The 72,089-nt window shown below is 44.9% G+C and overlaps 1 protein-coding gene across 1 annotated transcript; it reads left to right on the top strand.

The window, feature by feature from the left end:
* Positions 1 to 37,313: 37,313 nt before the first annotated feature.
* LOC149336382 (uncharacterized) lies at positions 37,314 to 58,600 on the top strand. The gene is made up of 3 exons (XM_089554140.1): positions 37,314 to 37,469; positions 57,095 to 58,235; positions 58,275 to 58,600. The coding sequence occupies exons 1-3, from the start codon at positions 37,314 to 37,316 to the stop codon at positions 58,598 to 58,600; spliced, it is 1,623 nt and encodes a 540-aa protein (XP_089410266.1).
* The last annotated feature ends 13,489 nt before the right edge of the window (positions 58,601 to 72,089 follow it).

The raw sequence follows: 72,089 nt of genomic DNA, 5'->3' as shown, positions 1-72,089 counted from the left end.
TCACTCAGAACTTTTCTTTTGGTGAATCGTGCTTCGCAGGACACCTCGCCTTCACGGTACAGTATTCGTTGCTCTGGCCGACACTGATGAGCATGGCACGCATTTCCAAATTGCTCCTTCCCATTTCTTTCCAACACAGTGTGAAAGTTTTTTTTTTCGTTATCGGCTCCTGTTTGCGACTTAAGGGCACTAAGATGTATAGACCAGTTCGGATTAATAACTGCAGTTGAGCCAGCTTATAAACACCGCAATTATAGCGAACGCTCGGTCATTAGGAACGAAGGCAGTGTGACCGTTAAAGTACGCATTAACCTAATGGCATTGTGTTTGAGATACAACGTGCAGCCGGGGCAGCACCACTCGGTTAAAGCGAACAAGGCGGGCCCGTACACTCGCCAATTCAGGCGAAAAACACGCTCTTTCTCTCCCGCCACCCAATCCTCCCCCTCCCCCCAAAAAAAGATATCAAAAGATTGTATCGAAACTAGATCATCGCCGTCTAAATTTGCGCTGACAGGCTGTAAGGTTGGTCTATGAGTACTTGCTTGGCGGTTGTGCAAAGCGTAAAACTTCAAGGAAAAGCGCGGTTTGGTTGAGAGAGGGGCAGCGTTGAAAGCGAAACTACTGCTGATGATGATGATGAATTTTATGACGCAAGGGCTTCTGCGGCCAAAGAGCGCTGTGGCACAAATCTGTTATTCGACTCAAGGTGGGGCCAAAGACCCCTTTCTCAAACATTGCACCCTAAAGAAGCCGAGCACCAGACAAGAGTAACCTTATACCGAGTGTATAACCAGTGGGTACCCGGAGGCACTGGGGATCGAACCTCGCACCTACCGCATGTGAGGAGGATGCTCAAACGACTAGGTGACCTCTGCGGTGAAACTATCGCTAACAGTCAGTGATCAAGCAACGGTAGCCACTTGAGAAGCTTAGATGTCAGTTGCGTGTCACGCCTTGTTGGACCACATGGTCATGTGCCATGCATCGCCTGCCCAAAGGACTGAAAACCTTCTGCTCGCAGACACTGCAGATGATACGCTCTCCGCAAATGTGCGCTGTGCTATCTTCGTCCCTGCATCCTAACAGCTTGACTAATATAAGAGGCTGAAAATTTGCTTCCTTGCCAGAGTTCTTGGCTGCAATCCCTCGAAGTATGACGGCGGACTGTATATCAAGTTGCACTTGGACTGCGAAAGTATTCTAGCCGCCGCAACGAAGACAGCCATTCTTAATGCTTTGCATAAGGTGCAAAAAACTTAATGCCACTGAATGCGACGTGCAAGACTCAGTCACTGCGTCTTTAAAGCTTTTGAGGTGTCCTATAGGAAGTGCGGCATTCAAGGTATGCCTATAGCAATCGACCGGCCAGATGTCAGTGTCCTGAGTCGGACATCTTTGATTGCCGCAGTTGGAATGATTATGGCGGCATGAGTGTAATCGGATGCGGACAACCGCAGGAGTTTCTTCTGCAGATTGTGTTTATGGGCCACAAAGGACTGAGGCAACTGTCGAATACCACGCGCCGTTGGTGGTAATCTGGATGGACCTGATTTCGCTTGAGAACACAATGTTGGCACGGATGATGACCCGACGTCGGAGAGACATACACCGATTGTGCATGAAATGTAAGCAGTCTGTAACTAACAGGAATATTATAAAGACCATTACGGAACCAGCTTGCCCCTGGTCGCATCAATAATTTAATGCTATTAGTTAAATCACGATTGTGAAGCAGCTTGTTGCAGCAGGCTTGCGGCGAGGCGCACATGACCGCGCAGGAGAACTAGGAAACTGTCTTGATAAAGCCTGATCGGAAGATGCAGACGCGCATAACGCACTTCTTAAAGAAATAAATGCCACTTTTGTCGGCCTTATCATTTGTGGCCGTAATAAAGGAGGTCCACTTAATACGAATGTTCGTACATGATGTTTAAGTTTTTAGACATGAATTTTATTTTTAATGTTTTTAATCCGCAAACAACTTCCAGATGCAGTTGCAAATGGTGTTACGCTGGTTTCTACCAACCGGTCATGTTCATCTAGATAATGACACTTTTCGAAGTGGAAGTCAGATTGTCGCATTTTCAATGCTGAAAAATCGATGGCACAGGTGGCATCTTTGCTACTAGAAACAGATGTAGAGTAGAAGTACCGCACAGACAAAGTAGTAATTTTAAGGCACACACGAATAGACGTGCCTTCAATGGCATGTTGTTTACCGGTTAGTACGATGAGTAGTGCGTACGGTAGAGCAGTTAAAACTATGAACGCTGCAATGAAGATCCTTTGGATTTGAAATCTGGGTCATAATGCGAAGATTGCTATGACGGTGAAAAACGACGCTCAAAACTTTGGTAGATGAATCAAAATGCTTTATTTTGAATGGCACGAAGGCTACAGATTCCATGGAATTCATTCACTAGACTACGGATGCATATTGAGTTAGAGCCGCACTAAGAACTTTTAAGTGATAAGTCTCCATTGCTTTGATGATTGGTTTATTGGGGTTTAACGTCCCAAAGCGACTGAGGCTATGAGAGACGCCGTAGCGAAGGGTTCCGGAAATTTCGACCACCTGGTGTTCTTTAACGTGCACTGGCATCGCACAGCACACGGGCCTCTAGAATTTCGCCTTCAAGAAATTCAGCCGCCGCGGCCGGGATCGAACCCGCGTCTTTCGGGTCAGCAGCCGAGCGCCGTAACCACTGAGCCACCGCGACGGGGCATTGCTTTGATGAGTTGTTACCATGCGGAGTAAATAGCCGAGTTGTGACAATCTATACGAGATGAGATCGACATGCTTGTGCCATTTTAGATTAGTTACGACACTTTGTTAAGATAGCAAAGCTGGTCTACGTGCTGCCTTGACCAATAATACTCTGTGCGCCTTGGAAATACAACGTTTTGCTCCTTGAAGTCACAAAACAGTTTTTGTAATATTATGTTACATTTTTCAGTTGTCGCTACACTCATGGAACCTAAAAAATCACGTTATTCATAATCATTTGTTCCTAGACGTTAGTGATGATAGAGCAGAGAAAAATATCATGCGCTTCTAAGAGGAGTTCAACAGATGTATTCTGAACAGAATTCTTGATGTAATTAATATAGAAAATAGAAAGAAGTGGGTAAAATACAGAGCTGTCAGGCTCAGCTGATAAAATTTCAGGTAAAAATGAGTAGCAGCTGTTAAAATTTACGACTTGCGATTACAAACTCAAGTAATGGGTCATCCATCTCACCAGTTCAGTGTTCAAAATGACAAGTTCAAGGAAAGCTCAATTGTGATGGCACCGTGTGGTCGAACGCTATTGCTTTGTTCATGAAGGTGGGGCCCACTTGTCTACGGCCACTGATTCTGAGGGTATCTCATCAACGAATTCCAGGAGCGGCATTTCCGCGGAGAAGAGAGATTTTCGGGTAAGGATTCTTCTCAAGGTGGGGTTGAAGATGCAGTTCCCAAGAATTTCACCCCATAGAAGCCGAGCACCAGGGCGAGGGAAAGTGGAACGCTTGTACCCATTGTATCACCGGTGGGTCCCCGGCGGCGCCGAGAATCGAACCCTGCACCTACCACATGCGAGGCGGGTGCTCAAACCACTGGGTGGCCGCTAAAAGTCATTTACGATATTATTGACATGTAAGAATTCGATGGTGTGTTTGAGAATAACATTATTAAGCCCCAGTCGAAGAACACAACAGATTTTCTTGTAGTATTTTGAACCTGACAAAAGAATATTTTGCTGTATAATGCAGACTACCGTCGTCCGAGAGCGTGTGTCCGGTGGCCACAACAGAAAAGTTCGCTATACCGTCGACATGACGTTAAAGTTTTTTCCTACTTTATAACAGGCTCGATCGTATGAGGAAATTTTAAAGATTTGCAATTACAGATTATTTTACAGAATACAGATTACAGATTTTACAGATTACAAATTTTACAGAAATTTTACAGGGTTTCCGTCGAACCCTAGATTTCAGATAGTATTTTTAATAAAATAGGCCGGTACTTTTAGATAAATCACCCATTTACCGGATTTGAATATGAGTACAGTAACGGCACTTCGGAACGAAAATACGTTAGCAGAAAGATAGCGGGCCTTTTCTTGCCAGTCTTTTTTTGCTCTGTCGCAATGACAACACGCTGCATATTCGTATCGCGGCTCCAGTTTAGACGCCTGTATTTACGAAAGAAATGGGAGTACCTCTTTAGGTATTTGTTAAGGCGGTTCATGCTAGGCGCAATCATTGCGTTATTTTGTAAAGAACGGTTTGCCAACAGGCGCTATTAAGTGGTACTTCCTGCATCGTTTTTTGCAGGAACTCCTTGCACGAGTTCTTGTGCGCGCCAGGAAAATTATACACAAAAAAACAAACGCCTCCATCTTAGTCAACAGGCCATTAGCAGTGGAGGCCTTTGCACTGAGATAACTCCCGACTGATTACGGTTGACCAACTGGTGAGCAAGCTATGCAATGTTTGTTTCATTCTGGGCACACGGTTTGGACTTAGCTTGGTTGCGACACCCCTAGTGAGAATAAAAAAAGAAGCATTTAAGGAATCATCCAGGCCAGACACATCATTAGAAAGCCACAAAAAAGAGCTCCAAAAGCTCACATCGCTTATGGCTTTGCCAAAAGTACGCCGGGAAGTTTTCACTGACCTGCCATACCGATTTCAGCAAGACAGTTTCCCGAACATCCATTAAGTTTCGTGGCCAGCCGGCCTAATGGTGAAAACCGACTTTGCTGAGCCTTTACTAGAAGCACCGTGCACGCCGCGTCATATGATGTATCGGTTGTCGGGACTGAAACGTGAGATGTGACTTGTGGACAAATTTCTGTGCGCTGTATCACAGTTTTAAAGCGAAAGCTTTACTACTTGCACTTTCAAGCCTTTGCCGTGACGCGGCGGTGCCACCATTGACCTTTCGCATGGCATCTGTGTGACGTCACGCCGCAGAGCTGGGCGACCATTTCGCGCCGTCTGCGAGTAGTGGCGGCGCCACCACCGGCGGCCTTAGATTAGATTGGATTAGATTGCATTACATTAGATTAGATTAGAATAGATTGGATTAGATTAGATTGAATTGGATTAGAATAGATTGGATTGGATTGGATTGGATTGAATTGAATTGAATTAGATTAGATTAGATTAGATTAGATTAGATTAGATTAGATTAGATTGTATAACCGATGCATCACCACAAGTCTAACCACAAGCACCACCACCAGCTACACTACCAGCTGAACCATGGCGTAGGTACGGATATTGCTTTCGCAATTACCGGGCTTAACCAAGCTAAGCCACAGCGAATTTTTTTCTTTTTAATCTTCATCACATTGGCCTTCATACTGTCATTGCCTATCAGTGGCAAGAGGGTGTGCCCAAAGGTATATGCTTCGTGGCACAGATCCATACCCAATGAAACGATTTTCCATTAACACCCCTGACTACTTCAAATGCTCCCAACCTTCCACTTAAAAGTGACACTTTTAGTAAAACGGCAGCATTCTATCATCCAAGCGCCTTAATTACCTCAGAGCAGTTCTTTTTTTTCTGTAACGCAGGGCACTCCGGTCTATGTGGCTACATCCATAACTTAGAACTAGAAGATAGCGGCAAAAACGTTAAACATTACCTGACTTAACTAATTTTCCCAGCTCATTTCTGGATAGCATAGACGGATAGCTTCAACAGCTAGATGCTTCCGAGCGTAAACACGGAAGTCCGGTTGTTAGCGGCGTTTTTTTTTCTGCTCAGCTGAACAGTCCATGTTCACCGAAGCACTGTGAATGTAAAGCATAATGATAGTCGATGATAGTCTCCGCTTTCAGCGCGGCAGTGATCGTTAATGTAGTCATGTTGCGGAGCGCTTGTGAGAAAATGAAGGCAGAGGATTAAAGCGCTATAGCATGTCCGCTGACACGATGAACCGCCAGCGGCCCTGATCAAATGCGCCTTTAATATACTCGTGCGCCAATTAATGAATTGCTCTTTGTGCACTGTCAAGAAACTTCTGCTTTCACTGAGCTCCTGCTGTTTTGGTAAGGGCGAGAACAAAAAGCTAGAATAGCCTGTTACGACCATTAGTATTCGGATAAATTTTGCAGATGAAATCGTAGCATCATTATCTATTCTCCGTAACTTAAGTACACTGAGCCGGACTAGAGCTGTAAGATGTGAATGACTTCTTTGATATGATTTTGGTGGTGCAAGTGAAGGCTAATTAATATTCCTCTCTGTCTTTTTGCCTCAAAAGATGTTTGTTAATTTTGTACATACAATTATATTTTTCAGAAGAAAAGCCATGAATACGACACTGCGTTGGAGTAAAGTAATTGTTATGAGCACGTAAGGAAAAACCATGAGCAGAAGACAAAGACATGGACTAAGTAAGAGGTTTAAACAGCGTTTCTCCACCTCTGTAACGACGTCCCTCTACGTCTGGTATGTCTGCGCCCGAATTGTTATGCACCAAAAAGCCTAACAACATTTTTTTTTGCTTCTATGAGCAGCACGTAGAGGCTTCCACAACAGGAGAAGTTTTGGGAAATGCACTCGCAGAAAACTTCCTCCAGTGCGCCCAGGACCAGCCCATTCGCTCGTTAAATGCGTCATTTTAGCTCAGAACAGAAACCAAATGCGCCTATGATTCTTCTTATTTACAAGGTTACCGTCGCTATTCTACTATTCGCTGCTTCTTTCGTCACCACGGGTTTCATCTCTTTTGAAGCGTGTCCATCGCTCGCTTTGTGCAGTTCAGATTCACATCGAAAACCAACGGTGAATGTTTTTGAGAAAAGCAGGCACGTAATAGCAAAAAAAACAAGCCTACTAGCGGGATTCCCTACAGATGTATTGATTATACCTTTGAAATATTACGACATATGAAAAATTGCTTCATAAACACTTCCCTTTGAAAAATACGCTTCTGTGGAATTTTTTGCTACCTTGGGTTAATAGTATTATTTCAGGAAGTTCGTCGCCAAAATGCTTTCTTCGCCCATTTTCTTGGGTGTTATGTTGCACACGTACTACGCAATAATTTAATTTTGGTTTTGAAAACAACTGATACCAGCGTCGTGCTCCGCGAATAAACAAAATTGGAGGGGACACTTCCGCTCCGCCATAAGGCGATGACGCGATATTTTAAATGAATGAATGAATGAATGAATGAATGAATGAATGAATGAATGAATGAATGAATGAATGAATGAATGAATGAATGAATGAATGAATGAATGAATGAATGAATGAATGAATGAATGCTTATTTTTGCAGAAATGCACAGAAAGTCTGTCGAGGAGGCTGACAAAAAGGCAACGAATGCCCAAGTGTCAGTCCCCTTTCTGAATACACAAAACACTCAAGCAACACGGGGTAAGCAAACTACATAAAGTATATACATTCACTTAAAATGGAAGGTGCATGCCATAAATAACAGAAACAATAAAAGCATGTTGCCCTTTCAATGTAAACAATCATATGTGAATCTATAGCAAGTACAAATTTACTTATTTTGTAAGTTTCCTACAGGTGACGGTTCGTTTACCATAGTGACAAGGGTAGGATGCTGATTTAGAAAATCAGGAATTAGGAAAGATTGCTTTTGCATACCGTAGTTTATCCGTATCTTTCCCGTTTAATTTCCTGTCTAATTGCCCGTTTAATGGTTCAATTTCAATTCATGCGAATTGGTCCTTCTCGACTTTATATTTATTGATACATGAGAGTCCTGATGCCACTCCCGCCACAGCGGTGCAACGATTAAGCTTTGCGATGGCAGGCGCTGCCACTGGTGGGGCATGTACAACACAGGTTGCTCTTTCCGAGCAACCTCTTGCGACCCATCATCAATTTACCTGGTTTCGATTGCAAGACCAGCTTTCTTGCAATGGTTTCGGCAGGTTATCATGACGCCACAAGGTCACCTGACGTAAGTGGCCTATCTAGATTGCGTTTCTTTCACCACGTCGACGATGACACCGACGCTGGAGTTTCTGCTCAACAGAGCCTTAACACTATCGACTAAAAAACTGGAGGAGATACCAAAAGTCCATATTAAGAGTATGGCGATAACTTTAAATAATGCCTTCGGCGACATGGCGTACTCTTTGCCTATATTGGCGTACTCTTTGCCTATAACTTCGCCTACGTTCTGCCCAGATACCTATTATGCAGAATCTGTAAATCTCTACTTTATTTTTACACATCTCGGGTAGTCCTCATGCCACTCCTGGCGCAGTGGTGCTGCGGATAAGAGATGCACTTATGCCTCATGGCACACTTCTCGTCTAAAAAAATCTGCCTCTCCCGTAATCGAGAGTAGAGTAAGCATGAAATGCTTGCGGGCATAACACATTGGTTGCAGATGGTACTAGTCAAAATCTTGAAATGGGTCTAGTGTTCACCACACCACACCGCACTCTTCTTATTGCGTCGAAGCGATCGCCTGCAGTAGTGCGGGCTTAGGTAGGCAGCCGCGAACCGTGGCGGCCTGGTCGCTTTCGGGAGCGGCCGCATAATCATGGTGTTGTCGGCAGCGGCGAGCAGTCTTCTGCTACGTCGTATCACTCGCAAAGCGATCGCTTTCCGCAAGACGCTTCCTCCCTCCCCTTCATCAGGCTCCATTGCTCGGCTTAAACAGCTGTGACGGTGGCGGCATTGAAATGCAGGACGATGCAGAAGCGTACGCGGACACGACGAGACGCAGGCCTGACAAGAATAAACGGGGGAGGGGGGGCCCCGCTGCCATGGAAGGTTGTCGCTGCTTCGAATACAGCCACCGTTCGGGCTTCAGACACCCAGAGCCACCTCTTGCGATCGATCGATAATTTAGCTATCATCTGCCACGGTCGGCATGTTGTGAGGGTATCACAAATACAGGTGACCTCTCTGGGTAGGTAGGCAACACGTTTTTTCGCACACGCTACCAACGCCAGATTTTATGTAGGATGAGATTCTTAACGTTCTCGTGATAAAATCCACCAGATATATGGAAATTCTAGAATATTTGTGCTTTTTCTCTTCAATGGCAGCGAACGAATCGTTGAAATATTAGTCGTACGCGCACAATTATAGATTGTCTACCTTGTGCACTCCACTTCCTTCGGAAAGGTATGCAGTGGTCATACATGCATAGAGCAAAAGAAATGCTTCCTTATAAGGCCTGTTTTTTAATAACCGCCTTTTCAGTATGTGCACTATATATTATACAGTTCTGGCACGTTTCATTCATCATGTCTAACGCCAAAGTTCTGCTTTATGGCATTATAACGCAGTTAATTACTACAAGTATTTAGCCACGTAATTCAATAAGTACTTTGGAAGATAAAATCTGCTTCCACCGGCTAGCTTAATTGAATGCGACGCACCATTGAAGAGAAATTCAGCCAGGCAAATAGCCGGTTACTGTGCATGCGGCTCCTAATGGGTACTGCAAGCAAATGAACCAATTATATTCATATTCCATTTCGGTTGTGAAAGACACGGTACGAATCCCGTTCAAAATATAGCAACATTCTCAAGCTTTCAATTTTCATTTCATTAGCATCTGCTACAAATGATGAGTTCGGAATCATTCTGGGACGCATGGCAAAACCCAGTCCACATAGTCATTGATATTACCTTGCCTGCTTGCAAAGATAAAAAGGAGGGCTCACGTGAGGTCTCATCCCAAGCATGAAATGGAGCTGTAGCGCCCGCCGACGCCGCAATGCGGGGACGCTCTGTTCGGCGTTTTCAGCTTATGCCTTGGTGCCAGCTACGCAATGCAGCCGAAGATGAAAATAGAGTGGTGCGTGCCCGAGACCCAAGCCGAGCACGGGCAGTTCGGTCCTAGAAGCACGCTATGTTGAACCTCTAGATTCCAGGCTTCGCAGCAACAGGGCGATTTCCCGACAGTGCATTCGTCTCCATTTAACTACTATTATCCGAACCGACATTCTGTGGAAAAACTTGAAAGCTTCTCGAAGTAAGGCTTGGTTTGATTTATGGGGTTTTACGTCCCAAAGCGACCCAGACTATGAGAGACGCTGTAGTGAAGGACTCCAGAAATTTTGACCCACTGGGGTTCTTTAACTTGCACTTACATTGCACAGTACACGGGCCTCTAGCACTTCGCCTCATCGAAATACCACCGCCGCGGCAGGGATCGAACCAGCGTCTTTCGGTTCAGGAGCCAAGCGCCATAACTACTGAGCCACCGCCGCGGAACACATCTTATATAATCAAGGTAAAAGACAAGAAAAACCATACTATCCGAATCTGATCTAAACGAAAAGAAAGCTCACAGGATGGTTACCAGTTTGTAACGCAAGATTCCGCGACAGCTGTTGAGGTATTTTTATTTTACGGTATTTTGAAGTAAAGATTATGGCAGCGACATGAATATACGTATAGTTATAGAGCACAAGGTCCCCTGCACACACCCGTGCTTCGAATAGAGCTCTTCTGCAGTCCGCTGTACCAAACGCGAGAAGCCTACACCGCTGGGCTTCTCTTCTGGCGGTGCATTAGGCAGCAGCTGCTACATTCCACTCCTCTCGCCATACTCCTCTTTCTTGCTTGGACGCTAACCACCATCCAGTTACACATTCCTAAGCTTCGCTTCTTCTATACTCTTCTCCTTCTAAAGTGAGCACCCTCGGCGTGATTCATGTGGCAGCATCAATCCGGTGAGGACTCTCACGCTCTTGCCATACGCTCCTCCTTTCACAGTGAATGCTGGAGGGTGCTTCCTATGAGACCCACCCTCCTTTTGTGCACCCCTTGCATTCGATATACACTCTTTTCAAGCCGGTAACCTCCCTCCAGTAACGCATTTAGGCTTACACGTTGTCTTCATGCACTCTTCTATCTAAAGTAACCGCCCGCAGAATGGTTGTCGTGGCAAGTACTTTCCAGTTACATCGACTACTACTACCACTACTGCAACGATGCGAAATCCAGGGAGCGGGCCTTTACAGCTCTCACTGTAAAAGTAAAACTTCAGTGCAATGAAGAAAATAATCATGCCGACATGAGCAATAAGCCGGTTGAAAGCGTGTCAAGAACATGTTTTATTGCACAAAAGCGAGGAAATGTTCAAAGGGAAAAAGGACTTGCGCGTAATTTTTGCGATATTGATGTCTTATCTACTGTGCTGCACACCATTACAATAGTGTGTGAATGCACTAATGAAAATTAGGATGTTTTGTTACTTTAGACTAACTGTCGTTTAAACAAGCTCGTTTGGGTTTTCCTTGATTTTCAGGAAGCAGGAATTTCTTCCAGGATCTCCGTGACCTTTCTGTGTGACAGAATAAAAACAAAACAATGGTCTTCTCGCTGTCTTTAACATGATATTGTCTGCTACAAGTCCTTCTCTTTCGCAGCAGAGAATTTGCGCACGACCCCAGTTCCAGACCACTCATACGCGTGGCTTCCTCCTCTTTTTTTTTTTTGCAGTCGAAAACCTCCGTCTCAGAAGTTAGATGCCGTCAACATTCCGGCTGTCCCAACTAGCAATTACCTCCCTAATGGAAAGGAATGATGTTCTGGGAGCTTGAGGCGAAAGCCAGCCATAATTACGGGTTGCCTGGCGATACTAATGTTCCTGTCAATGGTTCACAGACATATACGAAGTCTTTTACCTTATTGAGCACGTGCCCCTAATGGAAAACGGAGGCTTCTGCAGACCTTACGGGGCCAACGCTGTTGAGAGCAGTCACGGCCCACTAATGCAAGCCAATGGATTATTGTCACGAAAGAAGCAGCATTAAAGAAAACCCAAAGGAAGCCCCTACGTGATGAAAGATTGCACTCGTAGCTAACAGCGCTGAACGAAAGCTGCAACCCGTAATCCTGAAGCATTTATTTTTAGCCTCGACCCGGCGTTCTCGACACGCAGTACGGCCCATTACATTATTCGTAAACCCTCAATACTCCTCCACCATCACGGCCTGTGCTATTGAAACAATGTATACTGGTACTTTCAATTTGCTCGTTCGTAATGCTGGGCCATCCATTAGTTATAAATCTAATTGCAGTCGACTTCTCACGTATCGATAATTTGAGGGACGTGACTTGTGTCAAGGTTTGGCCATATGTGCAAGGTGCAAACCACTTTCACGGATTAGCATGACTTGTAACCGGCATGTTGGGCAAGGCCTAAAAACTTAGTTCTTAGCCTTTCGATGCATACTGAGATGCAGCTAATCTCCTCTTGTTGGATAAAAAAGCACCAGACTTTCAAAAATAATTGTTGTTTATTGTTTGCACACCATCGTCATAATCTCTTTCTTTTTTGTGGTTGTTTCATTACCGCTGCGGTATTCTAAGGACGTGAAACTAGCTCAGCTATCCCCTCTATTAACTTTCACAGGCAGCACTTAGGCAACGGTAGCACCATTGCCAAGTTTCATTGCATTCTCCCATAAATGCTGTGCACCCTTCGCTTTCGCAGCTGCGTTCGCGCACTGGCACGATCGTTCCAAGCTAATGTAGTAGTATAGCATTCGTATGTATACCTTTACAAAGCAAACCTGCACCAAGGCACTGTCGCGCGCAAATCGCTGGAAGTCTTGCTTGCCCTAGCGTCACTCTATAAAGAAGGCAGGCTGAGATCTCGGGCGCGTCTCGAGCGTAGTTTATCTATCGTTCCTTCAAGGTTAGTCGAAACTACTAATTGATACCCCCCCCCCCCCTCCCCCCTTGTCGTTGCGTGGCCATGTGCATGCAAGTCTCTTTCTTGCCTGAACAAAGAAACGTAAAAAAGGTCAAAGTGACAAGCAACAAATTTTATTTAAGGCAAGCAGTAAATTAATAAAGCCTGACGCTTTAAGACTGAAAATATTTCGACCTTAGGAGCAAGATTATTTTTAATTGGTGTAACAGCTTAAGTTAACACTGCATGAATAATGCATTTGACTCCGCCATTGGTATAGTATAATTATCTGCATAGTTAATATTGTGAGCTGTTCAGTTTCCTAAGCGTTTCTTTACTTGTACACTTCATATTTGGCCTTTGTAAACTCTCGTAAAGAACTCTCCGAAACTCATTTTTAGCAGCAACTAAAAACATGCACGAAAAGGAGCACAGGAAACACGCACGATAAAAAATTTAGACACCCACTATTCGACTATGTTTGGGAAATATAATTCCATTTCTTCGGTTAAAGAAGGGAGCAACCGCTATGTCCCATTGTTGTGTTATTGCAAAATAAACAGGGCATTTTTAAATAACTAGCAATGTACAGTTGTAGTGAAAAGTGAGACAAATCGAATCAAAGGTATTGAAATTTTCAAGCCCGGACGTTTCGGAGCTGTCTTGGCTCCTTCTTCAGAGGTGACAGGGGGCAGATGGCTTGTGACTTGAGTAGACGATGCGGAAGAAAGGAGTTCGGTGTTGTGAAGGATGCGAAGAGTGGTGTGGGAGGGCGTGCAATGGGGTTTACGCCATGACCCACAAGAGTTTGGTTCGAGATCTGCTGTTTACAGTCGCTTATATAACGCAACCAGGCAGACAATTGTCAAAATATTTTTGAAGATTTTTAATGTACAGTGATGCATCTTGCATGAATCGATGAAAGGAGAGATTCATTTCAGGGAACCGGGGAGTAAATAATTTTTTAATGCAACACCATTGTTATTGATGCCATTGAGTACATATTGCAATTTCCGCCTCTTCCGAAACGGTCGAAGAAGATCGATAGCTATTACATACCCTCACTTCTCCCCATGTCTCCTGCTTATCACATGACCACAGCCCCATATCTTGGAGCGCACCAATTGCGAAACACTGCTTCAGATAATCGCTTTTCGCACTGGACACTTCACCGTTGTTAACGGATGGTGGCGCAACATAATAAATGAGCAGCATATAATCGGTGGCGCTCTGGAACTTCGATGTCTTCACTCGGTGTTTCGAGCTGCACGAGCATTTTTTTTTTTGAACCTGCAGATGGCGTCATACTCTGTAACCTCCGAGTTTCGACGTAGTCATGGCGCCAGATTCTTATAGACGAGTTCTGCCTGGACGATCAACGACAGCTGGCTGACCACTCCAGCCGGACAGCCAAATCCGTGGGAGCTCTAGAACAAAGGTCCCTCCCGCTTCAAATTCAAATCATCTTAAAATTCAAATGCTTAAAATTTCAAACAAATTTCACTTCTAGTAGTATGGGGTGTTTCGCAAACTCATTGAAATCGAAGAGCTTTAATCACACCTGGAGCGCTCTTTCAAGAGAAGCACTTTACGTACACCAATCCCAGCTCTTTGTCAAATTCGTACCGGCAAGTAGGGGAAGCCAGAAGTTTTTCGTCAGGGGAAACGAAGACATCTGTCAGGCACGAATCCAAGTGTTTTCTCAAATTGCTACCGGCTAGTAGGGGAGTTCAGAAATTGTTATTCGCGGCAAACTTAGCCAGACAACAGGCACCGGTAATGGAAATCCGAAAGCACAGCAATACTTCATTTGAAGCCATTTATCCCCCAAAGTAAAGTTACATTCGACAAAACTATTCCCCCTGAGTGGTGTCAGCCAAGTAGACAAAACACGGCTAAGGGCAATGGAAGCACTTCCTTGTTAATCATAGCCCCACACTCAGCAGGGAGCATAGAACACACATACATAGGCTAAACGGAGTCAATGCATTGTCAGCACGCGTACTTAAAAGTTTTCCTTTTTCAATTGGCTATTTTTATTTTTTGCAAAACCAGAAAACACTTTCTGCGGATTACTTTGTCCAGTCACTCACTTCAAGCAAAACAATATTTGTAACAGTACTAATACTAGGAGTAATAGCACTACCAATAGCGGTATTAATATTAGTTGCAGTAGTCGCATATGCATTCTTTATGGGATTTAACGTCTCAAAGCAACTCAGTCTATGAGGAATATCGTAGTTAAGGGCACCGGAAATTTCGTCTGCCTGGGGTTCTTGAACGTGCACTGACATCGCACAGTACACGGTCCTCTATAATTCCCCCTCCATTGAAATTCGACCGCCGCGGCCTTGATCGAGCCGGCGTCTTTTGGGTCAGCAGTCGAGCGCCATAACCACTGAGCCACCGCGAGGCCAGCCGCTGAAGTATTGTGTCGGGCTTAACGTACAGCAGCTGGACGTGAACTATCAGGGACGCTGGAGCTACGGCTGTGAATTAGCCCTTGCAGCCCTGAAGCTTTTATTCAAATCATGTAATTTTTTTACTGGTTTCCATAGCTCCTTTACCAATGACTGAACCTAAAAGTCTAATGGTATCGCACACTTCTATGGTTCCTGATTAAGAGAAACGTGTCCTGATATGTGGATGCCAAGGTTCAGAGGTTAGAACAGGCAACAATAAGAAGACTTTTTAACAACGCCTATTGGCGCACAAATATCTACATGCTGCCAAACTGGAGCCTTAATTAACCGAAGCATAACTGAAGTTTTGGGCAGGAGTTATCGCATATGAAATCTCTTGGAGCATATTCGTTGTTTTTAAATTCCATGAAGCGCGTATCTGTACATAGTTTCTTTCAATTGGTTATGCGTGCCTGGAAAGCCTCCTATTTTACATCGTTCCTACTTCTTGACCGCAGGTAGCCATTCGCCGATTTAGTCATACCAACATCCTCTACCGTAGACCTCCCTGATAAGCTTAGTCTTTTAAGTTGGTGTAGGAAGCAAAATGTTTTCCTTTGGCGTCTGCTCTTTTGGTAAGTGGCGCTCATTTTTGCCATTGCCTCCACTACTATTAAGTTTAATGCGAGAAAGCCCCTGTTTCCAACTTTTCCTGCTTCTAAGACTTTTCTTGTTGTTGTTTACCTCACTAGATTTCACTAGCGACTCTTCGTCTTCATTACTACTACTAGTTTCCTATATCTGCGTCTACTTATTCCGGAAGTTCCAAATCGTCTACTTCCGTGTACTTACACCATGGTGGTTTTCTATTTTTAAAATGCCTGAGGTGCAATGTTAGTGCCACAAAATTAGTCCAGACGTACCACCCACGAGCAAGAATTTTGTCTTGTATGCCTTGTCTTGGTCCCGAGAAATTGCTCGGGAAGAGCAACATGGATCGCACAATCTCTGCCAGTGGCTGTGACAGAAAGAGCCACCCGCCGCTTAAAGCGGTTAACAATCATTACCCGACATCAATGGTCTCGCTAATTAAGTTAAACACAAGGCACACAATAGTTAAACAATGTGCAAAACCAGTGCTTTCGCACGCATAATCGGTATAACCGAGTTAAACTTGGCTAATATTAGCGCTTTAATCAAACAGGGAAAATAGTTTTATAAAGAAGCAATTCCTATCTTCAAATGCGCGATACGCTAATCGCCAAGCCTTGACATCCTCATATGAGGAGCTGCGAAGAGTGGTACGCTACATTTATTATTATTTTCAAGTCAGAAAATATTTCAATTTCACTATAGTCTCGAATTACGCCCAAAACAATAACAAAAATATCAGCAGTCACGAGCGACTCCCTAGGGAATAAGAAACGTGAGAACACGTAGAGCGTATGACGCTCGTGATTTGAGCTTTACCTCATATTCCTCGCAGTTTTTAATCACAAGAAAACTCCATAAAGTCCAAAGCTTGGAGTCCATATCAATAAGAGGCATTTTGTAGAAATAGCACGTTTTATTTCAGTCATTTTTGGTAATTTAAGGGCTCAAAAAATATCTTGCTTGTTTATCCACATGTGATGAAACCAGGGCCAAAACGGTTCTTTTTGACCACGTCGGATTGCACAGTACACGCAAGGAAAATCACTGCTATTGAGCCTGTCGTATCCCTGTGGAAACAAGCGCACAGCATGTATTCGATCTCGCAAACTTCGCCTTCGAAACCCAACGCCATAGCCACTGAGCACACGTTCTGTGATTAAACAAATACCTCAACAGAGATCGCCATATCCAAAATGGCACTTATCCTAATCTACGCCCTATAACAAATGTCAATTAAGAAGCAGAAAAAATAAAAACGTGCAGAGAGTAACCTCTTGGCATTAGGAGTACAATCTACGAATCCGTCGTGTAAAATGCGCACGTCAGATGCAGGAAATGCCTAGTGAACGCATTAATGTCAAGAAAGGTGCCTAGAGCTCATATCAGGCTGTCAAATTTCTCCCAATCTTGCGCTGTCCCTGCATATAAAAACATTAAAGAAAACATACCGCGAAAATCAAACCTGACTACATTCGAGACGTTGTCAGTTTATGCAGCAAGCGAGAATTTGAGCGGCCCCATTTCTTTCCCAGCACGGTGAAAACACGTTGTCGCTTATATCAATTCTCCCGGATGGATTCCCTGGGATTCCTTCGTGGTTGCTCATACAATTATGCGGCCTGCATACAGGGGCAGAGGTGCACGAGTCGATCCATCTAGTCGACGCGTCTGGCGATATTACTAGATCTCGTCATGTTCGGAGAGAGTACAGAGGGAGGGAAGGCGGAAGAATGGCTGCATGAGGCTGGGAGAATGCATATCTCGCTGACACGTGGAGCTGACAGCCTATTTCTGCTGATGCTACTACTAAGCTTAGATTAGACTGCGTTCCTTGCTGTCAAGTGCGTGTGCGGCATTCGGCTGAACATATATATATATATATATATATATATATATATATATATATATATATATATATATATATATATATATATATAAACAAATATGAACTGACAGTTTTATTAAGGACAAGCCTCCACGAAAGTTGCTGTCTCTTCACTAGGTGCCTATGCCCTACTTTCTTCGACAAAAATTTAGAATGTTGGAATATCGAGTGTGCTGTTATGAAAATAATGAAAGTATTAATCCATTATTTTTATGCGTGCCAAAATGTTTATTTTCAAGTTTCTCCATCGCTTGCATCGAGCAGTTAGACTGCCGTAGAGAACCAGTGGGTAATGATAGTAAAAGAAACATTAGTATAAAAAACATTGCCCGCTGACGGTATATCTGCTGATATATTTATTGTACTAGTAAAATCTTACAATATACGAAAAAATTGCGACCATGAACACTTTCCCTTTGAAAACTGCTCTTGGCCAGACCTGTTAGGTATTCTTTTGTGTTAGAAACAAAATAGAGCTGATGCCTACTCTAATGTGTTTTGGTAGTATTTCGCTAGTTGTCATTCAGTGCGATATTGGCATGGGTCCTTCTCGCCAAAGTCCCAGTTGTCCGTGTGAAGTGTCCGAAGCGTGTGGCAGTCACGTTACCCTCTAGCGCTCTGGCTGATGCTATGGGGCGAGCAGAGCACGTGGTACTAGCGTGCTGCGCCTTCAATGACGGGAGGACCTCGCGAACGAACCACTGCAAGTGTCCTTCAATTGTACCACCGTGTGAGCGAAGTGATTTGTTCTTCCATTGGTCGCGGACGTCTACAAGAGGGAAATGGTCAGCTGGGCAGAGCTTAACAGCACTAGAACGGCATACCCAAAGGGCTGCAATGGTGCAGGATGGAAGAATAGATGGACCGCCAGTTTTTTCTCTCAGCGCACCTAGTCTACCTGCGAGAGACGAAACTACAAACCTGACTAGCTTCTCTCTAATGCCAACTTCCGCGTGAAAAAATCTTTAGAATATGCACCATCTCTTAAACCCCCACTGTTTCTGTTTTTGTTTGCTGGTAGGCTTAAAGGGAGTAATTACGCATTGGCATCCATCCATCTGCAGCCATACAGCGGCAAGAGAAAGGTTCACTGCCTGCGCAGAGACTTCGTAGTAAAAGAAAAAGTTCTCCTGGTTCGGGGATCGAGCCCGTGACCAACGCTTCACCGGAGCAGTCGCTCTACCAACTGAGCTAACCTGGACAGCAAACATATTGTAGGACAAGAGTGAATTGATCAAAACATCGAAGTGGGAACAGTGTTGGTCAGATGTTTCCTCTAAACATCTGACCAAAGCTTATTAATACTTTCTAATGATCTGGCTGCCAAAAATTGCTGTAGCGAAAAATTTTCTAAACTTATTCTTTTTTCTATTACTCTGCCGCCTATAGCTGTGGCTCTTCGATTTGGAGCTGTCTCAGCACAAATCTCCGGTTATCTACAGGTGTGCACCATTTTTATCGCACTGCATCCCATCCATCTACCAAGTTTTAATGTGAAAGCACAGTCCAATGCCGGAACAAAATATTTCGTTAACGAAATATCCAAAAATATTTATTCCTTGAAAGGAATATTCTGGACGAATAATTTCTGATGACTGTAAAGTGGCTAGAACAAAGCAACTTATGGCTCATTCGGAAAACTGCAGAAAGCCGGCATGCACGCCTTAATATTGTAGCGGAGAAACGTACAAGACACCCACTTTAAGTGAAACTCCAGGGAATACTAGAAACACTTCAAGCGATAGACGGGAGCTTTCCTTCAGGATGTGGAATGCGCATCCGAATATGTAAGTCACCAGGCCATTCACGAAGCTTTTGAATCCACCGAACTTTGCCGTCTCTTGGTTTGTTGGATACGCACTTATTCATCCTCTAGATCACTCCATGTGCGGACTGAGGACACGAAAATATCTTCACATTTCACTTCTCATGGAGTCTCACAGAGTCGAGCCTCCAGCTCAAGCCTTCAATCTCGCACTTGTCGGCGCTCTCGACTTACCGCTGCCATCGGTCTATCTCTTGATCTGTGCGGGCTTTTTTTACCTGTGCATCAGGTGTTGAGCGCCAACAAGTTCTAGTGGGGCTTCAAAAAGTGCAAGGTACTCGTACATTCAACCGCCGCCAGCACGGCTTAGAGATCTCTTCAGAAAAGTGAACCATTGTTGCTTTCAGACAAACGAAATCGTTGCATTGCACCTTATAACAATCCCAAACTAATGTATCAAAGAAGCCATCATCTGGAATCTTTTATATAACCTCTCTATCTCCAGCATGTACTTAGAGCGATTGTTCGAATTCTCCGCTTACTACCGCCTCAGAGACTCAGTAAATAGGGTGCTCGGCTACTCAGCTGGAGGGCAGCAATCTATACCGACCGCGGCGACCGCATCTCGATCGAATCAAAACGAAAAAGACGCCCATGTATTGTGCGATGTGGGCGCACTTTAAAATACCTCAGGTGATCTATATTAATCTGAAGTCCTACACTACGGGGTTCATCATAGCACATGTGTCGCTACGGATCGTTGACTCCGGAATTTATTTTCTTTCTTTTCTTGGGGCAAAAACGTGGGTAGCAACCCCGGCGTTGTTGATCCAGGTGTACAACCCATTTTGCGTGGGATTCCTCCCAGGCATTCTTTTTGCAGTCGCAATCATAACAAAAGTAAAGATTTAAGCTCCTGAAAGTGTTCAAACTCAAGCTCTGCGCACGTGCTTAGAAATCCTGAAATTTGCCATGCGGCCGAAACCGTCATAATTGCCCAGCTGCTTGCGATTACATCTCCGTCGATACCTTAAGAGTACGTAATTGGCACTTCATTCGAATTTCCTGCCAGCGTCCTATTAGTCGTCCTATTTCCTGGCTACTTAGAGTGCTTGAAAATTCACTGATGCTCTTCGCACCTTTCTTCCATTCCAGGGTGCAACCGCCTCAAAGCCGTCCTTTCCAATGGCCTGGTGGAGCACGTGAGCAGGGGGATGAACAGGGCAAAAGAGAAGAGGTAATAAATGTTGTGGTTTCAGATACACATGAAGGGAGTTAGAATGTGAGAGATGAAGCAAAGAGTCTTGTGAGGGGGTTAGTTTATAAGATATTGAGTTTGCTGGTCACTAATGGTGTTTGCTGCACAACGATAACTGAAATTAAATGGCAGAACGATTCCATTACGGGTTACTCGCACGGCTTCATTCGTAATCTGCCCGAAAACTCTCTTATCACCGCGGGTCAATCTTAAAACTGACGTTATTAAAAGACTTTTGATTGCCTGGCCTAAATTTTTACCTTGTCTTCCTTACCGCCTAGAAAGCTATGTGCGTCAGTTCGTCCCTTGAAGAGATTGTACTGCGCTCTTAGTTCCTGCAGTCTTAGGCAGTTCATCGATCCTGCTTGATTTTCGCTTTGATTCATATCATAGTGAACGGCCAGACAAGAGAGGTCGCGTACTCAAAGAACAACCACAGAACCACTGCGGCAGCTGACTTATCATTAACCCTTTCGGCCCTAGCGGCGTCAATTGACACCACAACACAAATATTATGCTCACGCCTCAGTAACAGAAGAAAATACTATTAATTTTTAATACAACAGTTCCTTAAGGATCCCTGCTGCTATCGACATCGCTGTTCACGGACTTCCATTGAGGTGTGCGGTCTAAGGAAGAAGTAGCAGCATGGGAGGCATGAAGTGAAGAAGCCAAGGTGTAGCAAATTTGTTCATTTTTATCTCACTAACCATTCGTTCTTCTGTGCTCAGATTTTTATATGTTGTGTGAAACGCCTATCCAAGCCCACATCCCCGTCGTAAATATTACTGAATGCATAGACGCTGCGTTTGAACACATTTTTGACATGTGCGATTTTGACACCATCAGGGCTCAAAGGTTGCCAGCGGTGGCCATTGAGTGATGATAGGTCATCTTTGTAGAATAGAATCTGCTAGTATTTTAGCAGATGCGCCTATACTAACGGCCTTTTTGGACTGCTGACATGAATGTTCATTGCAGAAAATGGACAAAATCTTAAAATTTGCTTTCTGATTAATTGGAAAATGGACATTTTCGCTATTATACATGGTGAATATTCGGATTGAGCCTGGAAATGACCATGCGGATGTCGGCGAACAGCAACCAGACCAAAGGAATAGCGAGAGCAAATGCACGCATGACCTTGAGCTTTTATTCCTTTTTTTTTTACCTCTCTCCTCCTCCTGTGAGCTGTTAGCACCGACTCTGAGCTGCAAGAAGCGACGGGGGTATTTACACTGAAACTCGCGCTCCGCCGCTCGTGCAGCACGTGTGGCGCGCCCTCGACGCTCGGATAAATGCAGCGTGTTTGGCTGTGTTTTCTTGAGAAAGCGTATTTGGTGTGCTGATAACCAGCTTCTGCTTTCTCCCCGGCCGAGAAATGTCCCGAACTTATAAGCCTATGGATAGGAGGGAATTCCCTGTCAGCTGTACGGAACAGCATTCGGTCAAGACATGTTCCACTTTATGAATTCTTCTATAGCAAACAGCTGGTTTGAAAACAAGTGCAAGCGAGATGCAGTGTGCCGCGCGCAAGCTTAGAACTTAGATTTGCCGACCTTCGTGCTGCGCGCTACGGAAGTGCTTCGTGAAGCTCGATAGAGGAGGGCGTTACAGATTCGAGGAAAGCCTTTATCCTGACCACAGTCGCCTTCCAGGAAGGCTAAGCAAGTTTTGAACATGTGAGCTGCTGACGTGACGTACACAAGCTGGAACACAAACCTGGCAGGAACAAGAACGCGGAGGTATGATACAAAACGCAAGGTAAACAGGAGCGAGCGAAGTTTTTTTGGAAACTGCGATGTTATCTATCCCTCACAAAGTAAAAAAAGGTTCTTTATAGGTCTCCACACTGCAAACTAAGAAATTTTTTCGTTACTTTCTCTCTTGTCGGTTGGGGTTACCAAAACGGTCCCACTAGCATTTTACAACCATTGAGCCCTGATGTCCGATTTTGACACCATACCTGTAAATCGATTAATACTCGTACCACGAGCTTTAAATTTTTACAGCGTGGTTATCGGGCCTTAGGCATTGTAAAAACGCAGAACAAAAAAATCTACGGCCGAAATAAAAAATCCAGGGCCGAAAGGGTTAAACTTTCTTCTTACTTTCCTACCTAAGGATTACAGAGTCTAAAAATGACGGCATAAATGCTTTAAATTACACATCATTATTTCTTTATTGTATTATTTACTCCTTCAGCCAGTTCTCTTCTGTGCTAACCTCCCGATGCCAAACACGTATTGTCTTTTATCCTTTACACGAGCGCTTGAACATTTCCTAGGTTTCTGTAATTAGATGCCGACAACGGCAACACTTTCAATCCAAGAACGGTATAAGCTATTCCACGATCTCTATTCGCGTGGACTGACGGCGGTAGGAACCAATGCTCACTCAAATAAGAACCACTGTGACACCATCATGGATTTTAAAGTGATGTAGTCGTGGGAGCACCAGCTAAAATATACCTGAATTCCAAGTGGAAACACACGAGAATGGGCTCGGGCACGAACCAGCCGGTCGGACCACCTGCATTTCGAATTTGAAGGAATATCCGTAGGTGACAGCTGCATGACCCTCAAGAAGATGGCCGCTGATGTCGAGACTTCGTTAGGATGTGTGCACAGAACTCCTAAACGACCCCACCAACTGGGGAAAGTTTCCGCCACATAAGTTGTGCGAACTCAGAAGTATGAACAGGGAGGGCACTTAGGATCGCAGTCGCTCTCGCAACACTTGCACGCAGTGAGGGTATGGTCGATGCTTTCAGACGATTATTCGTCACCATAGGTGAGACAAACCTTTTATGCGTAGCATATTGCAATCACTCAGTTCAGCCCTCGGGCGCGGCCGCGCAGCCACCAAACCACGTGGCGTCACGTCACGTGGTTTGGTGACGTCACCAAACCTCGTGAAAAAAAGAGAAAAAAGAAAAAAGAAGAAGAAATAAAAAAAGGAAAAACAAGAAAAAGAAAAAGGACGGCTGAGCATGGTGGCGGTTGCCACCGCCCCGTTTCAAAGGGGGCGCTCCTATCCACCCATCCATCCATTCATCCATATGTCAGGGAGGAAAAGCTGCTGAGAAAATCGAGTGCCGCCAAGCAATACCTCACGCAAAAAGACCGCGCAATATGCAACGCATTCTTGGCTTAACCAAGCTAAGCCTGGGAATCTTTTTTCATTCAATACTCTAGCAGAAGCGAACCAAGTAAATGAAAACGCATGAAATTCACGGTTACCGTCTGTTCCCCGAATATGATGCTATCTATTAAAGCAGAGTTATCGTACTCACTCAATGCCGTCTCAAGGGAGGAGTATTGACTAAAGAAATGACGCGAACATATTCGCCGAAAGGAAAATTTTTGAGCGAACGTAGAAATGTAGACGAGGCTTTATATTTGCGTTCAACGACATCAAAAGAACACTGTTTCTTTGGGTTGCTTTTGATTTTTCAAAGTTGGGCAGTAAGACAAACTTTTCACTGCTTCCTCGAGACCTTAACTAAGCTTACACAACGGTTTGTGTTAGGGCCCTTATTGTTTGGCGCATGGGCATTCTACCAGCACTGGAAAAACGTCAAACCCTTGCTACTTCGCGTACTAGGGTTTACAAGACGGAATCCGATGCCTTAAAGCGTGCAATAACTGGGACATCTCTTCAAAAATCATTGACTATGCCGGCAATTTCTATTAGAAAATAAAGGCAGTACAGAATTCTGTGGCGCAGAAAGTCGTTTTCTTATAAAAAGAACTGGACGTTATAAATTTACCGCAAACTTTGTTTACTGCTCCGTAAACATTCGAATAATTTAGTCCTTAGGTTAAGAAGCTTGGTGGGATTTTGGCGTCTTCGGTTGTCGTACTAGGCTGGGTATTATACATAACGGTCGGCAGTGGTGATTGCGCAATTTCCTAAAAATTGGCGTGGACTTCTAGACATGTTATATTAGTTATAGACGATGTTTTCCAAAGCAGCACTACGCATTCACAATAAACGTGTTTGTACGCCCTGATGAACACATAAAAGGTATTACAGTAAAAATATTCTATGGGAATAAATATCTCATTCTCACTTGGTTGCGGTCGCATCACTGACGCAGACAGAAGACTGGCGTATAACTGAAGCTGAAAATTTGGCTCTCTTCCACCTACAGAGTATAGAACAACTGCAATAAAGCAATAAAGCGCTGGCCGAGCAATAAAGCGTGCTCGGCCAACGACTCGGCTGTCATCGATGAACACCATCACTACCACTTTCGGGTGCGCTCAATTAAACGACAACACCCAAAGTTCGAGATAACGGGTATGAAACCACGACAGGTGCCTCAAACTATGTGTAAATAGCCATGGTTATAACAATTTCCGAAGGCTGTAGTGCGTCCTTGCCTAGTGAATAAAGGGATACGCCATCGGCAATAAGCAAAGGTAAACACAAAACATCAAGCGTGAAAACAAACAGCGCTTTAGGGACAATATGGTAAAAAGAACCAACACCAAAAGTGGAATCGAAATTCCCGCAAACAGTAAGAAAGAAGATTGTAAATATAACGCTGAAAACCTATTATTATCTTCGCCGGTTTGCGAGCATCCATTCATTCGGACCTTCCATTTTCTGTGGAATTAGAAATTTCGTCATACTTGTGTAACGGGAAATTTTCGGTTCCCGCACAAGGCTCCTCAATAAAACAGGTAATGCGCCTTAAGCTTCACTTCCGTGGTCAAGGCTCAGACCCGTTCAATCAGCGAAGCGAAGTTTTAGGGGTACATTTTAGAACACGAAGTTGTGAACACCCTTACAGATGATGTGAAGCAAAGCAGAAATTTTTCACTCCTGTCAAAAAAATATTATAAATCAGATTGATGAGAGTGCATTTTCTCTGCAGTTTGTTATTTGTTTGTATGCTGGTTTGTGTAGTGACTTCGTATTTGTATGTATCTACATATTTGTTTAGTTTATACCTTCGTTGGTTAAGAATATTTCAACTTTCTGTTTGAATACAAGAGCTTTCATCATGTGTAATGTAAATAGTTTGTTCCGATGCCTGCACTTAGTTTCATTTGATACGATTTGCATGGATCCCAACTAGCTTTTAGCTAGGGATCCAGATGTTGTTTCAAATATGCTTTGTATAAATGTTCCGAAATAAACTTGAATACAACTCAATTTTCTGCCGCCCCATGCTTCGCTTGCCTTCTCAAGGAATCCACTGTGTTACCATTAAGGACCACCGGTTATCTTGCCTTCGCATTACATGTCCTGCCCAAGCCCATTTCTTTTCTTGATTTTGACTAGCATGTCATTAACCCGCGTTTGTTCCCTCACCCACTCCGCCCTCTTCCGATCACTTAATGTTACACCTATTATTTTTCTTTCCATAGCTCGCTGCGTTGTCCTTAACTTAAGCCGAACCCTCTTTGTTATCCTCCGCGTTTCTGCCCCATAGGTGAGTACCGGTAGGATACAGCGGTTGTATACTTTTCTCTTCAGGGGTATTGGTAAACTACCATTCATGATCTGGGCGAAGCTGCCATATGCGCTCCACCCCATTCTTATTCTTCTAGTGGTTTCCCTCTGATGATCCGGATCAGCTGTCACTACCTGCCCTAAATAGACATATTCTCTTACTACTTCCAGCACCTCGCTAACAATTCCAATCTGCTGTTACCTTGCTAGACTGTTGAACATTATTTTGGGTTTCTGCATGTTAATATCTAGCCTCATCGTCCTGCTCTGCCTGCCTAATTCATTGATCATGTTTTGCAGTTCATGTATTGAGTGGCTAAGCAAGGCAATGACATCAGCTAATCGCAGATTACTTAAATATTCTTCATTAACTCTTAACCCCAACTGTTCCCATTTCAGGCCCCAGAATACCTCCTGTAAACAGGCATGATTTCTTTCTATATTTCATACCTTGCTCCTTCTTTGCTCCCTGACTACTATGAAGTTCAGAGCTGGTGTTAAGTGTTGATATATATTAGTTTGCAGTACATGTCCCCGTGCGCCAGCCCGCTGGAACTTTGAGAAAACATGAGCTTTACACACGTTCTCATATCTATCTGCCCTGCAACGCTGGTCCTACACTTGAGAAATGTATTTGTCTGGCACTTGCATAACGCTCTGGGTAGGTGCCATGCTGACGGATTCCGACTGAATACCGATTCAAGATGCCGGAAGTTCAGTCCTGTCACGGGCGCCGCTCGTTCCTTCCCTTGCTCGTCCTGGTCGCACCTAGCAGCTAAGTGACAACGAAAGCGAACGGACACCGCAGTAACCGGCGACGGCTGTCGTTTTAAATCAACGGCAGCCGTGGCATGGGCGACAGCTGTGTGTCACTTGAATGTTCGGTTTCTTCGCATGCTTAGCGTTAGTGTTCTTTTCTCTGCATTTGTTTAGGTCTCCTTACCGAGACGTAAACTAGACACCTCCCGCTTGTTTATGGCCGGCGGCAAATTCCCCTCGCGGGAGAGGACATCAGGAACCCGGGAGGAGGGGAGGAGCTTGGGGTGGCTGATGGTCTAAACATCGAAGTCAGCAAACAGCTCCTCCTTCTCGAACTGCATGAGAAAACGGCAAAGCAAAGAGCATGCGTTTCTAGCTTTTGTTTCCCTTCCATCAAATCTCTAGATTGTTAGTTGTTTCTTGTAAGAATTAAAATTATGTGAAACGGTAAAAGCCGACTGTAATCTAAGGATTTAGTGCTGAAGGAAGAACGAACTAAACCAGTTACAACAGTGACTTCGTGTCTGCGTTCTGAGCGTACTCCGCTCCCTACCCAGCGGGAGGCTTGCAAGTCACGTCCCCACAACGTAAGTGCAAAGTTGGGAGGAAAAGGTTGTCTCGGTGAGGAGGAGAAAACACCCCGCATTCTCTGCAGCTGCTACAGACTCATTTGCTGTCGGCTCGCCGACACTGCTGCCAGCTGACTTCAAAGACGCCTAGAACAATGTGGTGGGATACACAAGGGCTGCTAAAAGTTTTGCTCCCTCGGCCACGCCCGCGCCTTCGATGGAGACGCTACGCTTGCTAAACATATGATAACGGACGGACACCGTGCTCTCAAAGTCGAATAGGAGTGTAAACGCCGCCGCGGAGACGGCTATTTCTGATTGTTCACGTTAAGCAACACTTTTGCTATGTATTTTTTATTTCCTTACTGAACACTTCCGAGAGGTATTACACGTTTCCTCCGACCACTGTTCCATTTCGTATAACATTCCTTCTTCCCCATGCAGTTGAAATGTGGAATTATTTACCAATGAGTGTTGTAGAACAGAGTGATGTGCATTAATTCGAACGATCTCTGGATCACCACCTGCTTGAAAGTGCCATTTGATGCTTGACTTAATGATGCACCGTTTCATGCTGATGTATTCAATGCTTGTGAATAGTACTGTTTTTCTATAAAATTTTTGTACCCTCTCTGTAAGGACCCTCGCACGAGGGTTGACAGTATTGTTGAATAAATAAATAAATAAATAAATAAATAAATAAATAAATAAATAAATAAATAAATAAATAAATAAAAGTATTTTATTGAAGCCAAGGAAACAGAGAAGTGCTATATAAGTGGCACGGTCATAACAGAAAACTTTCGTCACAAACATTTCTCAAGACATCTTTTCCACCTTCTTACTTCAAATGCGTTGCCCGCACGTTATCGATGAAGAAAAGATCAGTGAGTTCGACAGCAAACACGGAAGTTACTGGAGTTACTAGAATACAAACGGCTCCAGACAAGTGGGCCTCGGAACTCACTGATTTCCCAACATTCGCTGAGCTTTCTCAGTAAGCCTTCCTGGAAAAAACCTTTGGCAGGATTTGTTCAATCTGCGGCCCACTAAGCGCGGCAGTTGGTTTCGATATGCCGTCTCTTTTCCGGGATGAAATCTTTCGTCAGGGCAGGATTTCCTGAACCAAACTTTTAAATAAATCCCGAGATTAGTAGCTTAGTAGCGTGTGCTCAGTAGCGCTGAGGCAAGCTTTCTTTCCGAGCTATGGTTCATCTGAAAACGCGCACATGTCTCTAAAATGGGGCTGGCAGTGAGTTACAACAGAGGTGATACGTGTTGCGGCGAATGAGTTCGGACTTATATCTATGCATAAGAAATTTATAGCGTATACAATGGGGTCACTGCCTCGTTCTCCCAATATCTCCATAAACCTAGAGAAAACGTTCCAGACTATCAACAATAATACTCCTGCGGCCCTCTCTTTCCCCTTTCAATAATCCCAAAAATCTAAAGCCTCAATTTTCGCACCACTTCATATTTCACAGCGCTAGCTGTCTTAGCTTAGTTCCCTGTGTTTCTCAGCCATTCGCAAGTATTTAGTGCGGAGTCACACAGAAGAGATGGGAGACGGAAAAGAGTAGGAGGAAAGGAAGATCAGAGGACGAAGACTGGGTGGAGGACGATCTTAGGCGCACGGGGGAATATGTTGCACTCGCACACAGGTGGCTACGACAGGCGGCGCACACGTGACTAAAGCTCTTTCTGCAGGATTACACCGTAGTGACAGTCACGGTGATGACAAAACAACAAGCACTAACATTGCGCAGCACTCGCATTTCGAGCAGGGCGAGATTACTGCCGAGATTGAGCTTCTACCGCTGTACACTGTGTGTAAGTTGGAGGCCAAGGCCTAAAACCCGCATAGGTAAGACCTCTGTAACACAGGACGAACATAGTGAGCAGTCAGCGTGAAAGCACCCGGCGGAAAAGCATCAACCCATCCGTGTCAAAATATTTGTCAGACAATAAAGAATTCATTGTCTCTGTCCAATAACATAAATAAGCACTGTGGTAATACCTTCATGGAGTCGTAATTATTGCCTTTATCGTTTATGAAGGAATCAGCCAGCGCTATTACCGTAACTCCTGTATGTTTCTTTGTTTTTTTTTGTTTTTTTTTTACTGGAGAAAGCATTACTAGTCCTGTTATAAGAAAAAGCCGGTGGCAAGAAAAAAGGGTGACGTCATCAAAAGCTTTGAGAATTCGATGAATTCGTACCAATTCATACTACTGTCGCACCACAAGGACATTAGTGCTTAGTACTTGGCTATGGGAAACGTGTTTCCAGGCGCAAAAATTCTAATTCCGTGTTCGTAACTGCTGCCTAACATGGCCGTAGCAACACCATTTGTAAATCATTTCTATATATGCTGCAACCAATATGTTTAGCGCCGTTTTCGTAAAGTTCTTTTTGTGTGATATATCTTCCTCTCTTTCGTACGCTCCTTCCTTCCGTCCTTCCTTAATTCGTTCCATCTTTCCTTTCTTCGTGTGTCCGTTCAGTCGTTCGTTGCTTCGCTAGGAACGCTAAAGCTGCACCACCTCCCCCCTGCTTTCTAATCGAACCCCATCAGCGCTGAAAGAAGCGGAAAGGGGAAACAAAAGAATCGACAAAAGGAAAAGTAAACAAAAAGCGTTCGCCCCGCTTTTCTGTATCGCCGGCGGTGGCAGCACCTCACTCAAGCGTGCTCTTGGGACGGATGAAAGGCACTCTTGTCTTCACTTTTTATGTGTGTTGTCCTGTACATTCCTAAGAGACCTCCCCTTCATACAGCCGCCTTCTCGCTATGTCCGCTTTGATCAGCCTGACGCTTAACAGGATGCTTACTTCGACACGTCAAGCAACCGCTCCCGGCAAATTGCTTGGGGCACTGCGTCAACCGCCTGCAGTGTCTCTGGAAATGGATCCAGGATGAGTTCGGGATTCGAGAGTGTACAGGAGGAAGAAGGTGTCATTCGGCGTGCAAACGGATGCCATTCAGCCCGAGGACATCATCATCATCATCATCATCATCATCAAACGGATGCTTCACTGCCCCAGATTCAGTGATGAAAGTGCTTGAGTGCCGCCTCAAAGAACTCAGTGAGTGAGGAAAACTGATTCCATTGCGCTTTCTGTCCTCTCTTTCTCTCTCTCTCTGCTTCAATCTGTGGTGTCAGTACAAGATGCTTCTACCCCAAATCCTCCACGTCTAGTGTCATAGCTTGTATCTATTCTCCCTTGTGCTCTGTCAATACGCTCTCCACTTCCTTGATGCTTGTACGTGTGCGACATGCTTGCGAGTGGGATGCCAGGCTCTGCGTTGAAAGGTTGCTTCGACCTCTTTTCGTGTTGAGTTTTTGGCAAAGGCGATTGGCTGCAGCGCGACATGATTGTATCTTTCCCCCTAAATGGGTACAGGCACAACGTTTTTGGGGGTCCGCTTTTTTGCCTTAAAGTAGGCCTACGTGGCTAGTAAACATGAACATGACCTCAATAGACCAGTGCGCTGCGGTAATAATTTATTACAAACAATTCTGTATCGGGTCCTTAAGTCTAGGTCGCCGCGAGCGCTGAAATGCACTTTGAGGTAACAGTCAACCGGCCAACCTCGACTATGAGATTATGTCATCTGCTAGCCGTGCTTGTTCCTGAGAAGAACCACTAGGTTCGATGACGCCAAAATAAACAGGCAAGTGCACCTTGACGTCATTTGATGTCAGTGGAGACGCCGAGCGGCTGCTCAGACAAGGCTCAAAATTTTATCAAAGTATGTTCTATGTTCTACTAGATTCCTATGGCTGAAACTTGCTGGATGGTATCCTGCTTAGCTCACAAAAGAAACCATACGTTTGAATTCATAATTTTGAGTCTGTAATCCTGAAATTGAAGAAGGGTTGAATATATCGGCCGACACGGAGGCATTCGTCGAACTAGGAAGAATGAAGGGACGACTTTTAGGCAAACATGTACGGCGTTGAAATTAATGAACACGGGAGTGCATGGTGTGTAACGTCTGTAGCACAGTGCCGTGAAATCATCCTACTTAAGCAGCGAGGTGGCACTCGTCACCCTAGACATAACTTGCATGCGTTTTTCGAGCTAGATAGCGATGATGAGCGTGCCGGAAATTAGTAATTGCATCACGAAATATATAACCCAAATATATAGACTACGTTGTTGTACGGAATCTTTTTGACCACCAAAGAAAGCCCCGCCGCGGTGGCTCAGTGGTTATGGCGCTCGGCTGCTGACCGGAAAGACGCGGGTTCGATCCCGGCCGAAATGGCCTAATTTCGATGGAGACGAGATTCTAGAGGCCCGTGTGCTGTGCGATGCCAGTGCACGTTAAAGAACACCACGTGGTCGAAATTTGCGCAGCCCTTCACTACGGCGTCCCTCATAGCCTGAGTTGCTTTGGGACGTCAAACCCCAATAATCTAAACCAAAACCTCCACAGAAAATTGAGAAAAACAAACTAGCCCACAGTATGAATCGATGAATTATGGCAGAAGCGATGTGCAGGGAAGAGGGCAAAATAAGCGTGATTTCGCATAGTTGGTTTCACATAGCATTTTTTTTTAGAGCTTTGAGGCAGCTTCAGGGGTGCATCAGCAACTTTTCTTTGCTCTTTAATTGCAAAGAATGGCAGGCCTGTGATATTATGAACTGAAATCTTTTTGCTTCTCTTTCGAAACGCGTCACCGTTTTCATTATTTCGCAATGCTAGACTGAGCGACTGAGCACGACGAAGTTATCAGCTCTCAAGAAATCTGGCCTCTTCACAGCCCAACAGCACGTGTCTTTCGGCTTAGTCCATCTGGTCCGGCGTGCATTAATTAGAATGCGTTGCACATCACAAGTTGGCGCTGTTAGACGTTGGAATTAAAATCCCGATTACATTGTGAAATTTCTGAGTGTGTCGTCGCGAAAGCAATTCCCGCCTTGGATTATGCAGCTCGATTTCGCCATTCGCAAAAGCTTCCCTATGTTCGGCTGTAAGAGATGGTTTTGCAACATTCCATACTCCAGATTATACCACGCTTTATATTTTGACGAAACAATTTAAAGGTTTCCAGCAAAAAAAGAATAATTTTTCGTGTCAGCTTTTCGCGATACGCACAGCACACAAGGGGTACATACGTCGTCGGGACCAGGACATCCGTGTAAGCGTAAACGAAGTAGGCATTTTCTCGGTGTTGGATGGACAGTGCAATATATATATTTTTTTTACTTAAGAGCAAGAACTCCAGAAAGCCGAGGGCATTAAGAAACTGGTTTGGTTTGGTTTATGGTGTTTAACGTCCCAAGGCTACTAAGGCTACGAGAGACGCCGTAGTGGAGGGCTCCGGAAATTTCGACCACCTGGGGTTCTTTAACTTGCACCGACATCGCACAGTACACGGGCCTCTAGAATTTCTCCTCCAAAGAAATTCAACCGCCGCGGCCGGGATCGAACCCGCGTCTTTCGGGTCAGCAGCCGAGAACCATAACCACTGAGCCACCTCGGCGGCTCATTAAGAAACTGTCGCAAAGGAGAATCACAAAATTCGGCCCGAGGATCTGCCATAGAAAACGCAATTATTCTGTGCAAAGGCGTGCCTGAGACCGTTTTTATTCTTTTCGGATTTCTTACAGATAATTAATTGGACAACCATATTTTAATATATTTTCGTAATGAGCTTATTTCACATATTTCGCCTGGCATTTTAACTTATATTTTCATCATCTATTTAGCTGTTTGACATCAGCACCGGAGACTGTACATTAAGAAAATGTTGTCAAGCCTACTATTAACTATTATTACCGCGGAGCAATACTTCGACTTCTGTTTTTTTTCCCCTACACTCACAGAAAGCAAACCATTCCCAAAATTGTTATTTCAACATTGCTTCCCAAGACATACAAATCTATTGACTGTGTTATGCACAGAGAAACGCTTCACCAAAATTTCAGTGCAAAAACTGCTTGTCAAAATCATTCCGGAGCCTTTCAAGAGCAGTTTTCTTCTAGTGCTTTCTTCTAACGAGCTTTCAAAGCTCGAGAGCGTTGATTCTGCAGTAGTATAAAGATGAGCCAAGCGCAGAATGAGACCGAATGATCGGCATGCCCAAGTGTGAGGTGAAAAAAAGTGTAAAAGTTTACTTTCCTCAACACACTTCCCCTCCAACACACTTTCCTCTGCCGGCTGTTTCCGAACCGATAGCCAATCCGCTTAACGGCCCGCCGGTCAGGCGATTTCTCCGCTCTCAGTTCAGGATTTGGAGCACCATCGCCACTAGCCTGACCTACTTTTGAAATGCAGTTCAAACACTGGATTATAGAAGACCATACTGTTCTCACCAGTTTTAGGTTTCACTACACTAAAGAGAATCTTAGCTGATATTACGTAACTTCCGTTCTCTGAATATTACAACTCAGCATGGCTTGTAGGCTAGCTGGTGCTTAAAAGTCATTTAGTAAGGGCTAACGTTTCACACGGGCGCAGGTAGACAGGCATGGCAGAGTGCTGCTTCCGATCGATTTATTGGCTGAAACCCACCTTTGTTTAATGCACGTCCTTGAGATACTACAATGGCAGCATCAGCACGAAAACATGGGGAAGATTACTGGGCTGTCGCTTTTTTTTTTGTGCTTATTGTGACATGCTAATAAACTGAGGCCGCGGGTTTAAACGCTTATTGATTTCACTGAATGAATCATGGAGATAGCACTCCTCTATATCTGTCTCCATGTGTCCGTGTCAGATTGTAGCGCTCTCGAAATTACCTGAAAAATTTCTGTATTAAAACGTTTCTACGTTTCGGCCAGGACGGCAAGATAGAGCAAACAACACGATCAACGCGGTAAAAGGGCGCATAGAGAGAGGATTGTGAAGAAAACTTTTCTAAATTTTGAATTTGTCCCCGCTCCAATATGGTGTTAGCACTAGCCACGGTGACTGAGTGATTTGAGCGCTCAGCTTATAATTTGGAAGACCCGCGTCTACCCTGGAGAAAAACATAGAAGGCACTTTAACAGCGCACTTTAAGAAATAGCAGGGGTTCTAAATCTATCCGCAGGCCTTCCTATACGGCGTCCCTTATAGTTCATGTGTCACTTCGAGACATAAAACGTCACGAATTACGCTTTGACATACAATTTTAAGTGAAGTAAAACAATATATTAGGCCAGGAATGCGTTTAGTCATTTTTGTTTTGCCCCGTAGTCTCCGATATTTTCTTTCTGTACATCCGTCCATACCAATAGAGATGTAAAAATGAAATCTGCGCGAATTGATTTTTGGGTTCCACAGTGCTTGCAGCTACAGTGGCCTGGGTGCACGAAAGAAAGCGTTAAAGGCGTTTAAAGCAACTGGGCTACCGCCTCTAATTTATCACCTCATTATTGCGGAAAGGAAACATTAACATAACCGTATAAAATCTCCGACGCTAAAATAACGTCCAGATGCAATGAAATAAAGTAAACACAAAAAATAATGGTCGCTATCATGCGTACAGCTTAAGGCCGCTAGCCCAAAGTGTTTCCGGCTCCACAGATGTTCTGTCATAATGTCGCTTGCTGCTACTTGTTAAGCATGCTATGACCTGAATTTGACGGAGACAATTTATTTTGTTTTTATTTCGTTCTGTACGATGCATGTTTCACAGCTGCTTTAAGGAGTTTGTTATAGCTGTCAATTTACTGGCTATGTTGCCTAATTATGTGTTGACGACACCTCTACCGTTTCCTGCTATGTAAACATTGCGGTTACTAAGATAGGGCTTGCGCCAGGAAAACGCATGGAATCATTGATTCCTTCATCTCTACTACTGAAATAATCATGCAGCAGCATCGCATTCCGCTTTTTCAAGCCAGCATACAGAGAAAAATATTTGTATTTTATATCTCGGGCACCTTTTCAAGTAATAAAATCAGAACGGTTTCGGCGTCAATTCGGCGAGCGCTGAATGTCGACAGCGCATGTGATGCGGTTGTTCCATTTCTTTCAATTGTGACACTGCAGCGAAGATGTACAGTATAACTGCGTACATACATTTAAATGTAAGGACCCTCAAAGTAAAGACGATGGAAGTGCATTGCTTCAATAGCTGTAATGTACTCAGCCGTCCTTCAGTTGTTCATGACTTGCATTGAAGTGGCAAGTAGTGGCAAGCTGCTGTCTTGTTGCACGTTGACTATGTATCCCGAAGAGAGTGACCCAAAGAGGTAAGCCTGCCAGAGAAAGCCCTTTATTTTTCAGTGAAGCCAGAACATTCAAACTATAAAAAAACATATCAAACCTACGTGGCTAGTGTAGTTGTAAAGCAAAGGTCAAAAAGCAGGCGGATAAAAACCACAATTCCTTTATTTTAGCACAAAAAAAAATGAACTAACCGAGCCTGATGTAACATGCATTCTCTTATTCCATCCCTAAGGGCAACGGGTCTTGGACTCTTTCTTTTCATGATAATCAGGGCAATGTAAATTTCAACCTTTCATTCCTGCCCAAAATTAAGCAGCAGTCCCACAGCAATTAGTATTGAAGGCGATGAATACCAATTTGCTTTTCAGTGAAAAAGTGAATAGCCCTCTTGCATGCTGACCGGCCAGCGATATGGATCGATCAATCAGTGCGGGGCAAAATGTGAGAAGCGGTGGCTTTCAAATTTTCTTTAAGCTTACCTCAAAGGACACCTAGACTGCGGTCATTGTGGCTGTGTTCAGCTCGGCTCATCTTTGATACCGCTAATTCTGCACTCTTTGATAAATCATTGCCTCATCTGTCTCTATACTATTTCCTTATGCTCGCTCATACTGGTACCCCATATGCTCGCTGTCGCAGAGTCCCGTCGCAGTATCTTTGCAGTCTCTAATATTATCACAAATGTATGTTTAAAAAATAGACTATCTTTAATAATTGCTGGATGAATGTACGTAAAAAGTTTAAACAAAAGGTCTCCGAAACATATTCACGCCACTGAGTGTTTCTGTGTTGCACCAAATTGTGGGTGGAGTGCGGCTACCAAAGAAGACTGTGAAGCCCAATTTTTTACACTTCAAAACATGGCTGAGTTATAGTAGGAGCTCTCCGCTAATTCTTGCATTTTAAAGGCCCTTTTCAAGCTACCAGCATTGCCCTAACTCCCTCGTTTATTCCTGATTTTTTTTTCATACTCAGGAATTAACTTGCACAACCGGATCTTCTCGTCACGAAAGTCTAGATAAGAAAACGAAAAGTTACACCGTTCATGTGCGACTTCCTTTCGACCTAGGGGTGTGTATGATAGAGAGTTGTGAAATGCTATTTTGACATAGGTGGTGGGTCCCTAATTTCATGATAAGTTGACAAATATTATTCACCTGCACTTATAATCATTAAAACCCACGCCACATCATCCACTTCTTTCCTCTTTTAGATAACCAAATCTTAATGGGTCTCTCGTAAAAAGTGTCATTTAAGAGTTGTCGTTAAACCTTCACGACTCCATCCACAATCAAAAGCATACATTCTCTGCGTTTTTACTCATTAGCACACGGGAACTGTAGCTTACCAGGCGACGCGACTGCGTTCCGCACAGAAGTGCTAGTCCCCTCCACGGTAGTTAGCCGGCTTACGACACAGCAAAAGCTCTCACGCCAGCAGCATCGGTTGCAGCGCACAAAAAAACTCGACCTCTGGTAACCGCTGCAGCCACAACACGGCTGGGTCTGGGCGACGCTCGGGCGGTCATATGTGGTCGATAACTCTCCGAGGACCCGAAGCAGAGCACAGTGTAATGGGGGAAACTTTGTGGAGCACGAGAAAAGCGTAGGCTGGCGTGATGGCTATATAGTAGAAAAGAAGAGGGCTGGTTATACATGCCACAGTGACGCGCGTGAAACCGCCGGGGTCGGTGGCTTCATACAGCGTTATTCGGCAGTTGCTTTTCTTGACGGTATGCCTGCCGCAGTTTTCCTGTCGCTTCCTCGGCTACTCATCTCCAGCCTTCCCATCGGCAGCTGTCGGCAGCTCGGATACGGGCGCGACGACCGGCTGCCGGAGCTTTCACCCCCGAAAGATTTAATTAACAGCTGCTGCTGGGAGGACGTGAAGGTAACTGACACGTGCACTGATCGGGCTGGTTTCCTCCTGCAACTCCCGGCGGAAACTATGCTTTCATTATCAGCGGCGCATGCCTTCACCAACCAATCTTCTACTTTTCCTTCTCCTTGTTGTTTTCTGCTCTGATGGAGAAGCTATTCTCCAGCGCTTCATCGGCCCTCCCTAGTATTTTTTCACCTACAGAGGCCGGGTCTTGCAGGTTGCGGAATGTGTTATTGCTAGTGTCGTTCATTGATGGTTGCGACTGCAATCAAACAAGTGTAGCTGCGAGAGTCTGTACAAGGAGTGCAACATTTTTGACGCTGCAGCACTGATTCATTTATTCATGCGGTTTTCCTAGTGGCTGGAAATCGAAAATTCGTAAAGTATGTGCGCATTAGTTGTATAAGGCAAACAATATGGACAAGGATAGAAGGGGTACTTCAGCCCGCTAGCCACGTTTCGACACGAGTACTTGACTTCTCCTGCGGTATGTGGTCATCAGTGGCGGCGGATAAATAGGTCCTGCGTTCCGAAGGGGTAGACTAGGGAGGAAGGTGTGTGGAGAGAGGGAAGGTGGCGACCATGAGCTTGATAATGCTAGTGTCGAAGCAAGAATCTGCTCTGGGAGGTGGCGTAAAAAAAAAGGAAGTCGGGTTGATCAGAAAAGTGTGACAAAGAAACCCAGCAGCTCAGCAGAGCCATACCAGTGGAAGGTAAAAAAAAAAAGAGGAAGGGAGACAGATGTTCAATGGGAAGGAATGGCACAAAAAAGGAATGTTTTGAAGCGATACCTTCACCCTGCTAGGTAAAGTCGCGTATCGCCGTATGTGGTGTCCAAAGAGCAACTTAGGAGGCGGGTGGGCCACCTTGGTCGCGTGGCCTTGCGGTGTCATAACAACCTGCCCAACAAATAGTGAGCAAACTGCCCGCCATGGAAAGTTGCATATAAATTAATGATTGGTCACTCGGGAAGATCAACCTCCGCTGCACAAAGCCCACCGCTGGGAGCACCTGCCATCCCAGGGCAGCGGTGAATCGCTTAGCCGCTGCATCACTGCGCCAGGAGTGGCATGAAGACTCCGAGGGAGCTCGTAATGCAAAGTATAGAATGGCATTCCGCATATATGGGAACTATGCTATCGCGTCATATTCTTAAGACGGAGCTTAAGTGTCCCTTCCATTTTTTTTTTTTTTGCCAGCGAATGCCAGAGAAAAGAAACGAAAAACAAAAAAGAAAAGACGGGGGAGTGAGGATAAAAAACATAGTGAAACGACAGCTGTATGTGCACAGCTAAAGATAGAGGTAGACAACGCTGAATAGAACAAGACAGAAGAAAAGAGAAACAGGCAGTGTGGAGTCGTTGGAAGGGAGTGTAGTCCGTTGCTTACTTTATTGTTGTGTTTTTCTTTTATCTTCACTCAGACCAGGTGCAATACCTTTATTAAGGAATAAGACACTGGCTAATATCGGTGCATTTTCTAAGGAAATAAATATACTGCTGAATATTCCGCCAGTGAGTAAATATACATGAAATATTCAGCTTTCTTTGGAGAGCTTTATTGTAGATTAAAATAATGGATAATGAATGCCTTACTGTATTCTCTGTGTATTGAAGATTTAAAGCATTATTTGAGAATTAATAGTTTAACTTCTTCCATATTATGACCACTTTCAATAAAATGTTCGGGTACTTCATTTGGGACGTACTTCTCTACGTGAGTACGGTGCCTATAATGTCTTGCGCTGATTTTTTTCAGTCTCTGTCTACTTTCTCAAAAAGAAGAATAATTTAATTAACCGACATTTGTAATGTAATTCACTCTCTTCTTTTCCGTTAACATTAACCTAAGCAATTTTTAATCGCAAAATAGATAGTGCTGAGCTGCGTCACCAGAGTACACAAATGCTACTCCAGTAAACGACAGAGATCTGCGATTTCAGCCTTCTTTCTGATAAAAACGCACATCATGCAGACTCGCACAGCTGAAGCGTACTAACGAGAAGCTGATGTAGTTAAGCACATTGGCTCAATGCGCTGCAGATTCTATACCCCTAGTATAGCCGAACATAAATAGTGTCTCGTGCGAAAAAAAAATCCTCTAGAGTTGTATTGGTCGTAAAATCAACAGAGCTCACTTAAGAAATTCTGAGGATCAGCAAGGCAATACTCCGAACTCACCTAGAAAGGCTCTGGTTTCGCGTACATTGCACATGATATCTCCACAAAGAGTCCTTTCGCATAGGTGTGAATAACGTTCGGTATAATTGAACAGTAAAGCTGCGTGAATTGAATGCGAGACGTGAGTCTCTTGCTAAAACACCGTTTGCTCTGCATAACATAATTCGGGGACCCAGGAAGGCCATTCACTTTGTACCGTTTCTCTACCCCTTTGAACTGAAAGTCGAATGTTTCGCCATGATGCAGCACTCTAATATTTTTTATGTTGTGCTTCCTCTTCTCAACTTTCAGAGTGTCATGCTGCAAATTACGCCCTTGATACTGTATCTCTGCAAAAGTTACACGCCATGGTCCGCCGTGGTTACGGTTTTCGACTGCTGATCTCAAGTCATGAGATTTTTAATCCAAGTCGTGATTGGCGCATTTCGGTGAGAGGCAAAGTACGAGGGCTTCCGGGTGCTGTCGATGTCAGCGGAACTTAATCAACGCGGCTTCTCGAAATTTTAACGTGACTGCGCTAAAGTTCCCCTTCTGCAGAAAATTCGATGTAGGCGTCGTCGGCGTTACGAGCGAAAAACTGGTGGCGCACTTGCCACTTAGGTCACATGGTATTGTGAAGACATCACAACGTGCCGATCTTGGGAAGTGGTAGTTAAATTAATGATTGGTCACGAGACGTTGGTCGTGGATGGGAACCTGGGTCTCCCAAGCCCTACCGGTGACTATGTTTCAAACATGCAGGTACAATGGCGCATCTCTTAAATGCTGCACCAGGAGTGTTTGAGGAGTCCCCGCGTTATATGAATATAAAGTGCAGAGTAACCATGTGAAACCGTAACTTATATGCAGATAGTCCACCAGGGTGCTGAAGGGACCCATTGACGGTATTGTGTCGTACCGATAAGGTGTAGCTTGTGTCCCGTCAAATTATTTCCGCGATCAGCTATATACCACGTGCTTTGCATCCCACGCGCATATGAAGACGTTAATGCCTATATGCCGCTGCTTTCACTGTCATTTTCAATGACAGTGTCATCCATAACAACATGTCGGTCCAGCAACATCGCCGTCACTGTCATGGTCTCCAACTCGCCTTTGGTTTAAGCTTCACGGTACTAGATGCTAACACAACTTGATCACAATAACTGTCATCGCACCCCTGGTTTGCAGCCTGGCGCGAAATTTTCTTGGCTGCAATATTTTTGTAAATACTTTGCTGACATCTTCTTGTTGCTCACTGTGATAGTTGCCAATTGCCAAATTCGCATATGCTGTGTTAAAATTGAACATACACAACACAGTTTTTCGTCCAGCCGCGCCCTAGTCTTACTGGGCTAAAGCGGCACCGCTGAGTAGAAAGATTCGCGTAGAAATGCGAAGTACACACATTAAGGCTATCGTCTATAACGCACTTGGTTCAGGTAGTTTGAGCTCAATAGATGGCTTGAAAGCCTCCGGAGAGCCGACAAGGTCGGGGATTTAAAATCGCGGATGCTACCTAGGCTCGCCCGCTGTTTCCTTGGCGAGCGATATTCATTCTAAAAAGAATGTCCGTGTAATGGAGTGGGTTCAGCACTTTTGCAGATAAGGGCCCAGAAAAGCCGCTTTCGGAGCGTTCCATGCAATAGTCCATTGCTTGCAAAGTGCTCCACAAAGTCCTTGAAGTCATCACGGTTGCTCGCTTTAGAGCTGCGTCAATGACTGTGCGATGTCAGAGCACGTTAAAGAACCCCAGTTAGTCGAAATTTCCGGAGCCCTTCACTACGGCGTCTCTCAAAGCCTGAGTTGCTTTGGGACGTTAAACCCCAATAAACCAAACCAAACCAATGACTATTTAGTGCGTTTAATATCCGGGATATGTTCTTTGTTTTTCTTGATTCTTTGCACTCTATCGTAAAATTTTGGAGCTGATGAATCTTCTTTCTCAACTGTGTAAGGTTAGCAGAATGCAATACGACTGGGCCGGGCGGGTCACGTGAAAGTAACTTTATTAGGAGGAGGGTGTTGTTTTTGTTTTTAAGAGCGTTGGCTCTTGCTCATCACGTTTCGAGATTTCTTGGGGTCTGCTACCACCCTGAGATCACAGCTTCATCTGTGGCATTGATACTTGTAGCGCCATCTACAAAAGCACTGCAGAAACGACCACCTCCCACATGCCAATGACTTCACTGACCACAGAACGGTGTCTGGGATAATTAAAAAGAGCCCAGAAGAAGAATGTGAATCCATGGATGACGCCGAAAGTGTTATGGAAGAAGACAGTTCGTCTAACCAATCAAGTTAAGAATTTGATGAAGGTGCCAGTGAAGATGTTAAGTAGTGATTTGTGTAATAGTTGGTTGCAATATGTACAAGTGAAATGTTTGTGAGTGTGTTTATCATATGGGAAATAAACGTACGAATTCGATTTCTATTGCTATACTTCTCTTTAATCTCATTCATTTAAGTTCTAGTGAACCAAACAGCTAACGCTCGTTACTTCGTCTTCCAGACGGTGGTGGTCATTTTTTCTGAAGTCTTTAACAGAAATGAACCGTATTCTGCTGCTGCATTCACCGTGAAAAAACTTTATTTTCATTTACACATCGAAGTGTGTTACTGAGCGAGTTCTTCACAGAACATCTTAGACAAAGAAGAGCGCAAAAAGACGATATGAAAAAGGAGCACACAGACGAGCGCTGACTATCAACTGATTGTATTTAATGCGTGAGCGTACAAATACACAGACCGGCCGATGCGCGGAAACAGGAAAGAAGGGGAAGCAACAATGCCAAAATCAAAAGCACATGGCTCGTCATCATGAATTAAGATATGTCAACTAGTGGCGAGACAATGATAACGATAAAATGATAACATGAAGCCCCGTTGCGCGCAATGACAAGAGCTCCATAGATTTCCTTTGTGCGTTGCTCGAAGTAGCATTTGAGGATTGCGCACTGTTCAACAAGTGGAACGGAATTTTCGCACGACTTGTAGCGAAGCGCTAGGTTGATTTTGGGAACAATATCCTCTAGAGGCAATGCATGTTCTATGAGGCGACCATTGATTCATCGTCCCGCCTGACTAACACATGATGTGTCACCGGAAAAAGGCACCTCTCACACTGCGTGGGTGCGGCTAGCGTCAAAACGCTTTTCGTGCCTCTTGTCGCACACTGCTTTTCTAGGTCCTGAGAAACTCACTTTTATGAAAGGACGTTGCAGTTTCTATGGTGCGCTAAACAAAAACTATACACCCAGACTCTGCACTACATACTCAAGCTTATGGGAGGCCTGATGAGCATAGGGCACGACCGCAACGTTTTTCCTGTTACTTGGTTTAATTTTTTGTGACCCATAGCTTTCCGGCACCCTCTTAGTAATCGCTTCGAACAATGAACAGAAGTAATTATGGAAATGCCGCTGACTTCAAAGGTCAATCTGGAAGTGGAAACTGTTCTGCCCCTGGTGTTTGCACGACCCAGTGATAAAATTTTTGAGGGCTCCTGAAGTCATTTCTCTTTTGACGACGTTGGACTACGCGGATGTGAACATCGGAAAACTTTAACGTGCACGAGGCTCGTAGCGCCAGCTTAGGTAATTAATGTGAACAATGATGTACAAATTCAGGAAGCGTGTCAACCCTTCGTTCGGTAGTTCCTTGGTCAAACGAAAAGGTTAAAGATGGGTTTCACCGAATGCGAATAGATGGTCTTCACGGGAAGTCAGGTTAGTTTGGTCCTTCTTAAAAATCATGAAGAAGTCGTCTACGCACCGAAATACTTTTAGCACGTCAAGGCCAATCAGCACATCAGTCAGCGCGGTGCCTGTCATAGTGAGCCAGCAGGATATCGCTGAGCAGGGAGGCAGACAGGTTCCAATGCAATTACCTTCTTTTTTACATAGAACGTCTCTTCGAACTTCATCAGTGTCGGTTTCAGGTAAAAGGACAATGCTGCGAGAAAGTTGTTAATACTAAAGCGAGGCGAATTCTGAAAGCGTGTGCCTCCGAATCGGTGGAATCGGCAATGACGTGGCAAACTTTTTCTTGGGGCAGGGAATAATAAAGTTCTTTGACATCGGCAGACAAAATGGCAGCGTCGGCAATGCTGTTCTGTGTAAAGAACTGCAACACGTCCAAAACGCTTCTTACAATGAAAGGGTCCTGTATGGGCAAAATAGGCAGAGGCTGTTGCAGGCGACTGCCGAGAGCGCGTTGCCGAATACCTCTTTAGGAGACAATGGCTCTGAACGGGCTTCCAGACTTGTGGCTTGGCAGAAAAGAGCCAGACTAGGGCTCTCACTGCCCTTGATCGCCTTGGCCATCTTCTCCACGCCCATCTTATACAGGTCTTCATGGCTTGGTTCTTTACCTTTGTTGGCCGAGCGTTGGAAACTTGGCGGAAGTTCTCCTCGACGGCACCGAGAGGTTTCAAGGCGTAGCCTCTTTGTCTGAGACCAGCAGTTTTAAATCCGCGTTCTGCAGACATGACACCAAATAGCCACATCGAACCTCACTGAGTTCTGTAGTCGAGGTAGGCAGAAGGTCAACGGAATCCCGGCAGCATTTATCAAAATCGTCGACAGCTGCTTTGGGCGCTGTACTCCGCACCAAAGACCTCAGGCTTATAAAGAGATGGATGTTAGCAGAACTTGGGGCCCTGCTGTAGTGCTTTCATAACTGGAGGCGGCACATTGGGGCGTCCGATGAGGTGATCCTTTTGGCTCTTAGAGACACTGCGACGTTTTCTCGGAAGAATGAACACAAGGCTCTTTCAGGAGAACTCTGTAAGATGTGAAGCACATCTCTGCTCAGCCGAAAGCCGTCGCTATACCGGATATGGAGCCGTACTCATGATGCATGCTGTACGCAGTGATGCAAAATCCAAACCTGCCTCCAGGACTTGGAGCAGGCAATGAAGCACAAACATCTTCCGTGGCCCTTGGAGGAGGAAAAGGCCCTGTGACGAGGGCAGCCGGTGGTAGGTAAATATTCTTGACACTATATGAAAATAATCAAGCTCGGGGTAGCGTCGACGATGAGGCGAACACAGGTAGAAGGACTGCGAATATAAAAAGGAAGTGCATTGAAATGTATTGCTGGGTGAGTTGGTGACAACATCTGAGACGAAAAACCGCGCATAAAATTCAGGGGAGCACTTTGTTGACCTAAAGTGCGGTGACGCGAAAGCCTTTAGCGTGGTGTTGCTACTTGTGTCACTGATGAGTGGTTAAGATGTTAATTAAGTACATAATTGTTTGTGAATCTTAAATGCTGGAGACACTGGAGGGCGTTTGGGAGGCATCCGTCTGAATCGACGCCTTTCTGCAAACACTCTCGAGCGTCCTAGACAAGGAGATGTTGCTGCAGGTAACGCACATTTACAAAGAATTGGACTTTTTACCTAATTGGTTTCCACTCCTGATGCGCTGTATATCCTCACCGGCCTTTTAGTTCTGATATGTTTTATATCATGTTTGTGCCACGTTGCGCCAACCTAGATGCTCTGTAAATAGTAATTTTCTATGTGCGTGTATATACACACACATATTTATATATATCATTTCTGTTCAAAACCATGTAAATAAATACCAGGAAAGAAAAAAAACTGCATATTTGTCGGCAGGAAGTAGCGTAGCCATTAGCACGCTCGACTGCGGGACGGTAAGATGGTAGTTCGAATCCCATCGTGCACAAAGATTTTTTTCTGGTCTGACTAGAAAAAGTATGACACCTCTGCGGACAACCTCCTGCTGACGACCTTCTGTCGACAACTGTGAGGCATTAAAGGCTTTCGCCTTAAAAGGTGAGACGAAGAAGGAGCAGACACACACGAGCGCTGACTGGCAACTGATGGTATTTATTGCGTGAAAGTATAAATATACAGACAGACAGATGCGTGGAAACAGATTAGAAGGGGTCGCAACACCGCTAAAAGCAAAAGCACTGGGCTCGTAATCATTAAGATATGCCAACTCGTGGCGAGAGAATGATATCGAAGGTTTGCTTGCACATAGCCCCTTTGTGAGAAATGACAAGGAGTTCATAGAATTCCCCCGTGCGTTGCTCTGAATAGTATTTGAGGACTGCGCAGTGTTCAAAAAGTGGAACGCAATTTTCGCACGATTTATAACGCAGTGCTGGGTTGCTTTTGGCAACAATATCCGCTAGGAATGGTGCATGCTCCCTGAGGCGATCATTGATGCATCATCTTGTCTGACCACCTCATGGAACATGCCGAGGGGCCGGACCTGGGCGGCTGTCTCCTTCCTGGCCTAAGTAGACTTGTAAAATTCCTCTACCACCGCTGCGTTAGCTCCAAACCCGGCATCCTGACTGCCATCGCGAATTCAAGTCTGCGCTGGTGCTTTTCCCCGCCCCGTATACATTATCAGACATCATCGACTACCGAGTGGGTTCGACATCAGGCGTTTGCCACGCTGACCACTTCGATTCCTCAACCGCACTTCGCTCCCGCTACTGGACTGACCGCCACAGACCGGTGAACTCTCCTCACGCTGACCCTTTTCTTGTGTGTTACTTTTTCCCTCTAAGCTTTAGTGTGCTTCCGTAAGTTTCTTTAGAGCTGTTTTTTTTTTACTTATGTGGCGTCGTCTGCCATAGTCCTCTTCATCCTTCGTAGAAACAGTTCGGAAGGCATCACGATACTTACCTTTATGTTTTTTTTTTAACTCTTTAGGAATTAACCGGAACAACGTCATTATTGAATAAATATTTATCTTCTTTCGGCAGCAGGCTAGTTTAAACATTGCGTTTCTTTCCTTTGAAGATTTTTCGCTGGCAATTAGAGCGAATAATCCCACGTTCTCTATATTTTTTTCTTTTTTCAAGGCCACTTTATTCTTTCAGGGCAACTGACATGCTTTCCAGAACGTCTGACACTGTCGTTCTTCTCTAGACAATCACGGGAGAAAGTTCTGCTTTCAATAAGGAGAACGAATTTCTTTTGTAGACTTTAGAAGTAGACAGTTGTATGACGATTTTGACACGCTCAGCCTCCTCTCTTGGAGCTGCTGTTCTTTCCTCATTTTTTTTGCCTTTCACCAAAGGTCAGGAGCAAAATAAATCAAAGGCTTTTCATCTCTTTCGGAGGGCGCACTCTTCCCTTTCCGCTTCGAACTGACGTGCACGTTCTTTCTCTGTTACGCCACCTCAGGTCTGCAGTCGCCAACTCCTTGCGCTGGAAGCAGAGTTGCCTGGAGAAGTTGGTGGAGAAAGCATGGGATGAGCTTTTTGAGCTCGAGTTTCCGGCTAAAGGAAGTGCCAGAAACAAACTCGTGACGAATTCCCACTATGACTTACGAAGGTGGAAAGTCTGGGGAAACTGGCAAAAGGAGAGGCAGAAAGGCTGTATAATATACAAGATAAAAGCTATGCAACTACAAAGAGCACACAAGGGGAATTGGACGCCAGATATGGAAAGCACAACAGCTGGTTTACCGGCTAGTTGATTCTGCACAATGAATATAAAACGCAAGGAAAAGACAACGGACAAGAACACTAAGACACACACGGGTTCTGTGAGTGTCTTTTACTGTCCCTGTCCCTTGTCTTGGCCCTGCTCTGTATATTCATCATGGAAAGAATTTCAACAAGCCGTAGCTCGAAGTCAAACAATTGGATTCTTGTCTTCGCCAGTTGGGAAGCCAGACAAGCGACTTATTGCAAATGATGAAGAAACTAATAGCGGTAACGAATTGAATAAACCAACTGAAACAATTAAAACACGCTTAACTTGTGTGACATGAGGGATAGAAATTTTCTGCCCTCTACGGCGAAGCGCGATAGTGAAACATACCGCCCGATTGCTTGATCGGGAAATGCGTACAGTGAAAGGACGGACGTTGCACTAGACAGCTGATTCTTGACACAGTTCTCGAATGAATGAATATTACACGCACACTGCGATTATGCCAGTGTTTAATGACTTAATTTCAAATCACAAAGTTTTGTTTTTCCTGTTTTGTGTTTTATGGCGAAAGTGGGACCAAGAGGTCTTATTGATGTTCTGAATGACAAAGCTTTCAGAGCATTGCAGTTTCCTTAAAACAATTTTCTGCAACAACCCAACAAATCTGTTATTGTAGTTTTTCTCAGGAGCAAACTCCAAGAAAAGAAATGCGTGCGCTCAAGCATATGATCAAATCAAAAGAGCTAGTGGTTGGGGCTAATTTGTGTCACATGTATGTCTGTCAGTTTACTGCGCTGAATAAAAGTAACTAACTTAGGTTAGAAACAGAGGGGTGTCTCGCGCGTTTCTTATTTCAGCAGCACCGATTTGTCATTAGGAAGAAACTATCTTTTCAATGTTGTCAGCTGCTATGAATGCAAATAAACGTGCATTATTACTGTGTCCACTTCCTCGTGTATTTCGAAAGCAGGTTTCCTTCAGCTCTAAGCACTTCTTGTGTGCCTTAAGATGAGCGCCGTATCCAGTTATCAAGACGTGAGGAATATTTTAAGGAATTGAATTATGGCCGCTCCAAATGATATATCCTCAAATCTGTGCGGCCTTTGACAGTACTTAGCGAAGTTAACAACCTCCTCATCGCCCATCTACCAAAGCTAACCGCAAAGGGACCCGTTCGCAGGGCCATCAGAGAATGCTAGAATGGGTAGAGAAACCGATTTTTTTTTTTCGGTAAAAACATTTTCATTATCCGGATAACCGTTTGCCACTCACTGTATTATGACACAAGTAGCAAATATTTGCACGGTACTTCTCGCATTTCTTACCTTTTTACCGTACATTGTAACTGAATAGGATCAAGTTTTTCGTCAGCTGGCATATTCAGTTTTGGTCTCGTGGTAGTTGAAGTACTCTCTTAATATACTACGGAATCTGTTTTCTGTGAGGAGTGCTCTACCTCACCAAGAGCGCAGATACGGCGAAAAAATGGTTCCAGAAGAAGTTGGAACCAAAATTGCGAATGTTTTAAAAAAAACAGTGTAGCTGCTTCCTCACTTAAAAGTGAACAAGTATGAGCATTGAGCAACTGACACGGCAGGCGATTAATAGCCGGGGAGAGGTGTCGAAGAGCGCAGTGAGAAACGGAGCCAATACGCGCTTGGTGTCCTATACGCGCAGCTTTTTCTAGTGCATTCATGTGCCCTTTAATTACTCGACTACTTGTGGGGAGCTTCGCAGTGCATCTAGAACACTGAGACCTGGGGTGCGGCTAAAAGTTCAAAGCCGCGTGAATCCCGAACTGCAGGTACATTCTCCTTCATATAAAGAATATGAGGTGCACGTAAGTCCCTTGGCGTGTGGAAATGCGAAAGTTGCGTACGGTCTGCTACCTGCGCACTGCTTGGCCAGCGCCGTGCATGGCAAGGGGGGGGGGGGGGGAAGTCGTTAAGTAGGTGCCGCATAATGGCGCTACGACTGCACGCCAAGTACGGCGAAAATTAACAGGAAACGGAAGAAATTTGGTACTCGCTTGACTGCGGCAACATTAACTTGGTACTCGCTCAATAGCGACATCTGTAATTACATGCTTATAATTACTCATGTGGGCCTTAGTACATATCGCGAAGATACGTTTTTAAGAAGAGTGCATTCTCTAGACGCGCCTTAAAAGAGCGCAGTGTTCTATGAGCACTATACCTCACCTTTTCTACCTTCACAAGATCTCGTACAATGAAAGGATGCGAAAGTAAGTATCCATGATCCACTTTCATTTTGATCAGCGAAATTTACTGAGAACTCCTCCTAATACTACTAGAACCCATGGAATTGTCGCCCACGGCCTGGTCTTCTGCATGCTTCGTGCCGATTTTGAAATTGGGGTCGCTCATCATTACTGTGAACAGAATGTTTCATATCTAATCGTCGATTGCACATCTCCATAGAAACATTCCCTTATCCCATCATTATGAAGACATGTAGGTGCGTAGGCCGCTGCACCTTTCGACTTATATCTCCTATACAGCAAAGAAGTACGATAAGTGCCACCCTCCCTCTTTATTGTGGCGGAATTCCTTTGTGTTCCGCTTATATCCTTATTAATCAGGAATTCAGCGCCCAGATCCTCACACAGGACGTGCCCGCCCCTTACCACTGCATATACTTCATCCCTCCTCTTCTTCTCAATTCGCCTTATCCCATAATATTGAAAGCCAGTTACTTCCTCAAATAGTGCTGCTAATTTAGTGTCGCTGACTAAGACTGTAGCGTTAAGTATTTCCAGGTTCAGTTTCTACTACAGACCTTCTAGAATCCAGAAATCCTTGGCACCCTCGGAAGTGTCACAGGTCAGACCGCGGCCTTGAGGAGGTGCTGCATAACCGCATAGGAACCGAGGAGTATAAGTTAGTTGATACATTGATATGGGGAATGGTAGTCAAGTACTACCCTAGGAAGACCAAGTGTCTTCTAATGAGTGGGTGCCTTGGGCCGTGCCACCAGGATCAGGCTACAGTTCAGGCCCGGACACTGAATTTTACCGAATTGTGAATACAGTTTTTATTCGGCACACAATTGCGTTGCACAGTGGGCCGAACCGTGTTGCTCTTCCATGGGAGGCGTATGCTCTGATCTACGGCATCGCTGCATCACGATAAGCAAGCAATCAGGACCTTAAGACCCCAAAGCGACCTGGCGATCTCGAGATCAGGAGCGAAAACACCTAGCCCGGCAAAACAATCCTGCCTTACGTGTGGTGGAGGTAGGAACATAGATACATAAGCGAGATGACTGATCGGTTCGAGCCTCAGAGGCCGAAGCATAGCTTCTCAGACGCGAGTACGGGCCGCTGTAACCAAGGCGAATCTGCTTAGACGTCAGGACTCAGGAAGTCTGAGCCGCCAAGGCAGAAAGCAGTCTTTGAAATTGGAAAGCCAAAACGGGAGTCATCACAGATGCTGCAACGAAGGTCTTCACCAAAAGGTTTTTGGAGAACCAGTTCGGCCATAGCTTCTTACTATGTGATCAGTCGCTTTTCAAGAACGGTGTCTCTCCCTTGGATCTGCACCAGCAGCCGATACCCTCGCGGCGTTTCTCTACGGGGCCTTGCCGACATTCCGACTAATCTAACGCTACACAGTTCGCGTCAACAATCGCTAGTGTCCGCTGTATTGTGATTCAGACAACTTTTTTTTTAATCGGCGCAATGTTCGCGCAACTGCTTGAATTGTGCTCTTCGTCACCCACAAATGACATTCCAGAGATTATTTAGAGACGTCGAAACACACATTACGCGAAGGTTTACACAAAACGAAAATCCGCCGTTGCTGGTTGGATGACGACCATAAAGAAAGTAGGGCGCCAGAGACGAGGGCGAAAGTCTCATGAAAGCTATTTGTCCAAGTGAAAACAGCAGTAGCCCTGAAAACATAGTGCCCTCAAATACCCGATCAAGAATTCTTTGCGTCTTATGAGTTACAGCGGGAATAAAGAAGCCAGAAGCTGACGCCATTGGGGAAATCACGGTAAACTGGCGGGAACTCACCCCTCCTAACCCCTTCGCAAACGTAGTTAGAGTCACAGAACTATAACTTCAGCTTTGAGGAGCAACGGCATTAAGTCCTTTATCCAATAAAAACACACCTTGGCCCTGGTAAACAACAGGGACTTCTTCCTTTTTTCCTTCGGAGCAAGTGAGTGCTTCCTTTGTACACCACCTAAAAATTGATCATACTAAAACAAAGCTCTATCTGAGGCAAAGCGCTGCAGCCCTAATTTAATGATTCGAGAGCAGTGTAGCGCTCGCTAGTGAAGGCAGACACTTTGATAGTAGCCCCCTGTAGAACCAAACACGAAAGCAGGCACTCGCGTCTGTGTTGACCTTCGCGCCGGAGGGACATCCATGCACTGAGTGTTCTTCACCGGGGGGTAAGGAGTAGTACGTTCAGCGTTAGAGCTTCGATGTTTAATGCAGCTTGGAGGAAATGACTGTTTCTGTACTCAGTGCATTGCGGGACTTCAGTATATCGGGCGGCAAACGTTATTATGGACGCTTCATTGGGTCCATAGCATTGGTCCCTCCTGGAACTAGTGTACCGATTGCTTTTTTTTTTGTGCAGCCCCCCTCGTAGCCTTTAACTTAAGAAAAGCTCCACTCGACCTAACGGCTTTGGCATTACTGTTTTGCTCCATGTGCGTAGAGATATAGCAAATGATTGAACAGCCACTCTATTTTTATTTCTGTATAACGAATTTACTTCATTCCGGTGGCTTATTTTGTTTGTTTCCCGAACTTAAGCAAGACGAATTCAGACGTACCGCTGATGACTGCATGAGGAAAACTTCGATCTTTATTAATAGTATGTTGAATGTCGCCGCTTTCTGCACGCGGAACCATGCGTAAGAAAAAATGAGAAAAGCAGAGGTTTCTGCCACTTCTCTCATGTATTCTCCCAGGCCCTGTTTAAGAAAGCCAACAAAAATAAAAGTGAATACAACAGAAGAAAATGCGAAAAGTTGAGCTTCTTTTGAAAATGGCCAGAAATTTTCTCACCATCTTGCAAGTTTATATCGATATGTGATGTGAGTGTGGCGATTCATAGCTTTGTACATTTTATTTATAGTTTTAGATACATTGTTTGGTTATGTAATTTATTTTCAAAGCAAAATCAAGGCAGGGCAGAAAGCATTTTTTTCTTTTTTGCATAACTTCCACAGTATTTGATCTTAAAGGTGCTACATACCACTGCAGCAAGAGTTCGGCAGTAAATTGTTTCCCGCCGCTAAGGAACCTGCCATACTAATTATTTAACGGCGCATGGTTATTCATCTGTATTGCTCTGCTTTGCTTAACGTAAATAATGCTGAACGGCTGCTATAACATCTGTGGTCTGAGTGAAAAGAAAATCTATGAGCTACTTTTGCTATTTTGAAGCATAGGATGCGTCAATATAAGTTTCTTGGTTTAACCCATTCATTAGTGCATTGAGGTGTTTTAACACAAAAAAATTGATACCTACCACCCAGTATGTGGAGGAGCACGCTGAATCAAAACTATGGAAGAATCATAGTCAGCCTCTCATTAATACCCTCTTTGGTCACCGTAATTGCTTCTCCAGCGTTCCTGTGGTTTTCACTGCCCAACTTCGGACTGTGGAAGCATTTTGCTTGATTAAGAATGCTTAATAAAATTGAAATATACGTGATCAATAGATGTCGATGACATGTTGCCTACAGCACCATCGAGTAGGCTCACGAAATTATGCTTCCAAAAAAAATTATTTTCAAGGGCTTTCAAAATATTTGAAGGTCATGGTCACCGCTATTGTAACGCTTCAGAAATCTTTTAGTTTTCACGTGCACGCACAAACATTTCTCTAGAAACCTAATTTACTATCGCTTTAGAGAAGAGGCACCACCGCAAGTATCAGACATGAGAAAGCGCCATAGTACGCCGGGAAACGAAGAAAATATCACCACGTTAATAGTTCCAATGAGCGTGCGCAGTTAGTGATAATACCGGCATGATGTCGTCACTGGTGGAGTGGTGTGTGATGCATTTGCTGCACATGGTGTTAGAGTAGAATGGCATATGCTTGTAGGGGCATGTAAGTCAATACACCAGAGATGTTCGAACTCTTTAAAGAACTTTAAAAATTCTGCTACTGGGCTTGTTGGCTGTCGCATATAATAGTAGGATTCTACCTCCAGGACCAAAACAGAAGGATGAAGACGGAAGACACAAGGGCTCTTCTCCTGCAGAAGCCCCCGTGTTGTCTTCTGTCTTGTTTCTTGTGGTGTGCATCTTTGCGCTAGAATCCTTTTATGTATTTAAAGAACGTCCAAAACGTCAAGTGCGATCACAGACCCATTTCCTAAGCATTTCGACCGCCTGATACCCAACATCAGGCAAAGGAAAGTTTGTACAGATTGTGTCACCGAAAGGCTATTTTTTTAGTCGTTTTTTTTTGGGGAGGGGCGGGGGGCGGGTGCATATAAACAAAACGCCAAGTTTTCGCATTTCGCGGTACAAAATAAAACTTGGCACAGCTTTTTAGTGGTCTGGTATTACTGCATTGTCTTATCATTCGAGATTCTCTCCGCCAACCTCGCTAAGCTCCTCACACTTGTCACACTTTTGTGTAGCTCTTACCTCCCATTTGTATTCCAAAATTAAATTTGAGAAAAAAATATTCTTGTATTCTTTCCAAAGGTTTACGCTCTGCGCATAAGTTATTAGTGGTTTTCAGTACTTTTTGCGTGAGGTAATTGCCGCTGAATGTATTTACCTTTTCCTTAATGCGCCTATTTAAATCGTTCAGTTTGAACAATGGCATCAAATAGCCGATTTTTGTAATCCAGGGCGCTTCTGGACAAGTAACATCACCCAGTATGTTGCAAAAACACTGCAGTTTAATTTCGTTTTAGGTTTTCTTGTCAGCCATCCTAAAGGTCATTTTGAACTACCCTCGAAACGAGTAAATACGGAGCGATCATAAATAGCATTGCTTCCGAAGTGGAGCCCTCGCCTTTCGGCAACTCTTCAGCAACAGCACTGACCTCACAAATCGAGACATATCTGTGTAGATACAAGCGGCTATTTATATGAAAAAATCAAGTTCATTCGCCTGATTTTAGTTTCGCAAACAACTCACATCTCCACCCAGCCCGGAATGTCCAAAGGTGCCAATCAGTAACTTTTGCTTTTGCTGTTGCCAAAGAGATTCGCTGCTTTGCGAACCTCTCTGAAAGTACCGCGCATGCTCTCAACGATTCAGAGGCCCTAGCAGTGTAGCGGATTGAGATTTCTCCAATACAGCCCGAGACTGACCTTGTTTCTGCACTGCCAAGTAGCTGAAAGCAGTTCGCGCGAATTACGAATCTGTTTCTACTATATGGAACGTTTAGCAGGAAGAGATCTTTAACGTTTCACACAGGTTTCTGACCTATAACCGCATCAAATTTATATTTAAGCTTTTACACTTTCTTAAGGTTTCACTCAATATATGTAATATTTTTGGGAACTTTCGTGTGAGTCTCTCAGATTGTTTCCATGAAATATTTTAGTATGATTTATTTTAATTAGTTTTATTTCTGAGGTAACTAAAAAGCAGTTACATTTGTAACGCTATAATCTGCTGAAATAACGAAAGAAATTTTAATTTATACGCCAATAAATTTTCATGCAAGCCATACTGAAGTTCATCATTTTCCCCTGTTAGCAGTGTTTGTGAAGAGAAGGGCACTAAGCCTCACCCTTGAGCAACCTTCATGTAACGCTCTCTTTTCGAAGAAATAAGCGTTTTTACGACCACCTCGAGTCGTTTACAAAGAATCAAGTTAGGGCCAGTTTATGCATGAAATTTGAACCTGAACCGTAGGCTGCTCCTTCCTACACTTCGCGAATCTGTTTTTGTCCTCTATGTTAGTCTTTTCGGCGAGTTTTACTGACGTAAGGAGGCAAAACTTGACAAGAAATAGCCTCAAAGTTAGCGACCTTATTTGCCATGTGAGTTATGTCGTGAAAATATACGAATGCCTAAAGTTTGTCTCAACTGCGCGAGATTGCGCAAGCGGACTTGCATCGCCGCTTCTTAGTCAACAGGCGGACGTTCTCTGGTGCACTTGACAGATCCCTGCGGCTAACGCTGTTGACAGTAAAGCGCACGCTCAGTGAATTTTAAGGTCAACAGCATCTCAAAACAAAAGCAAAAACGAAGGAACTCGTCGAGAGCTCCCTGCTTCACGTTCTCGCATGTCTCTTGATGGAACGGTATGCAAAAAAGAATGCTTTGTCAAGCGTACTTCCTGTTCGAGGCAACCTTTCTCCGAAATACAAGCCCTCGAGTGGAACTTTGTTCACCGGAAGTCGCCCACGACACTGCCTGGAAGAAGCCTTGAGTAACTCGTGCATTGCTTTAAGGCTGTGGAGTGGTGTTGTATATAGAAACTTCTTTCTGCCGGTTCGGCAATAACCTAGAAGTAGCTTATATTCAATTCGGGCATCAATTACAAGCAGCATCTTGAAAATAAATAAAAAACAAGCTCTGCAAGACTCTATACAAAATGAAGGCAGGTTGCCATCAGGCAGTTACTTTGCGAACTTCTTCGGTGGAAGGAAGCTGGCAAGCTTTCCTCGAAATAAATAAAAAAATGCTGATTTCCGACATACTTAATTTCCGGTACCCAGGTTGGGAAACAAACTTCTTCCAATGTCGCCTCAGAGTAAATTTTCGCTGCTTTTATGAAAACATGCCTTTATACTGTTAGATACCAGAATACCATACCAGTCAACAGCAATAATGAACCGCGTGCCTTAATAGCAATCCACTTTTTTTTTTTGAAGAGAGATAATCTACATGGTATCATTGATGAAGCCATTCTAAAACAATCTCTACTCGCTGATTTCAATGGGAGAAGTATGAAAAATAGACAAGTTTTTTTCAGCAATTAGAACTTGTCAATTCTGAATGTTCTTGAGTTTGTTTACCTTCGCTTTCTAGGCTGTATGCCTCATAGCACAACTGGCTGTAAATGGCGAACAAGCAGCGCTTCTTACGTTGTCACTGGTCGCACAAGGAAGGTCTTTGTCTCGCCCTTGCAGCTTTTCATAGCTAATATTGTAGTGTGCAACACCAAAAAGTACACCAGCGCAGAGACGAAAAACCTGCGGCGGTCCCTCAGTGGTTCGAACGCGCGCGCGAGAGCCAACTAACTTCTTCCTCTTCTAGTGCATGCACTACTTCTGTTTCTTCGAATGCATGTATCACTGCCCCCCTCTTCTGCAGCATCGACGCGATGCGACTAGGAGAGAAAAGTCAGGGAAAGGGTACAACACAGCTGCAGTGTACCGCAGTTCAGTCAGGTAGCCGGTCGTGGTAAGGCTTCATGCGAACAACGTGAACGACTTCAGTTCGGTGCGACCGGCGCGATGAACAAGCTGTCGGGGCGGGAGCAACTGCATAAGTCACATCACTGAGGCGGCGCACTACTTCGTAAGGGCCGAAGTATCGGCGCAGCAGCTTTTCAGAGAGCCCGCGGCAACGAACAGGTATCCAAATCCACACAAGGTCGCCGGGCGCGTAACTGACGAAACGGCGCCCAGAGTTGTACCTAGCGGCGTCAGTCTCCTGTTGACGGTGGATTCGCAAGCGGGCTCTCTGAAAAGCTGCTGCGCCGATACTTCGGCCCTTACGAAGTAGTGCGCCGAATCAGGGATGTGACTTATGCAGTTGCTCCCGCCCCGACAGCTTGTTCATCGCGCCGGTCGCACCGAACTGAAGTCGTTCACGTTGTTCGCATGATGCCTTACCACGACCGGCTACCTGAATGAACTGCGGTCCACTGCAGCTGTGTTGTACCTTTTCCCTGACTTTTCTCTCCTAGTCGCATCGTGTCGATGCTGCAGAAGAGGGGGGCAGTGATACATGCATTCGAAGAAACAGAAGTAGTGCATGCACAAGAAGAGGAAGAAGTTAGTTGGCTCTCGCGCGCGTAAGTGTTCGGATAGCATAACTGATGACCCGTTCTGCACCGTCTGCACGCTACAGTTTGGTGGAGCAGTGCTGGGTACGCTTCCCGACCTGCACACTCCGTACAGCGCCACTGCGGACCTCACACCGGTTCACCAGCGACCCAGCCGCCGTCTCCGCGGAGAGTCGCCTGAATTTGGGCCCCTTCCCCCGCCAACAAGGACGACGCAGCCTCGACCGCCGAGTCCAACTGACATGGCCACTGATACCAGGACCCCGCCGCCGATCCAGCCTCTACCGTCGAGTCCAACTTCCATGGCTGCTGACACCAGGCCCTTGGCGCCAATCCTTTGCCACCCACCGCGAACACCGCCATCTTTTCACGGTGACGTGTTCGAAGACGCTGAGGACTGGCTGGAGACCTTCGAGCGGGTCGCACGCTACAACGGCTGGTGCGACGAGCGCAAGCTCAATAACGTCTACTTTGCCCTGGAAGAGTCTGCTCGGACGTGGTTTGAAAACCACGAGGCTACCCTTCCCACCTGGGAGACGTTCTGCCGGAGTCTCCTGGCTACGTTCCCCAACGCTGACCGCCGGGAGAAGGCTGAAGCTGCGGTGCACTCTCGAAATCAGCGCACAAACGAAAGCGTGCGCATGTACACCGAAGACATGGCCCGTCTTTTCAAGCGCGCCGACCCCAACATGACAGAGGAGAAGAAGCTGCGCCATCTCATGCGTGGGGTTAAGCAGGAGCTGTTCGCGGGCCTCGTGCGTAGCCCTCCCCGCACAGTGGCGGAATTGCTAACCGAGGCCACCACGATGGAGACCACGCTGCAACAACGGGCCCGCCAGTACAACCGAGACATCAACTGCATGGTGCCCGAAGGTTTTTCGTCGTGTCTCGGCGGCAGTGCAGACACCTTGCGCGAACTAATTCGCTCAGTTGTCCGGGAGGAACTTCAACGGATTCATCTGCCCCAGGTTGCACCTGCGCCGCTGGCAGCGCTGACTGAAGTCGTCAGGGACGAGGTGCGACAGGCTGCGCAGGCACCTCCTGTCCCCGAAGCGCCGTCCCGGTTGGATGACAGACCCACGTACGCATCCGTTGTACGTCGCACGACAGGCTACGGTCCCATTGCCCCAACGCCTGGCGTGAGCAGCATCGGCACATGTCACGCAAGCGTGCCTGGCTACGGTATGGTCCCGACGACCCCCGTGAGTATCATCGCCGCATATTCCGCAACCGCATCTGCTACAGCTGGGCCACGCTCTCGCAAGTCGGATTTGTGGCGTACACCGGACCGCAGGCGTCTTTGCTACCACTGTGGGGAGCCCGGTCACCTATACCGTGCATGTCCGTACCGTCAAGTGGGCCTTCGCGGTTTCCATCCCGACGCACCTTGCCCTCAGAAAGGCGAACGACCGCATGAGATTGCGCAGCATCTCTGGGCACGCCAGAACGCTGTCTACTCTGGAAGGCGCGAATACCGTTCGCCTTCGCCTCTCCGTTATCGCTCTTCCAGCCCTGGCCGCCAGAGTAGCTCTGCTGGCCGTCGCTGGCCGAGTCCGCGTCGGGAAAACTAACACCAGCGACCTCTGGAGGCAAGGCCGCTGACGTCGGGACGTGTCAAGACCCTCCATCGTGCGACCCTCGAGCCGACGATACCTCGACAGTGAGAGGCAGCGACAGAATCAGATACGCTGCATCCGATTTGCGTGTGACAATTGATGGTACTCACATTACCGCGCTGCTCGATACCGGTGCTGATTATTCTGTTATGAGCCGTGCCTTTGCTGGAGAACTCAAGAAAGTTCTTACACCGTGGACGGGGACCCCCATCCGCACCGCTGGTGGCCACCTAATTTCTCCTGTGGGCAAGTGCACGGCTAGAGTTAGGATTAGTGGTTTCACGTACGTTGGTGAATTTTTCGTACTCCCCGAGTGTTCCAGAGACTTGATTCTGGGGATGGTCTTCCTGCAGTCGAACGGCGCTGTGATTGACTTCCAGGAGGCACGTGTCACGTTCTCGACCAAACAGGCCGTGGCGCGCTTTGACTCCCGCGATCCCTGCAGCAACGCCCTGCGCATTGTCGAGAACGACGTTACGGTGCCGCCGCGGTGCAGTATTCTGGTGCTCGTGCGGAATGACCTCTTTCACGACTACGAGGGCCTAGCGGACAGCCATAGTCCACTGCTGCTTAAGCGGCGACTTGCCGTTGCAAGAGGTCTCGTCCAACTACGTGGCGGCCGCACCCACGTCCTCCTGACTAACTTTGCCAACGAATATCAGCACCTTGCCAAAGGCATGACAATTGCCTTCCTCCACGACGTTGCTGACGTTCCAGGTTTGTGCACCGTGGGAGGACCCACTCCGCAGTATGCTGGCCCGCATCACGTTCTTGAGTCAGTCAGAATAAATCCTGCCCTGCCGTCGGTTCAGAGGGATCTTCTGTTGGACCTCTTGGCAGACTTTGCGGACTGTTTCGCTACGTGCTCGAAGGTCGGCCGAACTCCACTCGCCAAGCATCGTATCATCACTGATGAGCTACGCGACCCGTCTGCCAGCGCCCATATCGTGTTTCCCCGGTGGAGAGAGAAGCCATTCAGAATCAGGTTGCCGAGATGCTTGCAGACGATGTCATTCAGCCGTCCACCAGTCCGTGGGCATCGCCTGTGGTTCTTGTAAAAAAAAAGGACAATACTCTGCGTTTCTGCGTGCACTACAGGAAACTTAACAACGTGACCAAAAAGGACGTTTACCCGCTGCCCACGATAGATGACGCGCTCGACCGATTGCGGAATGCCCGATACTTCTCGTCATTAGACCTTAAAAGCGGGCCTGGCAAATCGAAGTGGACGAGCGAGACCGGGAGAAGGCGGCTTTCGTGACGCCTGACGGCCTCTATGAGTTTAAAGTGCTTCCATTTGGTCTGTACCCAGCACCTCCACCAAACTGTAGCGTGCAACACCAAAAAGTACACCAGCGCAGAGACGAAAAACCTGCGGCGGTCCCTCAGTGGTTCGAACGCGCGCGAGAGAGCCAACTAACTTCTTCCTCTTCTAGTGCATGCACTACTTCTGTTTCTTCGAATGCATGTATCAATATAGTCGTTTTTTATACAAAGTGAAACTTGGTCTTGCCATAATATTTCGCTTCAAGTTTCAGGGAATAGTTGCGGCCTCATTATTTAGGCTATCTCAAGAGGCATCGGCCCTGCTATCCGCTCTTCGTCCTTTCTCAGCAAGGCGGCTTATTTTCACAGAACGATGGATTATGCACCGACTTAGAAGAATCCAGCAGGTTTAAGGGGCGTTCATACTTCACGTCCAAAAACTTCGTTGTCATCTGTTAGGACCCGCAGTCGTAATAGGCTGCTAAAGCCTTCTTAACGCATTTCACGAACCCTATGCGCCTCTCTGTAGAAATTACAATTCGTTAAAGAGAATCACGTTCTAACTAATGTCGTCATGCAAGAGCCTATTAAGACACTTTTTACTGACTGACTCTTCATTGTGTTTCTAAACCAAATTAAATATATTGCTCTGTTGATTACTTCATGTATGACATTTTAGTTTTCTTACGGGAAGTAGCTGTCGAGATCTTGTGTAATATTGCTAATACATGTGTATCGAAATATGCGTGACCCACTGCTTTGCTGCCAAATCCAGCGGCTTGGTGTTGATGGCCGACTCAAGCTGTCCTAGCGTCCACTTTTACTGTGGACAACCTTTCATACATTTCGGTGGTAAAATAAACACTATTATTATTAACTTTGCTACAGAAGACTGAACATGTGAGCCATCCGATGAAGAAAAGGATCAAGGAAGCTGTGAGACGTGTACAGATTAAAAAAGAGAGCACAAAGCTTTTTTTTCCGTAGCTAGCCTAAGCGATAACATTTTTGTTGCTCTTCTTTTATAACAAAGGTACTTTTCTTCAACGATAATTATCAAATTATCTTTACATTGGTTTTCTTGTATAAGCATACATTTGGTCACCGCTTAGCGTCATCACTCTTCTGACAAAGTGCTGAAGAAATCAAAATGCAGAAAAGATGCAGGAACAGAAAAACCTCCCAGACTGTGCAGCTGAAGGTTTTAGTCTGCCTTCAATACTATTTCTGGGAGAAGTAATTATTTATTATTCCGCCTGCAATGTAATCAGCAACACGTCTGAGGCCTACGTTTGCTTAAAAATAAATTACGGAATTATGGAATGACTAAACAAAGCACGAAAGTGTTATCACAAAACAATGGTGCCAAAGGTATGCAATCTTCAGTTAAGTACTGGCGAAATAAATAAACATTTGCAGGAATGAACTGAAAAAAGAAGCGGATATGCAGTGAAGTAACTCTCTCTCTCTCTATATATATATATATATATATATATGTATATATATATATATATGTATATATATATATATATATGTATATATATATATTACCGGGTGTCCCCGCTAAATGTAACCAAACTTTTAAAAAAGGCGAAGTGTCCTAGTCCAGTGAAACCAACTCAGGGTTGTTAATAGTCGAGTGGCCTAGTATTGAGTATTTTTTTCGCTTTTCAAAGTTGATTGGTTAGTTAAGTTTAATTACCTAACTTTTTAATTATTAACTTCAGGAAGAAAGTGTCAATGCCAAAGTTTTAGATCACCTCGAAAAACCGCTAGTAGTGCTGTTTCCGTCAAGTTACGATTTACGCAGTTTCATTTATTCGCCTTAAAAGGAAGTTGTCACGTGACCAGCTGCTCGCTCACATCTCTGCCCCAATGTGCACCCAAAGTCTCATCGAGGAGAGGGCTTCAGAAAAAATGGATTTTATTCTCTAAGGCGCGTTTTGGGACGTTGAAGCGGCACAGTTGTCATGTGGAAGCTTTTTCTTATTCTGCTGGTTATGGTTAAAGGCCAGTAAAAAAACTACTTTACGTAAATATTACTTTGCTGCAAATGTCTCAGTAAGCTGTTTCTCAAAGCGATCTACAACTGACACTTTGACACTTTGTTCCTCAAGTCAATAATTAAAAAGTTGGTTAATTAAGCTTAACTAATTAGTCAATCTTGAAGAACAAAAAAATACTGCAGACTAGGTCACGCGACTCTAAACAACCCTCATTTGGTTTCAGACGGCGAGCACACCCCGTGTTTTTTAAAAGCTTGGTTACATTTAGCTGGGACACGTGGTATATATATATATATATATATATATATATATACAGTCGATCCCGGATATATCGAACTCGAAGGGGATCGCGAAAAAGTTCGATATATCAATAATTCGAAATATAAAATATGCCTATTAGACGCTTATTTTAAAACTGCGCAAATCTCAGACAATTTCCCGGGATCGTAGCAAGTGGGAACTTACCGATTTACTCCTCTCAAGTCCACAAAAACGAAAGCACAACTCCACGATCAGCGCACTTTATTTCGCAAGAAAAAAGTCAGTGAGCTTTGCTTGCCTCTCTCTCTGCACCATGCAGTTCATTAAGCTGTCCTCAAGCTTGTTGATAGTATCCAAATGAGAAAGTCCAGTGCCCTTCATTGCGCCACAACAGCGACGAATGACGCTGAATGCGGATGCAAGTTCAGCCGCAGTGCATGGCGGCTGGGCCTCTTCGCACAATCTTCGTCACTGCTCGGGTCCGCTTCCTCGGTATCGATGATGTCAGCCACGATGTGAGCATTAGAAATTAGGTGTCTGCGGGCCTGCGGCCAGCAGGGTTTCCCTCTTCCCAGCTCCTTATGGCCATTCCCATTTCCTTTCACACCCCCACAAAGTTCCCATCAGTGACTAAGAGCGCAGCTGTCCAAGGCCAGCGCCGCGTGAACTCTTATTAGGAGAAGCCCATTTGCAGGAGCGCGCGCTAGTGGAAGAAGCCCACTTCCAGGGTGGCGCTACTGGGAGAAGCGCACTTGCGGGGGCTCGGCATGGCACGGAGTTCGATATATCAAATATAGGGTGCACAGGAGTTCGATAAACGTAAACAAATTTCCTATACTTTTGCATGAGATTCCCAAGGGGATTCTACATCTGTTCGATATAGGCAATAATTCGATATATCCGGGTTCTATATATCCGGGATTGACTGTATATATATATATATATATATATATATATATATATATATATATACACATACATATATATATATATATTGAGACATTTATTGGGAGTCGACGTTTCGGACAGAGCCTGTCCTTTTGAAAAAGGACAGGCTCTGTCCGAAACGTCGACTCCCAATAAATGTTTACTTAAAAGAAGCGTTTCTCAATTTCGCATCACACATATATATATATATATATATATATATATATATATATATATATATATATATATATATATATATATATAGGTAGTCTAATGCAGGGTGTTTCACCTAAGAGTCTACCAAATATTTAAAATAGAATTTTGAGCTAGAAAAGCCATTGCCATTAGTGTAGTACATCCGAATACAGCTTAGAGATTATTAATTGGAGGCTAGTATACTAAGCTTTATATTAGTACTGTTAGGAAGGTTAATTATTGAGAGCCGTGTAGCCCACCTGAACCCATTAGCGCCCGGCGTACTTTTAAAAGCATAGTTAAAATTTTTTTTATGATTTCAACACAAAATATTGAATTTTTCTTTCCAAGTAGGTCATGCTTTTGCACCAGGGGCTCGGTCGACGATCCTTAACTAATAAGGCGCGTTTCCTCTCCCTAATATATCATCTTTTCAAGGTGAAACTTCAAGCTTATTTCCCACGAACTACACCGGTAGTCGCTGGCTTATAATTTTCTCACGGCCGCGTTTAAGTACATATCATGCTAGTTTCAAGTGCAGAGCAGCACGAAAGACGAAGGTAAACAATGAATACTTCGAATGTCCCGCATCACTTGCTTTTTTGCCCTCCGATGAATTATGTGCTTCTGTACTTTCTATACTACGCTAGGCCTTCCTGTGTGCACAACGGCGCCTATCTATTCCACGTCATAGATCTTATCCTTCCTTGCAATTTTTGCGGAAAAGAAAAAACACTGTCTCTTCAGCGAGGCCTCAGAGACTCTTGTTCTTGTCGCTAGCTATGCTGAATATGGCGATGGTGTGAATTAATTGGCTATAATAAAGATTTGATTATAAGAACTGGATGTATTTGAGTGCTCAGAGCAGTCGGTTACTGTTATGCATTTCACACCTACTGTTCAAAGTCCTTGAGTTTGGCAAAAAAAAATTTGAAAGCGCGTGCTGTCCTGTCGTTACCTGAGGTGATTTGAACGCTTAGTGAGCATTTCATCCTTCTTGGCAATTTTTTTGCCAGTCAAGACATTCTTGTAACGCTCAGCCACGAGGAATTTTGGGCTACAGGAACCGTTCACCAAAACGAGTCTATACTCCGTTTCATACATCAGGTGCAACGCTGCCAAAGCTAGCGCTCTTTTTTGCGCATGCTGCATCCGTGACAGAAAATAGTGCGTTGCTTGTGGTTAGCGAAAAATAACAAATGTTTTGCCGGCAGGCTTCGTGGATAATAAATTTGTCATCAGCGTGACAAAAAACGCTGTTATTGCGAGTGAATCGATCCAGATCTGTGATTTTGTATTTTGCGTTTGTCGTCTTTTTCCATTTCACGTTTTCGCTGCCCCGCTGGCCGCCGTGTTTACTCTTTCCGTCCGGCTCCCTTTTACTTTTGAGAAAATGGCGTCCAGTTCAGCGGCCACGGCCAGCTCTCCTGTACGCATTTTCCAGAAGGTTCGTGCACGCCAAGCAAGTAATTGCGAATGTGTTCTGCCGCACCAGGATCCGTTTTGCGGAGAAGTCTGTTCGGGAAGTACTGAGTGCTGTGAGCGAGGACACCGGAGTATCTCCCCGTAGCGTTGCCAAAATCAAGGCGGAGCGTCTGTGCGGGCCTGTGGCGTCTCCGAAGAAAACACCTCGCGACGTGAAGATTTCAAGCTCGCGAATAGTCAAGAATGACAGCTTCATAGTCCATGCCATCCGTCTGAAAGTGCCCATTATGTACGCGAAGAGGGAAGTTCCAACACTGGGCAGTGTGCTAAAGGCTGGCAATGAGGACGACGACCTGCCGAACTTCAAGAAAGCCACATTGTGGAGGTTGATGAAGGACATCGGATTCACATTTCATAAAAGAAAACGGAATCTTGCACTGATCGAGAGAAGTGACATCATTGCCTGGCGTCGCAGGTACCTGCGGGCGATCAAGGAATTCCGAGGACAGGGCAGGTACGGGTCGTTCCTTGCTTATTTTCTTACGCAGGACGTTTAGACTGGCTTCACATAGAGCTTGATGTTAGCTTTGCAACCTCGTAGTCGGAACAGTGAGTGCTGCTTCAGGATAACACATTTAGAAGAAATCGTCTTAACCATGTTGCTGTTGCCGACGTTTTGCGTAGTGGTGATGTTTCACGACCAGTTGCGCGCTACGTTTCGGTGGGGCACGTGTCTGCATGGGTCAGATTAAATCGCTAAATCCCAATTGGTGCGGGAAGCAAAAACAGCAAAAATGCCAAAAATGTAGCACTGCAATGGGTAGTGCCATCTCGTCGTCACCGTTAGGAACGAATGGACACCCACTGTACACTGCCCGTTGCTCCGGTGGTGCGAGTTACTGGCGCTACTGCTGCGAACATTGGCAATTTTTGTTCGCAGTCGCCGCGAGTGAAGAGATTTCAAACGTTGCCGAATTAGTGAAGTACTCCATGCAAACATACAGTGAATATAAACTGGCGACCAAATGCCGCCTGGGCGTGAAATATAAGTCCGAACAAGGGAGCAATTAAGCTGAGATAATTCTTTTTCTCGAGTGTCTTTGAGCGGCTGTTTGTGCGACAGGGGTCAGCAATGCGTTTGTTGCATTGCATTGCCTACTTACATGCTGCAGCGTGTTTGTTTACTTACAAGCATTGACTCGTGTACTCGGTTGTTCTGCATTTACAGGTGCATCGTCTATTTAGATGAAACCTGGGTCAACGCAGGGCACACAAAAGAATACATCTGGCAGGACAAGACTGTAAAGTAATCTTAGGAGGCTTTCCTGAAAGGTTTGCCAACGGGATTGGCTGCGCCTTCGGGCAAATAGGCCCGTTTGATCCTTGTACATGGTGGGAGCAGTGCAACAGGATTCGTGGAAGACACTGCTGACTTCTTCAGAGCAAAGAAGGGAAACCACGCTGACTACCACTCTGAGATGGATGGCAACTACTTTGAGAAGTGGTTCACCGACAAGTTTTTCCCAAACATTCCGGCCAATAGCATTGTCGTCATGGACAATGCTCCATATCATAGTGTGGCTCTTGAAAAAGCACCACTGGCTGTTTCCAGAATAAACAATTTCTCACAAACACTGCGGGGTCAGCATTTTTTATTGTCCTGTCTCATTTATTGTTTTCTCTTTTGAAATATTTTTACCTAGCGTTCTACAAGTTTTTCTGCATTCTTTCTTGACGCTCCCACAGTTCGGAACTCTTTTTACCTGGCTGCATGAAAATCCTGCCTGAGCAGCTTCTGCTCTTCTAGGAGAGCAAGGAAATCGAGATACGCTGACTTGCCTCTGTATTGCCTTCGTATACATTTGTGCACTACAACAAATCCTACTCTTGAGGCAGTACTATTTTCTCTCGCGGTGTGAATCAACACTATGTTCTAAATTTAACACTTAACACGGGAAAACAGGCCATATCGAGGTGGTGTGTGTAAAAATAATTTCACCCGAAAGTTGCAGACGGCCACTTGTTAATCGGGCCACGGCGGAGCACTCACCACTGTGCCAATTAAACCCGACGAATGAACGTCATCTTTCGCACAAACCTCTCGCTTGCTTCTAAAAATTATAGTTACAATGCTGCAAAATCGCGAAGAAAACCGTTACTGGTGACCAAAAGCCGGTGCGAGCTCATTGACAACGAATTTCGGACAGCTCACCGCATCGAATGAAGAGATGCATGCAGTTCATTTCAGAACACGCCATAATATTCAGTCGATTCTGAACAAAACGAGTTTTCTCATTCAAGGCGGAAACTTGGGCTAGTTGGAAAGCGTTTGGATTCATATTTGCTAGCGCTTAGTGAACACACGGGACAAGAACACAAATACACAGGGCAGACGCTAGTCCTGTGTATTTGTGTTCTTGTCCCGTGTGTTCACTAAGCGCTAGCAAATATGAATTTCTCATTCAAGTCACGCGAAATTCAACTTGCGATGAAAAAAAAATGTGCGAAAAAAAAAAGTTTTACCATCCGAGATTTGAACCCACGCACCCCCACTGCCTGTCGACTCTCCGGAGCGACGCGTTAGACCGCACGGCCGCAGAACAGCGCGGAGTGATACACCTCTCTTTATTTTTTTCTGCGGACTACTTCCGTAGCCTTCACAGCGTTGCACATGATGTATGAAACGGAGTATAGGAAGTGTCCACTCGGCCCAAATAATGCAACGGAAGAGAATCAGCAAGAAAAAATTGGTTCTTGCTTCAATAGTGCAGGTTGCATGCATTTATTGCAGTCGAAGGACAACAGTGATATTGAATTTTTCTTTCCAAGTAGGTCATGCTTTTGTCACCAGGGGCTCGGTCGACGACCCTTAACTAATAAGGCGCGCATTTCACACCTACTGTTCAAAGTCCTTGAGTTTGGAAAAGAAATTTTGAAAGCGCGTGCTGTCCTATCGATACCTGAGGTGATTTGAACGCTTAGTGACCATTTCATCCTTCTTAGCAATTTTTTTACTAGTCAAGACATTCTTGTAACGCTCAGCCACGAGGAATTTCGGGCTACAGGAACCGTTCACCAAAAAAGAAAGTACAGCAGCACATAATTTATTGTAGGGCAAAAAAGCCAGCGATGCGGGACATTCGAAGTATTGCCAGCGGCTACCACAGCATTGTGCCTACATATTTTGTAAAGCGGTGGTTGCCTAGAGCGCACGAAAAACAGGACTTCTGTAAACCAAAACTCCTTTCCTTTTAGAACAATGGTATGATCGCTGTCGGCCCTTTGGGCGAAGCCGTCATGTGCTAATACATCAGCATCAGGGACAAAAAGTGGGGGTGAGTGATGACACGAACGCTCAACTTTGCAATTGTGAACGGCTGAACAAGCTACCAAATTGCTAGAGGCAAGCCTGCTGGCTGTTTTTGCTTTGGTTGTTTGCTTTAGTTGCTTTGCTGGCTATTTTTGCTTACCTACGGGTTCACATGCAGCAACCTTCGGTTCGCAGACACTCTGGCTCAATCGTGTGTGAAGCTTCCTTTAAAAGAAGTAAGCTTCCCGCGCAAATTAGAATAACTGCGGTGGCAGTACAACCAGAAAAAAATTTGTGAGAGCCTGCAAGAAGTGTTATATCACACTGTGTAAAAGCCACGGACACATTATAAAAATTCACGCCGCCAAGTAGGAGTGCTGCGAAGTAGCCACATGTGCTATTTATTGGGGAGGACCCAGCGTACTATAAAAAGTACACCTGTGTAACTTCGGAACGAATGAAGCACTCGTGACGAAATTTCAGCAATCTGTTCTCTTTGATAAGGGAGCAGTATGTGCTAAGAATGAAAGAAATCCCTCTGCTACATTTTTCGTCGTCCCTAGTGGGCGCTAATGGCTCAAATTATTCTACATCCGTGGCTAAGAGGGAAGGTCACATTCATGGCACTGGGCGCTAATGGGTTAAATTATTCTATATCCATGGCTAACAGGGAAGGTTTCAGCAGGAAATGGATTTCTCTTTTTACGACAATTCTGTTCTAGAATCTGTTTAACTTTAAGGCTGCTTAGTTTTAATTTTTTTTCCCCAAGTGCTCAGAACCAAAGTAGGTGTGTCCGGAATTTTTGTGTGGTGCAATAGAAAAGAAACAAGCTTACCTGCGAGACAAACGGCATTTGATTCAATTTCACCATAGTATAGGCACTTTAGAAAATGTGTGCTTTTTGGCTGCGACCTTGAAATTCCTCTGTCGGGAGCAGTGTGTTATACATAGCATTATTTTTTCCCGCCGAGTCAATGTTTTGGAATTTATGAGCATGAAATCAATCGATATTGAGCAACATACAACAAGGGAATCTGCAAAAATACCTCATAGAGTCGGTATAGCGTACAGAAGGGTTCCGCTTAAATTAAGGACAGTGCAGCGAGCTATGGAAACAAAAATGATGGATGCACCGTTGAGAGACCGGAAGCAGACAGAGTGGGAGAAGGAACAAACACGGGTCAATGGCATCTTAGTCCAAATCAATAGGAAGAATCGGGCTTCGGGGGGCATGTTATGCAAAATCAAGGTAACCGCTGGTTCATAAGGCTAACGGAGTAGTTTCCAAGAGAAGGCAAGCATATCAGGGGGCGGCAGAAAGTTGAATGGGTGAATGAGATTAATAAGCTTTAGGGGATACATTTGCCGTATTTGCAAAGGACAGGGTTGACTGGAGAGGTATGGAAGAGACCTTTGACCTGGAATGGGCATAGGCAGGCTGATGATAATGATGAACGTAGAAAAAGAATGGATTTTTTTCAGCGCAAAAAACGCAGGACAAAGAAAGGAGATGCACGTAGGACGAACGCTGTCCATGTTCTCATGTTCTTTTTTTTCTTTTCAGGCTGTCTTTTAAATTCCAGAAATGGCGAACCCTCCCATGCGCTCGAAACAATGTCTAGAAGAGCGCTCTGAATGGGCGCAAGAAATTATATCTATTTCGTATGAAACGCACACACTCCTAAAAACAACCAATTCCAGATGGCACAATGCGTTCTTTGCCAACGGTTCTGCGTTTCTGTGGCCATTTCATATTAAGCGCATTCAGCTGAAGCAAAACGGAGCAACAACGGCGTCATCCGCTTGCATAAGACAAAAGCACGTGGCGCTTCTTACTTCTTCTCCACACGTGTAACGGTTCCAGCCACCGCACTGGCGCATCAGGTTCCGCTTTTGCAATCGCGAAAGAGGATCTTTACTGCTCTGAAGAGGAAAAAGCACGTAACGTATCAAAAATCGTTTTTTCAATCACTGCTTCCTTGGTCTCGCAATATGTCAGGAAAAACGGAGGCTAGAACGCCAGTTTTTCTTGTCCACGTGAGCTTTCCGCAGGCGAAGTAAAGATTTCGCTAGTTTTGGCAGAAATTTCCGTACGGTGGCTAAATTGAGCTGATCGCCTGCAACGTGGATTGCAATTTGTGGGCAATAGGTACCTTTTTCTTATACGCATTTATCGGCTTGCTGCGTGACAAAGAAACGGATGCACGAAGACTTTGTTATTGGGTGGAAATAGGCTGGATAACTTCGCTGGAGGAAAGCTCTATGATATTTTGTAGGGATTAGATTTTTCAAGTTCTGCACCCTGTATGGACATCACCCCTGTTTCACCCCTATGGCCGTGTATGCTCCAGGTGGCAGCGTACAAGATCTGTGCACAGAGTATAAAGTTCAACAAGACGGTGATGAAGGTCCTATGTTGGAATCAACATGCCCATGAAAAGCATGCGCTAGTCATATTTCTCATTGTTACCGGTATCCGAACAAGAGTGAAGTCAAAGTTTTTAAGGCATACTGCCAGAGGTAGGAGAGAGCAAACTTAGTTCATTCTTTTGGCTATCTACACCACTATGTACAGAGGGCAAAACGCATGTCTAGAACACGCTCTGAGCGTGTTTAGGACGTAACACGCGATAATTAGCGATAAGGTATGGTTAAATATTATCTGGATGTAAACATGTGCACTTAAACTCATAGAATTTCATCGTCATTTTTTGCCTTCTTGGTCGCAGCGGCTTTGGGAGCTCCGGAACACACAGTTTGGTTGTTCTAGGCATGTGTTTTGCCCTCTCTACTTGCGACATTAACGACTCTCATAGTAATTTTGATAGGTATTGGAGATTAGGTTTGTATGGCATGACTTTTAAAAGAGACCAGGCTCGCGAAAAGCTGTAAAGAATGCATTTCTAAAAGAAACTTTAAAACTTGAAGTTCCTGAGACAATACAATAAATACCAATGATTTATATGCAGCGGCCAACCAAGTATTTGGGGGGGGGGGGGGGGGGAGGATACATGCGACCAGCTATGGCTATTCTGTGCATTGTTATATCCTTTTTCTCAAGTACTGCCTGTATTGATTAACACAAGTACACGGACCTTTTCGCTTTGGATGGACAATCAGTGCCTTCTTCGCTTTCTCATTTTTGCAATAGTGGACAGTTTTCGAAGCAATGCATTCAACTGCGCCTACTCTTCGCCTCCTAAAATTAGACTGCGTGGGTATCACTCAAGAAAATTTCAATAAAACTCTACCTGAGGCAGTCAAGGGTGCTTTTACCTTGGAGTGAAGTGAATTACGGCACTGCTGCTCACTTGATCACTTGAACTGCTGGTACGTAGCGAATGTAAAATCTCTCTTTACCGTTCGTTTCTTCTCTTGCGCGTGTTCACAATGTGAACGTAAAGCTCATGTCGCGCAATTACCGTTCTGGACCGAAATTAGAAAGAACAAAATATGCGTCATAGAAAGATTTGCTCTTTTCATGTAAGGCTTTACTATATAAAACTGCGGTCTCCATAGATGACAGTGAGATTTTGACAGTTCCATGCCTACGGCGTGACGCATGGCATCCTGTAAGCATTACGTACCCCGGGGTTCCTTCACTTCGCAATAATATGACAAAGTCGATGACTTGACCGCAGTCAGTTCACTGAGACGCCTACATACCAGATCTTGTATTCCGCTACAGCATAAAACAAGCAGCCCCAAGCGCTCTGACACAACACTAACAGGGACCACAAAATGTGTTGCCCTCAGGTACTTTCTTAGAGTACTAGCCCGCCTGCTGAGACAGGTCTAGTCGAAAGAGGGTGACATGGGCAGACTAGTTGAACTACTACGCTAAGTTCAACATTGCAGCCATGCTAGCAATAACGCAGGAAACTTCGCAAGCAGGGCAAATTGCACGTGAGTGTTGTAAGAGGAGCGGCGAGGTACGGATAGAAGGAAAATAGAAGCGCGTGCGGGTGATTGCCGTGGCTCCATTGCGTACGTGTTTCTGTGTACGATGCCTGCCACCATCTCTCTAGTATTTGCATCGCGAAACACCCAGCT

This window comes from Amblyomma mixtum, chromosome 7, assembly GCF_055824585.1.
Source record: "Amblyomma mixtum isolate Tamu chromosome 7, ASM5582458v1, whole genome shotgun sequence".
Classification (NCBI taxonomy): Eukaryota; Metazoa; Arthropoda; class Arachnida; order Ixodida; family Ixodidae; genus Amblyomma; species Amblyomma mixtum.
Note: the sequence above shows the minus strand (reverse complement) of the source record. Positions and strands in the feature narration are given on the sequence as shown.

Coding starts and splice junctions, on each gene's coding strand:
- LOC149336382 (XM_089554140.1), top strand. CDS start 37,314: ATGCCTGCCGCAGTTTTCCTGTCGCTTCCTCGGCTACTCATCTCCAGC. Junction 37,470..57,094: donor GCTGCTGGGAGGACGTGAAG/GTAACTGACACG, acceptor TGCACGCTACAG/TTTGGTGGAGCAGTGCTGGG. Junction 58,236..58,274: donor GGTCCCGACGACCCCCGTGA/GTATCATCGCCG, acceptor CATCTGCTACAG/CTGGGCCACGCTCTCGCAAG.